This window comes from Marmota flaviventris, chromosome 15 (genome assembly GCF_047511675.1).
Source record: "Marmota flaviventris isolate mMarFla1 chromosome 15, mMarFla1.hap1, whole genome shotgun sequence".
Lineage (NCBI taxonomy): Eukaryota > Metazoa > Chordata > Mammalia > Rodentia > Sciuridae > Marmota > Marmota flaviventris.
The window spans coordinates 8547412-8619500 of NC_092512.1; the positions used below are offsets into that span (position 1 = coordinate 8547412).

At 50.0% G+C, this 72089-nt stretch overlaps 1 long non-coding RNA gene across 1 annotated transcript; it reads right to left on the minus strand.

Annotated features, from left to right (window-relative positions):
* Nucleotides 1–22278: 22278 nt before the first annotated feature.
* On the minus strand, nt 22279–43936 carry LOC139702064 (uncharacterized). The gene is made up of 2 exons (XR_011704643.1): nt 43877–43936; nt 22279–24349 (listed from the first exon to the last, which is right to left on the minus strand). It is a non-coding gene; the product is annotated as an uncharacterized lncRNA (long non-coding RNA).
* Between the last annotated feature and the right edge of the window lie 28153 nt (nt 43937–72089).

A 72089-nucleotide genomic window follows, 5' to 3' on the forward strand; every position in this document is an offset into this window, starting at 1 on the left:
TACCCTGAGTGAGTTTAAACAAGGGAAAAGAAAAAGGAAGTTCTCCCCTGGTCTTATTAAAGAGTGTGTGTGTGTGTGTGTGTGTGTGTGTGTGCGCGCGCGCGCGCGCGCATGTGCACGCTCCTAGCAGTTTCTCCCAAGCTGTCCCAGGTGAAGCAAGCACCCCTTCCTGAAAGCAGTCACTGTCCTTTGTGCATGTAAAGCCACAACATGGGCCTGTCCTGAGCCTCCTCAGAGGCACCTGCATCTGTGGACTATCTTGGCTCCAACTCAGTGAGGCCGGCTCTGGACAGCGCTCATCCCCTGCTCTCCCCAGGCCATGTGTGCGAGGAGATGAGTGACGGTGTGAATCGCATCCTGCTGTGAAAACCCTTGGGACACTTGACATTTCACGAGGCTCCAAATGGCCTCCGTCCCTTCCTCCCTGGCCATCACTCTTGGCCACCCCAGGTATGCCTTCCCTTCTCCTCCTTCTCTCTTGGTTTAATTGCACTGTAGATCGGGGATTTGTGTAAGCCTGACCCTCAGCTGAATGGAGCACAGGGATGGTCCATCCGTCCCTTCAGGAGGCTTGGTTTCTGTTAGGTACAGTGAAAAGTCTCAAGGGTGAGACACGTGAGCACGTAAGTGTCCACAAACTCAGGTCATCTAAAATGCATGGAGGGCAATGGTTAAGGATGAGATGATTCAAATCATGACATTTTTGGTGGAATTTAATAAGCTGATTATAAAACATTGGTGAAAAGGCAGAGAAGTGAGCCCAGATATCCTGGAGGAAGGACGGCCATCTAACCTGCCAGATCCTTACCGGGACCTGTCACCAGCAGCAGGCATGAAGACAGTGCCCTGTGGGCACAGGGACAGATGCCCGGTGGACAGGAAGCCCAGGGACGGAGCCCCATCAACACGACCTGCACAGACAGAGGGGAACGGATCACTCAGCACGTGACGCTGGGTCACTATCCCATCAGGGTGGTCTTAGCTGGGCCCGTCACCACGTTAGACACAAAAGCCAAGACCCAGAGGCGTGGAGACCTGGAGGTTAGAGGTAAGACTGTAGAACCTTTAGAAGATGACACAGAGAGAGCTTAATGGCCTCAGGCTAGGAATGGATTGATTAAAGACCCCAAAAGCACATACGATAAAGGAAAAAATAGACAAAATTGTCCACATGAAATTTTAAGAGCTTCAATTTATCAAAAGAAACTTCAGGGGGTGTACAGATAAGTCAAAGCTAGAGGGAACTATTTGTGACATAAAATGGACAGGTAATTTCCAAAATGTATGAAGAACTGCAAATCAGTAAGAATAAAACCAAAATTCAATAGAAGAATAAGAAAAACATATTTTACTTAATAGAAGAGAAAACTACCAATCAATATGCCAAGAAGCTCTTTCTTTTTTTTTTTCTTTATTTACACTTTATTTTTCAGTTTGTTCTAATTAGTTATACCTGACAGTAGAAGGCGTTTTGACACATTGTACACAAGCGAAGCACACCTTCTCCTCCCTCTGGCTGGACATGCTGTGGAGTCTCACGGGTAGCATAAACATCATACAGGCATATAGGGTGACAACGTCCCACTCATTGCCATCCCCACGCCCCTCCACTCCCCTCCCTCCCCTCTGTACAATCCAAGTTTCCTTTTTATCCATAAGGAAATGCAAAGTAAAGCTGCAAACCGGGCGTGGGGGTGTGCACCTGTCCTCCCAGCTCTGCAGCCAAGGCAGGGGGATCTCCTGAGCTCAGGAGAAGGACCAGCTGGACAGCGCAGCGAGAACCCATCTCAACCCAATAAGGGAAGACCGCAGTGAGGTGTGATTTACATCCAGCAGATTAAAAATTAAAGTCTGAGGTTCAGATGATTCACAGAAGTGGAGAACCCCTCCTGAGCCAGGATGCAGTAGGAGTGTGCTCGTATCCGGGCAGACCCCCATTGACTCTGCTAAATAGAATCAGAAATGCTCAAGTCTGTGACAGCACTTCTACTTGTGAGGATACCCCCTGAAGAATCTGTGTTTGCCCCAAGACCTGTAAAGAGATGGCCATGTCAGCATGAGTTTTAAAAGAAAATTTGGAATTAATCAAAATTCCCACCACCGGCAAACGTGCTATCCAACGGGACCGTAGACAGCAGCGAAGACGAGAGAATCACACCAACACAGACAGCGTGGATGGGTCTCCTGAATGTCACTTTGAGGGGACCTAAACAGGCCACAGAGAGCTTGCAGTGTGATTCTGCTCACACCAGGGCAGAAGCACGCGCAGGCACGTGGTTCATTGTTCAGGGCCGCACAGGAGCCGGGTTAAACCGTAAAGAAGAAAAAAAGACCGAGAAAGCAAAATTCACAGCAGGAGTCAGTTCTGAAGGGAGAGGGACACAAAGATGTCCAGGAGACAGGCAGAGAGCTCGGGGCCATGGTCAGCTTGTGCCTGGACCCTGTAGTGGACACACAGTGTTCCTTTATGTGGCTCTCTTGGGCGGTCATCTGGTGGACAACTTGTACGTGTCCATTGTCCTCTTCTAGAACTTACTACAATTAAACCACTTAGTTCTCTGGTGAGAAAGAAGCAAGGTCAGTGACAAATGGCTGGTGGAGGAGGTGGCAGGGCTCCTCCTGATCTGGGTCTTGAAGTTGGAGTAGATTTCAGGAAGCGAGACAAAGAGGGAATAGAATAGAATCAGGCAGACGGAGTGGATTGTGGGGAGACGAAGAGGTGCAAGCGGGAAGGTGAGCTCAGTGTGTTCACAGTAAAGGTTTTGCAAGGCCCTGGGAGGTCCATGTCATCTTTCAAAGATGTTTTGTGATCAGCAGGGACTATTACATAATTTTTTTATCATAATAAAATCAGAAAGACATGAAATTTCTTATTTGAGTCCATGATTCAGTGCCTCTATGTACGCTTGCATTTTGGGACAACCGTCATCACCATCCACCTGCACAATTTTATCATTATACCAAGCCACCAAAGAATTTCTACAAGGTGAGAGTAACATGATCAGATTCTCCTTTTGGGAAAGCATCATAAAAACAAACAAAAATAGGATGACCGGAAAATCGGGATATGAGTTTGGACAAGGAGACGGACAAAAATTTGAGGTCAAGTTTGGCCCAGGTGAGGCACCTTAATGTGCTGAGGAGCAAGTGGGGTACAAATGTAAGGAAGGCTGCAGGATTCCCGGTCCTTCTAGGAGGGATGCACAGATCGCCATGATCGATTTGTGTGTGGGAGACAGAGACACGTGGAGCCCGGCACACGGACTCCCAGCGGGGTACACGCTGGGATCATTTATGAGAATAAGGTTATAAGAGAAGAAATAGGTTGGTTGGTTCCTTTGTTTTCGTCTGGGAACTTGTGATGGTCACCCATGTGCTACATGTGATAACCCTACCCACGGCCCCCCTCCACCTCACACCCTTCACGGGGATGTGAAACGCTCATTTTGCTCTGGGGTAGTGTGTAAGGGAAAGGCTGGATTCCCATAGTGTTGCACACTTTTTCTGGGGAAGTTCAAGTGAAAATGTCCAGCTCTAAGGCTGAGTATGAGGCTCTTCAGAGAGGACAGTAAGCCCCCAGGTGACACCCACAGCAGAGGGGTTTGGGATCCACTTTTCAATAGCTGATGGCTCATAGCATGTAGGTTCACTGTATCCCCCCAGGGTCTTCCTCACACTTGGAGGAAACTCCCCAGGGACCCCACAGCCTGGGGGAGCATGGCAGAGACCACAAAAGGACTCCAGGCATCTGCATCAGGCAACCTTTCGGGTCACAGCTGGACCTAGGAACTCAGCAGTTACAACACCCAGAGCCTGGGAGATAAGCAACACTCCCCAGGTCACACAAGAAATGATCAGCAGATCAGAACCTAGACCCAGCTCTGCAGAAGCACCCCCTGCCAAGGCAGAGGCCGTACCCAGGGTGGACAGCAAAGGCATTGACCAGAGCTTGGCAAGTCATGGCCTGCGGGCCACGTCCAGCCGTCCATCTGGGCTGTTCAACCCGTGAGCTAAGAATGGTTTTTACAACCTAAATGACTGGGAATGAACCTAAAAAAGAAAACTATTGTGTGAAACATGAAGATGATGTGAAATTCAGACCTCAGTGTTCATAGAGTTTTGCTGGAACACAGCCGGCTCACTGGCCTACACACTGTGTGTGGTAGAGTTGAACAGTTGCCACACAGACCACAAGGCCAGCAAAGTCTAAAATGTTCACCATCTGGAGCTCACAGAGAGTGATCCCAACCCCCAGTCTGGAGTCCGGGGCCCAGAGCTTCCTGAGCAGGGGGAAACACTGGGTCAGTGGGAGGCCTGAGCCTGGTGCCCAGACCTGCCCAGGGTCCTCTGGGGAGGTCTAGCACCAGAGCTCTGCTCTCTCCCTTTCCCAGCTCAAATCCAGTCCGTGCAAGGCTGGGTGTGCTGCCTCCACCCTCAAGGCAGGTGACAGGCTGATTCCTACTCCCAGAGTCCCTCCCTTAGCCCAGGTATGGGTAAGGGACCAGCTCGGAGGAACCCTCCACAGAACCCACACACACCCGTGCCCTAACACACCCGCCTGCTCGTTCACTTCTTCAACGAGCGTTTACTGAGCCCGTGTCATGTTCAGTGGTAGGAATGCAGCAGTGGTAAACAATAACAGGACCAGAGAGGCACACCCTGTCCCCACCAGGAGCAGCCCAAGCATTGCCACATCAGATGCAAAACCAATGTCCCACCACGGCTTCCACCTGTGTGACAGAGGACCCCAGCCCAGGGGCTTCCCAGAGAGGGTGACACCACCACGTTGAGGGTGGGAAGGGTGAAGGGACATTCACACAGGTGAAGAGAAGAGAAAGGTGGTTGTGAAAGTCTGGAAGGGACAGAGCACCTAAACAAAGGAGGCCAGAGGAGGACCCTGTGCGGCTGGACCTCCATAGCAGCTGGGGCAGCAGATGTGTGGCCAGGGTCGCGAGCCAGCAGCTGGTCAGCTCCTCTGCTCTTCCTGCCACTCTCCACTGCTCTCAGAATGAGGAGCTCAACCTGAGCAGAGAACTGAAAAAGTTCCTCTCATTGACACCGCGGGCGTATTACCCAACCGTCAACGGTCAATCAAGGGGGTTAATTGCATGTAAATCGCCTGAGCTGTGACATCATCCTGTGACCTGAAAGGACCACAAATGGCTTGGCTGGCAGAATCACACCTGTGTCAAGGAGCATGTGTGCATGAGAAACCTTTGCAAGTGCCAGGGACGCCATGGGGTTCACTACGTGTCAGCTGACATGATCATCATCACCGTCATTGTCCCTGTCATTTTATTTCATGAGCAAGAAATTAAACCAGGGCTCTGAAGGAATCCAGCCACTAAAAGTGGAGTGGATGGTTCTCTTTGTTTCCAACATTTCCACTTTCACTTGCCGCTTAAAATCTTGAATTCGTGAGGTTATTGGAGAAAGATCAGACCACACAGCCACTGGTCACGTCTCTGAGCCATGAAGAGAAGCACCAAGAAAAGCACTCTCCCTAGTTGGAGGCAGGCACCTGATTGGTCTTGAGAGAGTGTGGGGCAGCCTCACATCTGCAGGGTGGCCCTGCTGGCTGGAAACCGCAGGACAGTGGGAAGACAGGACCTGTCATCCAGCCCTGCCTGAAAGTGCTGTGTCATCCGTGAGCCATGTAACGTGAGTGCTCACCTGCAGTTGATTAGCCCTGATCTGGAGTTTGCATCAAAGAATAAAGCCCTGTGCCTCTGTCTGAGGCCTCTCTCAGCTTGGACAATGGCAGTGGCCTCATTTGAACTCTTCCCCTGATCTCTGGGTCCCAGCACCATCCCCCATCACCACCACCTGCACAGGCCGCACACCTGGAAAGGCTTCTCCTGCCCCCTGTGCCAGAGCTGCTCTGGCTTTGAGAATAGAACTCCTGGAACTAGTCTCTGTGCCCGGTCTCAGGGGCCATGAGATATTCTACCCTTCAGACCAGAAAAACATCTAGTTCAAGTTCAGAAAAGGACAATGATGATGATAATGCCAACCACAGAAGCAGAGCTATCCTGGTGGCTGTTAATGTGGGCTTTGGGGTCAGGCTGCCTGGTTGAATCTGGCTCTGCCACTCTCCAGCTGTGATGTTGAACAGTGACTTAACCTCTTTGAACCTCATTTTCCTTACCTATAAAATGGAATTGTAGCTACATTACTTTATAAGGCTATAGTGAACAGAATATAAAAACTTGAGAATCACTTCAGGTGCTGCCCAGCATACAGTAAATTGTTCAATGAAGTTGGCTGTGCTTGCTAGTGACACCTGCCCAAGGTGTCCAGCTTGTGTAGTGACACAGGACCCTGTGCTTCGAAGGCCTCAAGGCTCTGTTTAGTATTGTCCCTGTACTGAAACTCATTTTGAACTCATATTCTCCTTTTGCCCTGGGACCCACAAATCATGCAACTGGTCCTGTGGCTACCCTTTATGGAAACCCCTTGTCCAGGTACTGCCCTAGGCTCGTGACAGACACAGTTTTCCTTCCGACTGTGGCACAAGCCCAATGCCATCCTGTGTTGCTTCGCCCAGGGGCTCACTTAAGAGGCAAGGTGCAGCCAGAGGGCTTTAGCCACAGCCAGACCCCTGTCCCCACTGAGCCCAGTGCTCATGCTTCTCAGCTGCCTCAGCCTTGGCTTCCCTGATGGAGACCCAGAGCCGTCATAGGAGTCCTGGGGGTAGCAGAGACAGGTTTGTAAACTTCACCTACAAAACAAACACACACAAATTACCTCTGTTAATTACCACAACAAAATGCTCTCATCAAATTTTAAAATAGTTAACAGCAGAGAAAGCAAAGTGGTAGCTTTCCAGCATGATTCTGCAAACATCTGCAATTTATGGAGTTAGTATAGTTTGCAGGCATGCGCGCGCGCGCGCACACACACACACACACACACACACACACACACACCCTCTCTTCACATTAGCTGCTGACTCTTGGGAATCTGATATCTAATCCCCAGTGTGTGACTCCTCATGTCTTCTGCCGATCTGGAGACCCCGTGTCTTCACCCCAGCTGTGGACAGGTCAGGGCTGAGAAGCCCTACCCCAAGGAGGGGAGTGCTGTCCAGGTGACCAGCTCCATCCTGTCCATTGGCTGGCATCAGTGCCCTCACTCTTGTGGCATCCTGGCCTCCAACACAAACCCCTTTGGCGGCTACTGGACGCTGCAGGCTCTGGTTTGGACTCAGAAGACAAGGCACCATACAGGGCATGCTGGCCTGGAACCACAGGAGCCATGTGGCCCCAGCCCTGCCAGCACATCAAGAGGCAACTCAGAGAAAAGACTGTAGACTCTGAGCCAGACAGACCATTGGAGGGGACCCCAGAGCCCTCTGCTCAGCTGGGGTGCAGCAGGAGAGCTCGTCCACCTCTCTCTTTCCTCAAGAGTGGATGGCAGCCCTTGTCCCCTGCCTCCGACTCACCAAGCACCTTCCATTCTTTGTTTCTGATTTTCCTTTTCATCTGCAAAAGGTTATTTCCATACTGGATGTTGGTGGAATCAGATATCAAATGCACAGCTGAACACAGAGCTCCTGTGTGGAGACCTGTGTCTTGCATGTATTTGGGGACATGAGGGCAGATGCAGCCTGCATTAGGACCCACTGTGGGCAGGGGCTATAGAAGGCTTGACCTAGGAGTGGCCGTGAGCCTGAGGTGGGACAGACAGGTGCATACAGACTAGGACTAGGCTGGCTCTCCCTCTATGAATTTCGCGAGAACGGGCCTGAATTTGTTCTGCTGGTGGCTCAGAGCCTCACCAGTTCTGGGCCTCCCCACTGGCAGGAGCAACTGTACAGGCACTTGTCCCACCAACAGTGTGGCTAGGTGAGTGGCAGCAGGCAAAGCAGGACATGCAGGCTCAATGGGCAGAGGCTGGAGGCCAGGAGGCCAGTGCTGGTGGGGATCTGCCTTGCAGGCTCTATAGTGAGGGCTGGGAACACGGTGAGGGGGTGGGGAGTTCATGCTGACTGCTGACCGTGTCTGGGCACACCTGTCACTCACAGCCACACAGGGCTCAGAGGGACAGATGGGAACAAGTATGTAGACAATACAGATATGCAGTGTAGGTGTGTACACGTGTATAGATATGTGCACACATAGGTTTAAGGAGGTGATACATAATGTACACTGAAGCGTTTTCCATGTGTATGATGAATAATGATGGGGATGTACAATGTGCATCTCTGTGTATGTGCACAGGCACCTGGGTGAATGCATGTGGATATGCATATATGTTTAGCTTTCATCCCTAGAGCCTGGGAATGTTCATCATATGATGAAAGAGATAAAGCAGCCCTGTGTGTGCTCCCACTTAGGAGGGGCCCGGGGAGAACTACAAGTCCTGGACGCTGCCAGGCGGCTGCCCTGTCTGCGCGAGGGGCAGGAGGTTTGGAGTATGAAGTGTTGGATCTGAACGCACAGTTTTGCTCTCTGACTCCCAAACTCTTCCTTCAGTCTCTTTCTCTGGAAACTTTTTGTAAACAAAGCTTCAAGGGGCAAAGAACTAAATCACAGGCATGACTTGGTGGTAATCGCTTCGATGTCCCCCAAACAACAAAATAGCCAAAAGAAGGCGTCTGGACCCTGGTTAGGAACTCTGGGATCTGTGCTTGCTCACCTCCCTCCCCAGTGCCCACTGGGCCACTCCCTCCCACCCTGGAAACTGTCCTCGGAGTGGGGAGAGGAAGGCCACTCACCCACTCAGCAAGGGACTCAGCACAACTGCCTGGTTTTGGTCAGGAGATCCAGACAGTTCTCCAGAATCAGGTTCCCTGGAACCCCGGGAAGCTTTCCTCCCCAGGCTCCAGGAACCAACCACTGGCATTTGGAATGAGGCCACCCCAGCGGGAGCTTCCAGCTGCCAGGGTGGCCTGCGCCAGCCAGCCTTGGATTATCAGCACCGGGATTACAGCTGCCCGAGCCAGTGGCCTGGAACTGGCCTTAAGCACTGCAATTCAAGCACAATAGTCGTTTTATGGGCCACGAGAGACAGAAGCTTTGTCAACATTTGCCATAGAGTGAGAGCCGACTATGCCAAGCACCTCCCTTCTGTCTCCTCCTCCTTTAAGAAACCCCCCCTTCATTCTTTTCTGTCCACACCACAAAGCTGCAAGCCAGCCAACTAGGGAACTGGAGCTTCCAGGGAGACCACACGTCTCACTGCAGCAAGACTTCCGCCAACCCCCGAGATCCAGCTGTGAAATGCAATGTCTTAAAAAGTGTGCAAGAGAACCTGCATTTATACATTACATGTGCCCCAAGATGCTGATGCACCCTGAGGGTGAAGACCTCCTGCCTACTCTGTGCAAAACCTGAGAGGAATTCAAGGAAAGATAGCGACAGTTTGTACATTTCCAAAGCACCGCCACGGCGGAGTGGAGGTGGGAAAAGACTTATTAATGCAGTGTCACCTTCTCTGAGGCTGGAGCTCTTGTAAGCACAGACTTTTACCACCTTGCAAACAATTATGAAGGAGTAAGTCCATCTTTCCCATTTTGCAGTTGAAAAAACCTGAGGCTAAGAGAAGTTCAGTGAGTTACTAAAGTCACACAGCCAGTAAGGGGTACAGCTGGGGAACTGAATCCACGAAGTCCTACAAACACCGTTTGGGATCCTCTAAGGTGACCCCCTGATCCACCTGAGAAGCTGACTGGTGCAGGAGGAGGGAGAAGGCCAGGTCCAACGGGTGGCTCAGGAGAGGGCTGTGGTCTGCAGAAAGAATTTGGACTCTAGGGTGCTGTGTAGGTGCGAGAGGAGGTTCTGCTGCCTCACCGCTTGTTAGAGGACCTCTGAGTCCTCGCGTCCTGCGACAGAGTCGTGTAATGGCAGGAGGTGGCCAGGACGTCCAGGGGATTCAGCAGCCGCAGGGGCAGTATCCCTGCACAGAAGGTGACCTGGACTCACGAGCCCAAGCCAACATCTGGGAGCCCCACAAGGTATCATCATGAATAAAATGTGCCAGGCAGGTCCAGCAATGAGCTGCCCACCCACAGCCTCCCCAGGTTTGACCCCTTGCCTTTAAACTCAGGCTGGTGGCACTCATGCCTGGAAAGGAAGCAAAACCTGAAGGCCCTACACCTACCCCTCTCTCTTTCCCTCCTCACCCCCTCCTTTCTTTCCTTCTTTTCCTTTATCCTTTCACAGAGAATGTACCAAATGCTAAGCCCTGGGCCAAGAGCTGAGAAGACAGAGGTGGACAGAGTAGGAGGAGAGGCCACCTGCTGGGGGTCTCCAGTGAGGGCTGGGCTCCACATGATTCACAAGCTCCAGTCACAGTGGGAGCAGTTGGGGTCTGTTCACAGCAAGAAAACCAGACTCTTTACAAGACTGTGACCAGGGGGCTGGGGCTGGGGCTCAGCGGTAGGGCGCTCATCTCGCATGTGTGAGGCCCTGGGTTCCATCCTCAGCACCACATAAATAAAATAAAGGTATATTTAAAAAAAAAAAAGAGTGTGACCAGTTGCAGGAAGCAAAAATATAGAGGGAGGGTTAGGTTTTGGGTGCTTGGGGACTCGTGTGTGTGTGTGTGTGTGTGTTCTTTTGTCTATAGAAGGGCTGGGGTTTCCTTGAGCTACACTCATTTCTTATTAATTGTCCTCTGCAAACTTTGCAGATTTTCATTTCATGATTCTCCCAGTTGCTTTTCAGAAGCATTTATGGAGTGTCTACTGTGTGCCTTGTGTTGACACAAGTTGTCTCACCAAATTCCCATTAAAAAAAAAAAAATGACTGAGATTGATGTCCTTATTCTCATTTTAATGAATAAGAAAGTTGAAGTCCCCTCAAATGCATTTCTTGCCTAATGTCTTTAAAGTAAGCTGGTAAGAAAAGCCAGCAACCAGGGACCAAGCACTTTCTAGACACCAACTATGTGACAGGAACCTGGACTCAAGCTGAGGACTCAGAGCCCTGTCCCTGCCCCTTGATGGCACCCGGGAAGCTAGGTGGGGCCTAAGTGACACTGTGTGTTAGGGGGTGTCCCTCTGCAGCTTCTGCTCGGGCGTCTGTCTATATGTGCAGGCATTTATTCACCCATTTAATTATTTACTCAATAAATGTTTACTGAATGGCTCTCATGTGTCAGACGTGATGCCTGTTACTGAGACACGGGTGGCCAGGGACACATCTTGGCCTCCTAGAGATGACACCTAGAGGGAGAGGCAACATTATCCACTAACTGCACTTGTGGCACCCATGGCCAGAGGGGAGGAGCCAGTCTGTTGGCACCTGACCCCGGGGAGCTGGACTTTCCTAGCCGGCTACAGGAAGGGCTTCCAGGGAAGTGAGGTAGAGCCAGGTCAAGGCTAAGGAAGCGGTAACTGCTAAAGGCGAGGAAGAGCTTCTGGTCTAGAGGGAACCGTGTGTGTGGAGGCCACAGCTGAGAGGACAGTGGCAGCTAGTGGACCAGAGCTAGGACCTCCCCGAGGGGCGGCATCTGAACCTCACCCTGGCCCATTTTCTCCCTGAGAGAAAGAGGCCCTAGTCCCCAGTCTGGGATTCTGGGGGCATCTCGTTCTTCTCTTTGCTCTCAAATCCTGCTTCTACCAATAACCAAGGCCTTGCCTTCCACCCCCTGTTTCTGGAATGTCCCCCTTTCTCAGTGTCCTCCCCCAAGGCTTTGGTTGGGACTTGGCTCCTTTGCTGGGTCACTAAAACTCCATCCTCCAACCACTTTATGAGTCTTTTGGCTGTGCCCACTCGGGGAGACGTCCTTAGCCCTGGGAGCAGAGTGCGTGGACAAGTCAGGCCTGTTTTGCGGAGAGCTGAAGGGAGAAGCAGACACATCTCCACCTGCCTTTCCCCGTCTGCCTGGCTGCCCACAGGCCGCTCCTTCTGTCCTCACACCACACCCTGCTAAAGTGGTCTACACACAAGGAAACTCTGATGATGTCATTCTCCTGTGGAAAACTGTGGGAAGGGTCCCCATAATGCAGAGGACAAAGGCCAGTCATGTCAGCACATCATGCATGTGATCCGTGATCCACCGTGATGCCATCGCCTGCCACAGACTGTATCTCAAGACACACACTCTCATGAGACATCCTAAAGAGGTACCTAATTTAAGAGCACAGAGTCAGGACTATGAGCCCTTGGGCACTGTTTGTCACCTTCCTCATCTCTACTTGCTTTTCATTGAGTCCTAGAATATGCCATAGAATAACTAGACATTGGAAAGAAATAAAAAAGTGAATTTACATGCGACCTCAAAATAGACCTGTGAATGATGAAATCTCTGCTTGGTGCAGTGCAGGGTCTCTGTGTTTACAATCAAGGCACAGAATTAGCCCCCCTCCACCCTAAGGTTCTGTGGCTGTCCGGCACCTTGGGCTTACAGCTACCGTAGCCCACAGGCAGTGACCCCTAGAACAGCTTCCCTGGCTAGCTCTAATTGCCTTAATGAAAACACTTTATCTTTATCTGCTTTCGGCTAATCTCAGGAAAGGCCTGAGGTCACCTTTTCAGGCATCAAAGCAGCTCTTGAGAGTTGTTCCAAGTCCAGGAACAAAGCATTCAAAGACTTATGAGTGTCCCTGGACTGCTCTAGGACTTTAGATTTTCAAATCAGGACTTCTGTTCTTTAGTTGAGAAATCCTTTTTAGAGATAATTTCAAATTAATTAATTGCTGATCTTGGGTTTTTTTTTTTTTTTAAATACATGCATAATTGTAAAATTGTACTCAGCTCCTGCTGAAGAGGAGACACAAGGCACAGAGTGTACTGATAGATGGAAAGAAAACAGATTGGGATCTGGCAAATCTGGGCTTAAATCTTGGACATATCAGATGCTGGCTCTGTGGCTTTGGGCAAGCGGCTCAGCCTCACTGAGCTCTGGTCATTTGAGTATAAAATGCGAATCACGAGAGCCATCCACGAAGAATTGCTACAGACAAAAGGAGACTTGGGCTCACTCCTGGAAGATCAGGGCCAAGGCCAGCGGGAGACAAAGCCGTTCGTCCCTCTGCAGCCGATGAGCTGATGCCACCACGGCTGGCTGCAGCCGAGGCCCCCTGGCCCGCTTGAGGCCACTTCCTAGTCCTGCACTCCTGGCAGCCACCGCTGCATGGTCACAGAGCTCTTTCCCCCAAGCCAAGGCCAGCCTCAGAATCCTTCCCACATGTCATCTATGCAGGCTCCAGCCTCCCCTCTGCCTTTCCCACGAGACAACACCCAACTAACTCCATGTTGGCCTGGTCCCCCAAGCATGACCTGAAGCCCAGGGAAGCAGGAACCGGCCCTCCACTGCTCAGACTGGGGACCCACAGGTGTCCAGAGCTAAAGCAGACTGTGGTCCAGCTCGGCAGTTCACAGGGGAGACTGAGCGTGCTCTAGCAAGCCTCCTGGCGTGGACACCACCTATGAGCAACTGAATTTACTCCACTGTCCCCTGGGAACAGCCACCTCAGGTCCTTGGGGTTGTGCTCTAGAGCTCTCCAGCAACATGAGAGGGCCCAGAGCCAGTGGACGAGGGCAAGCCTAAGACAAGATTTGGCTCGGTCTGTGGGACCCTGTTCAGCAAGACACACTGCCAGGGCTTTCAGGGGACGTGGGGCAAGGCCAAGGGGGGGAAGATCGAATCACCTCCCCACCCTGGAGGAGCACCAGCCTGGAGTCACACTGTCAAGGTCTCCCTGCTGTGACTTTGAGCAGCCCTGTACGCAGTGTGGACTCTCTCAGCCTCTCCCATCCACTAACGGGGCTGTGACTCCCCGCTCTCTGGGCGCTCAGAGGTCAGACGTCTTGATGGTATGAAAGCAACCAGAATGAACTGCGGCTAGAGCAGGGGTTGTGTTTGTGGGGCATCCTGGGACAGTGGGGTGGAGGTCTACAGCGTTCGTCTGCCTTTGACATTTGGACCTGAGGAAAGGGCTGATCACCATGGTAGGTAGATTTAAAGAGAAAAGGCACCAAGAGTGGATGGGAGAGGGGAGGAGGTGGGGAGACCACAAGCAAGGCAGCGACCTGACACCAGCCCTCCAAGTGGAGTCGTTCTATCTGGGATGCCGTTGGGTAGCAGGAATGGAGTGGCTGGTGACTTAAAGCTACACAGGTGCTGTAGGATCTGTGTCTCCTCGCTTCTCTACCTTGTGGCCACCCCTTCTACAACACACCAAGTCCCAGCCTCGTGGACCACTTGGGGTTCTCCAAACATGATGGCATTCTGCACTCCTGTGCCTTTCCCATGAGTTCAGGGTGCACACCATGCCAACCACAGAGCTGGGGTGGAGTCAGAGATTAAAATATCTCACCCAAACTGGAGTGGGAAGCCCCTGTGGGGTACTAGTAGAGGTGGTCCAATCCAGCTCTCAGGTCAGACTCAGATCATCAGCAATTGCTCTCCCTACGAGCACTTCACTCCTGAGATGGGGGAGGGTGGGCAGGGGTGGCGCAGTTTTCTCTAATGCTTGGAAGATGCTCTTTGTTCTGTGGAGGCGGCATTCCCTCTGCTCGTGCACAAACCTGTGTCTGCTTCGATAGAGCAGGCTTCACCTACTCCCAGAGAATCAACCCTCGTGAAACTGCCTTCATTCAGCTCCCCAGGAACTTCTCTAGATGCACAAGTGGTGCCATTTCTATTTTAGATTTCCTTCCTCTTTCCTCATCACCTGAATACTGATGACTCAGGCTTAGGAAGGGCTGATGTGAGAAACCGTGTCATAAGAGGCAGCCAAGGGTCTAGATTAAAAGCCCGGGCTGTGGTGTAAGGTCTACACCAAGGTCCAGCCTTGCCCTACAGTATTGGTTTGGCTCTCTGAGCCTCATGTCCCTCCTGTAAAGGATGGTGAGGTCTGTCCCTCTGGACTCCTGAAGGCAGGACCTGAGATGACAAATTGGTGCTGACACATAGCCTGGCCAGTGGGAGCAACCTTCCATACATAGCAGACATCAAGCTGTGAGCTTCTGGGGAGTTATTGTCCCCAAACTGGCTCTCAGTTTCCCTGTCTGTAAAATAAAGTGTCCAGATTAATGAGCTGTAGAGATCCCACCGTTGCTGGCTGTCTACACTCAGGCCCATCCTGTGCCTCTCCAAGCAGCATTTCAGGTCTCAGTTGTAAGCAGAGGAGCTGTTATAGCCGAATGTACTGCTCGAGGTTCTAGGCTGCAGATTGGAAAACAAAAGGAAGTCCAGCCAATTGAGGCAGCAAAGAGTGTGTTGAAGACTTGGCTCAGACATAGAGAGGGCTGGAGGTCTGATCTAGATTCTCCACGTTGGGAAAACCATGTAAGAGCACAGAAGCTCGGCCCTGACTCAGACCCAGGAGAGAACCTCCCTCCTGCATGCACCCTCCCCCTGGGGCTGCGCTTCTCTCCTGAGATGGGAACCAGATGCTAGAAACCGCACCAGGACTGCACCAGGAGGCCAGACACCACGCCAAGAGAGGTCCCTTCGCTGGCACAGGACTGCCACCTCCACTTTCCCCCAACTTCCCCAAATCTCTGGCCAAGGCTGAGTCCCTTCGGAATCCTAAATGAAAGAGTTTAGGGACTGTAGGCTCTTTAGTTTTGTTCTCTGTTGAGCTTTCTTGCCTTTCTAGGAAGAAAGTGTGGAATAGTCTGGAATGAGCTACCTTTAATGTCTGTCAGTGTATGATTGTTTACTTATAACTGTAATGACAGCTTCAGGAGCCCCTGCCCCGTGCTCAGCATCCCAGGGACACCTCCACATAGTGTGGTCAGTGTTGTGCGTCTCACCAGGGGCAAGACCAAAACACAGAGGAATTAAATAATCGGCTGATGTTAAGCAACGAAGACTCAACCCAGGACCACGCTGCCGTGTACAGGGCAAGCAGGAGTTTCCTGGGATTCTTGAGCAGAAGAAACCATCTGGGGCTAGCGCAGGGGGACCATCCTTGAGAGCACTCCATCAGAGACAAGTCGAGCTATTTCTGGGATTTACACACTTGGTTGGGGAAGAGTTCCTGAGAAACCTCGAGCGCCAGAAATCCTGTAAGCCTTTCATCTGTGCCGCTGGGTTGCCAGCGCAGAGAGGGTCAAGGGTGGACCGTGAGGAAAGTTAACCTGGTGAAGAGCCAAGAACAGAGCAGGCTGTTGCCAGAGGACAGGCAGCTAGAAGAGAAGATCGCCTCCTGGAAAGCACCCCAGCAGGTCCACCCGTATTCAAACAGAATCAAACTTGTAATGTGCACATTGTTGCCATTCATCAAAGATCTCAAAGGACGATTGCACAGCAAGTTCACTGTCCCTCTCAAACATGGGGACCATTAAGCTGCCTCTAGAACGGGGTAATGTTAAGGAGGACATGCTGAGGGTAGAGGAAGCACACCGAAAATGACTCAGGGATCTACCCTTCTGACCTAACCCACAAGCCCAGAGCTTAGGGAAACGGGAAATGCTGAGAGAGGAAGAAACGAACCCCCACTGCCCTCAGCTTGCTCAGCATCAAACTCGAAGTTTATCCCAAGAACAGTCGCCCAGGTCCAGTTCCTGAGCAGCCTCCACAGAGGGCCAACCGGGCCCTGGCATCTCCACATCCCCCACCTCTTGCCCACAGGGAAGAAGCCAGCCAGAAACACAACAGCAAGTCCTCCTCCCCAGGTCCAGTGGAGATTTCCCTGTTGATGTGACCAGGATTATACCGAAATTCCTAACTGGAACCTACATTGCCTATTATGGGCCTGGTTCTCTGGCCAGACCTGAGCCCAATTTCACCCCTGCCCAGCCCCCTCCTGCTGCCCACGAGCTCTAACTCAGGCACAGTGGTCCTTGTCCGGCCTAGTGGACCCCCATGAAGGAGCCCACATCCTCCCTCCCATGCAGCAGCCCTTGGGAATCTGAAGACGGTGGGAGAGGGCCCTGAGCTTGGTGGTCTCCCGGCTGGGGTGAGCGCCAGGCTCAGCACCCCCCAAAAGCTGCCTCGGTGCTCCAGTTGGCCTGCTCCCCGCTGAGGTTGGAGCTGGACCTGGGCCTGGATGTCACACATGCTTCTCACCCGGGGACAGGGTTTGGGCGGGTGTTTCGCAGAGCTGACCTCCCTCTTCATTCAACCCAGAAGGTTCTTCACAGAGCGGAGCGCTGAGGGGCCTCTGTCCTCAAGTCGGGAATGGGAGGAAGGCAGCCCTAGCTTTCCAGTGCAGACGGGCCAAGCCTGAGAGAAACCCACCTCTGCAGGGGAGCAGACCCCAGTGTCCTGCAGCCGGGACAACCAGACTCCCTCTTGTTTAAAGAGGCGAGGGGCTCAGGACTTGATCAGGAGAAAAAGAATAGACTGCTAGGGCCAGCTTTGCCTCTGGAACAGGAAGGACACTCATTTCCTGTCCCTGCCCTCCCCAGTTAACCCAGAGTCTCTGCATGTGGGTCACCTCGGCCTTGACAATGGGTAGACACACACACACACACACACACACACACACACACACGGGGGAAGCAGCTGGCCTGGGGTACACCCCGGCACTAGAAGGGCAGAAAGTGCCCTAACACCCCACAGCAAGGGGGTGAGCCTCTCAAACATGCAAACATCCTGCTGAGTGGGAGAGGGCCACACCCAGGGCCACGCTGTGGGTTGTGTGACAACATGCACTGAGGTGTTCAGAAAAGGAAGACCCACAGAGACAGGAAGTGAGCTGCTATTTACCGAGGGAAGAGGTGGGCATGGGGAGTGCCTGTTCATGGAACTTAAATTTCGTTTTAGGGTGACGGGAATGTTCTAAAATTAGAATCTGGTGATGGCAGATGCCTCTGTCAACACACTGAAACACCATGCGGTCATACTTTGTAAGTGGCTGCATTTAACTGCACAAATTACACCTCAGAAACCCTACATTTAGCACATGATTGGCCCTGAACCTGGACAGTGATGTGATGAACTTACCTGGAATTTCCCTCTCTGAGAAGGAGGAATGTGGGGACAGGAACCAAGCCCCTGACTTTGTGTCCAAGCCTCACCCCAGGCGTGTGTGACATGGGCAGGACCCTGCCATCCTGGAGCCTCCATTTACAATGGACTTGAGAGGTCTCCCCCAGGTTCTTACCTCCCCGCAGCTCCCGGGGCTGGGGAGATCAGGGATCCCTGAGCTGGACTGACTGGGTGTGTGCAAGGTCCTTCCCCGAGCACAAGCTGCTGCTCCCACCGGATTCCCCCAGTGGGCCTGGGGCCCACCCACATCACGAAAACCGGTTTCCAACAAATGCTCCCAAGGGCCCTGCAGACTGCAGAGTCTGGGGCCGCAGCGCTGTTCAAATTGGCTTCGTCTCTGAAATCCGCACTTATTTCCTCTCATTTGCTTGACAGGTGATTTTTATTTTTTCTCCGAAAGGAAGCGTTTATAGAGGAGGGCAGGAGAGACTGGGAATTGCAGCCCATTTACTCACGGGAGAAGAGACAGCCTGTTCAACAGACGGTGCAGGCAAAACTGGAAATCCATAGGTAGCAAATGAAATTAAACCTCTATCTCTCACCCTGCACAAAAATGAACTCAAAGTAGATCAAAGACTTAGGCACTAGAACAGAGATCCTGTGCCTAATAGAAGAAAAAATAGGCTCAAATCTTCACCACGTGAGCCTAGGATCTGACTTCCTTAACAAGACTCCTAAAGCATAAGAAGTAAATTGAGAATCAATAAATGGGATAAATTCAAATTAAAAACCTTCTTCTCAGCAAATGAAGCTATCAATAATATGAGGAGAGAGCCTACAGACTGGGAGAAAATCTTTACCACATGCACCTCTGATAAAGCAATAATTGCTAGAATATATAAAGAACTCAAAAAACTTAACACCAAAAAACTAAATAACCCAATCAATAAATGAGCTAAGGAACTGAACAGACACTTCTCAGAAGAAGAAATATAACTGATCAACAAATATATGAAAAGGTGTTCAGCATCTCTAGCAATTAGAGAAATACAAATCAAAATACTCTAAGATTTCACCTCACTCGGGTCAGAATGGCAATCATCAAGAATACAGGTAACAATAAATGTTGGTGAGGATGTGGGGGAAAAGGTACACTCATACATTGCTGGTGGGACTGCAAATTGGTGCAACCACTATGGAAAGCAGTATGGAGATTTCTCAGAAAACTTGGAATGGAACCACCATTTGACCCAGCTACCCCACTCTTTGGTTTATATTCAAAGGACTTAAAATCAGCACACTACAGTAATGCAGCCACGTCAATGTTTATAGCAGCTCAATTCACAATAGCTAGACTATGGAACCAACCTAGGTGTCCTTCAATAGATGAATGGATAAAGAAAATGTGGTATATATACTCAGTGGGATATTACTCAGCTTTAAAGAAGAGTGAAATTATGGCATTTGCCAGTAAATGGTTGGAGCTGGAGAATATCATGCTAAGTGAAATAAGTCAATCCCACAAAACCAAAGGCCAAATGTTTTCTCTAATATGCAGATGCTAATTGACAATAGGGTAGGGGGTACCAGGGAAGAATAGCATTACCTTAGATTAGGTAGAGGGAAGTGATGGGAGGGAAGTGGAGGGGATGTGGGGGTAGGAATGATAGTAGAACGAAACAGACATGATTACTGTATGTGTATATGTGACTGCATGACCAGTATGATTCTGCAACATGTACACTCAGAAAAATGAGAAATTATATCCCATCTATGTATGATATATCAAAGTGCATAAATGCATTCTATTGTCATGTATAATTAATTAAAGCAAATAAAAAATTAAAACAAAAAACCCAAACCTGAGATACATCAGAGCTTCATAAAATGTCGGAAGTTGACACAGGCCTGCTGGTTAGAAGCAGGGGTGCTCTTCCTACGCCATGACTGTAACGAGGATTCTATCAGAACCTCCTGCAGCAGGATCCCTAGGTGGTGCCTGGCCACCTCTGGGCCTCAAGAAGACTCACAGGAAGACTCAGGCCAACACAGGCAGGTATATCAAGGGAGACACTGAGCCAGTCATTAAATTGAAGCTGGAGAGGAAAGAGGGCAACCTTCTACCTGCTTGGTAGAAAAGGTCTAAAGAAAAACACAGCTCCTGCCCTCCAGGAAAGCGTGGCCTGCTGAGGAGACCCAGTCGTGAGCTCACTGTCGTAACTCCTTGCTCTGTGCTGGGACAGCAAAGATCACAGAGGCCATGGGCCCTCTCAGGAGAACCACACCAGTTTGCACCTCTGATGGGGTCACCAGGTGGGCAGAGCCTGGTGTATATTCCAGCACCCCCCTCCCCACACCTGAGCAGGTCTGTGCCCAGGGCCCAGGGGGCTGACTGGGGCTTGACCCAGGAAGTAGCAGTAACTGGGGAAGGTGGGTCAGAGAGGATCCAAGCCCACAGGGGAGCATCAGGAGGCATGGAACCTGGAGGCCACAGGCAGTGATTGTGCAGAAGGCATCTTGGCACTGTCCCAGAGGGACGAGACTGCCAGAGCACTGCTTGCACATCTGCCTCCCTCCCTGGCTGAGGACTGCTCTAGGGGCTGCCACATCTCTGCCATTTCCTACCTGCCCTGGACAGTGGTGAGCAGCTTCCGCTAGAGGAAGCCACAGGCAGAGCAGCTACAGATCAGCTGCGGCGGGCGGGAAGCTTAGCCCCCGCTCACTGCCGCTGCAGGGAACTTGGCAGTGGCCGAGATGAGGGCAAGTTGCACCTCAACAGCAAATGCTGCAGGTGAGGAGGTGCCAGATAGACAGAGGAGGGCATGTAGGATGCTGTCCAGGGAGGAAAGAGCAGGGTGGGGTCCAAGAGGAAGAGAGATTTAGGTGTGTGGGAGGACCACAGGCCTTTGAGCAAACTCCAGACTATGACCAGGGTGGCCGGCTGCTGGGAGCTGGCCCTGGAGGTAGGTTGGGCCAGTGTCCACCATGATGGAACCAGCCTGCTCCTATTCAGTGTGGGGTTTCTTCTATCTCTTTCTTGGGAAATGTATATAGTGTGTACTGTTCTCAATCAATACCTCAGGACCTCAGCAATCCCAAACATGGTCTTCCTCTCTGCAGAAATGGTTCCCTACTCCTGACTCTTCAGAATCCTCCTAGAAGAAGTGAGGACCAGGCCTTAGCTCACCTGTTTTGGAAGAGGGTCCCTTTCTTAATGGGCTTCATGAAGACCAGGAATGGAGTGGCAGATGGTTTGGCAACAGTTTCCCAAGTCATACCTGTGAATTCCAAAGTGTCAGAGGCCAACTAGCCCAACTCTGTTGTTTTATAAACCTGGAAACAGGCCCAGAGAGGAAGGAAGGGGATAGAATACATGCATTGATTACATGCTGTAGGACCAGCCCGAAGCCCAGCGCATTCACACGAGAGGGACAGGGTAGAAGTGGGAACCAAGAGGACACTGGCCCAATGTCTCACTATGCCTCTCCCTGATTATGAGGCTTCAGGGGCATGACTTCACATCTCAGCGCCTCCTCTGTAAAATGACAACCCCCACCTGCTGGTGCTTTGCAAAAGTGAAGTGTGATGGTAAGAAAGTGCTGCTTTTGTGGGCTTCTGCAACACTCAGATCTCCATTCACAGCCTGAACTTCAGGTGACCACAAGCGTGGGTGACAACTCACTGACTGAGCTGGGTCTTGGAGATGATATGGTGTCTTACTGATTTAAATATCCCACCTCTTAATGCTTATACTCTATAGGTGTTCCACCAAAGAGCACTATCCTGTGTCAAACTCGTGGAGAAAGAATGACTATTCCTGAATTAGAAGAAACACAGAAACTCAGGAAAGTGACAACTTAGTCAGGGTCCCCCTGCTTTCATCCCAACCCACACCATTTCCTAAGGTTTTACCCAAATTCACCAGCTCAAGGTCTTTTGGGGATCCCTCTCCCTGTACTCACAGACTGGCTCCCAGCTCTCATCTCCTGTTATAATTTGGGTTCCACCAAAAGTCATGGTCCATCCATGGCATCCCCCTTGGGGCAGCTCTGCTAAGCATCCTGTAAGTCATACTAACAATCATTACTATGATCTACTCAGCAGTGAATTTGTGCCAGAAGGACCCATGCATTCTTGGTTGCAACTAGAACAAAGTCTAGCCAGATGAGAAGCTCTTGAACGTGCCCAGAGTGGAGCTGGGCCCAAGACTTGTTGAGTGTGAACATGTTGGCAGGTCCGTCACTGCAAGTGGGTGCCGTTGGTATCCTTGCTGCTATTTTCCCTGCCCTTTTCTCTCAACCTGTGCTTCCTTGGCATGGCTGTTAAGGCTAAAACTGAGTGCTGTTCTGGTGGCACAAGGCCACACATGCAGCACTGCCTGGATCTAGTCTGTCAATCTCCCTGAATTCCAATGGACATGGAGACACAAAGCCTAATAGCAGATAGGAGGAAAAATCCCATTTAATGAATAAGTTGAACCCTTGTCACTCATCGCCAATGCAGAATATGACAGTGACTGCACAGATGGGCTATCTGAGGCCAAGTGGGCCTCCTGCACCTCCTGGAACCTAAAGCTTCAGTCCACCACCTGGGTAAGTTGAAGGGAGATGGAGCCTGGGATGGCTGCAAATTGGTTGGATGGATGCAGTAGACCCTGAATTCACTTCCCCACCAGCTCCATCAAAGAGGGAGGAGGTCAAAGGGAAGTGGGAATGAGGATGCATTTGACCCCTGACTACAAAGATATGTGGAGGAAGAATTGCAGCTGCATGGGTGACCATCACTCCCTCCTTCCTGGGTGAGGAAGGGAGATGGGCAGAGCTGATGGGAGGAGAGGCTGGATAAGTTTCCTTTCCTCCAGAGAATGGGTTTGATGTAGGGAGATAACAAAGTCAGGTTCCCTGGGCAGGATTTCAGAGGTGGACACACTCAGAAAGACTTGGTAAGGAGAGCCGATGTGGCTGTCCCGAGCTTCAGCGTCTCCACCTGTGTGTGGGGAGGCATCAGGACCTCTGCTCAGGGCTTAAGGAGGAAAGCCCCAGAACAGCATTCAGAGAATGCTCCCCACTTCCCTTTGCTTACACCCCACTGCCCAGTGATGTTTGAAGGCCCCGGGAAATAGCATGTCCTCTTCAGTGGGTAATAAGATTGTCACATTTGCCTGGAGCTTCTGGGTTGAAAACCTTTCCAGAGCCCTGGGTTTATTTATTCCAGAGCCCTTAGTTGATTGCAATACTGGTTCACACCCAGTTCTATTTCTAAAGGCCAAGATGGGGACTTTGAGTAGATGAGTGCCAGCAACTGAATTCAATTGCATTTCAATGTGGGCAAAGAAGCAAACAAAATGGCGGCCCATTGACCATGAACTAGGAATGTCATTGCTCACTAGGCCTCAGGAGGAGTGGGCATGAGGAAGAAGTGCCTGACCTGGAGAAGCTTCTGAGCAGCTGGGAGTCAGCTCTGCCAAGTGAAAATCACAGAAGGACAACAGTCAATTTAAAATATCTTGAGGATCTGCACCTGCTGAGGCAAATTTGGGAAGCCCCTCGGGACCAGGAAGCATTCTTAGGGGGATCCACTGCTTCCTTGTATTTTTATGATGAAATCAACGGAGCAAAATATAATTCATTAAATGCCCCAAACAGAAGGAACTCAAGAGGGATTGATTCCTAATACAAGCTACCTACCTGGTCAGTAGAGCTACCTGCCTGGAGGATTATATACTCAGGGAGTCCTAGTCCTGCATTTGAGGTGGGGCCAATCTTCTAAAAAAAACTCCCCCAGTCCCTTTGGTAAACATCTCTGGTGAGAACCACTGATCTCACCCACTAATCTCATCTGCCATTCTCCTGAAACCCTGCTACAGATGAGCCATGATTTCCTGGAGCAGAAACATCGTGAGAGTACCGCCCATTCATTCCTTCTAGCCGTCATGACTTCCACGTGGCCAGAGGCGAGTCTGGCCAACACCAGGCTCTGTGCTGGGAGTTCCTGCTCAGCCCTGGGTGAGGCTCCACCTTCGTCCACACACAGCTTCTTCCAAAGAGTAAACAACTCCCAGAGGCAGAGAGGCTTGCTGCCAGGTAAGTCGGAGGAAGCCAAATAGAAGAGGGCCTTTAAGCAGGACATGGGGAATGTCTCAGCTTAGTGAGTCCAGGTGGCCCTTTGGGCAGCAGGTGACCATTCAGGTACAGAATGCAGCAGGAACATTCTGTGAAATACGTGGGCTGTGGGAGGCATGACCAGTGCAGGGACGCGGTGACTTGTTCTTGAGTAGATCCCAACACCTCTGGGCAACTCAGGGCCGAGGGTTCTGAATGAAAGACGGTGCCTTCCCTACTCATCTGTCAGTGGATTCTTAGATGTCTCTCTCCATCTTCCTTCTCTACCTATAATCCTCTTCTCCCTCATCTTGCAGAACCTGAAATCCAGGGTGTTGGCCCTTGATGCAGGTACTTCCCACCACTAGAGGCTCTGGCATGTGCCTGCTGAGTAGATGGGCAGGTGTCAATGTCTGAAAAGGAAACAGAAATGTTGACGACATCCCCATGTGTCACATCCCCCATGTTTCCTAGCACCCAGTACAACCGTATAGCTCAAGTCTCAGTCCCAGAGTCCTGCGTCTCACCCTCGTGGGCACTGGACATCCTTGCAAATGAGGAAGTTAGAATGAAAACGTCAACATGGGCTGCTTGGACTAGGGGTTGTCAGGTGGCCATATCTGCCCCTGACTCCACAAGCAAAACACGGGGTGCCACATCAGTCTCAGGGTCCTTGGGCCTGCACACATATTTTAGCTCACCCCAAGAAGAGGACAGCATTATCCACGGTACTGCCTATTCTCTGCCATTTCTGCTAGCATGTGCCTGACCCTGGAGCACAGTAGCGCTAACGTGCTTTGTCTTTAGAAATGATGCTCAGGTACTCTCATGGGTTTGAAGTGGAAGCTGTAACTGTTGCTCGTCACCCTAAAATAATTTATTTCACTTACTTGTTTTCATGTCATTTTGTCCCCCAGGACTAAGTGGTATTCCTTGCTCTGTTCCCAGCACCTCACCTGGCCCAGGACTGACAGAGCAAGAGCTCGATACAAGTTTGTTAAATGAACAAGTCAAAGAATGGATGGATGGATGGATGGATGGATGGATGGATGGATGGATGACACCTAGCATCATCTTCTGTACACAGTATTCCAACTGTTTCCAGCTGTGTGCTGAAATTGCCGTCTATAAGCCTGATTTTTCTCTGCCTGCTAATTTAGACACTTTGCCAACAGATCAATTATAAAAATCTGTGTTAAATAGGAAACACAGCAGGATGCAAATAGCTTTGAAGGCAGACATCCCTGGATCTGAAACTTGGCAGCACTACCGAATTGCTTTGGGCAGATCGCTTGCTCTTCTGACCCTGTTTAGACAGAAGCCTCCAGGGAGCAGGGGTCCTGAGGGGTGCTCATGTTCCCTTGCAGGGTCAAGGCCCTGCTGTTTTATGTTCAAGCAGAGGAATGCCAACTCTTAATAGGCAGAGTGGCTCAGGGGCCAGGGGAGTCTGGAGACTCAAGATTCAGTGGCATTTAACCCAGCTGTTTCCCAGCCAAGCCTTGGCCCTGGCATAGCTGACCCCCTGAGTGGGAGTGTGGCCTCCTCTGGAGGTCAAGAATTCTGACAATTAAGTCCTCAGCCTTCTCTACTCTCCTGCTGCAGGAGATGGAAGCCTCTCTATGTGCTACCCGGGGGTGCCTGAATTCCATGCTAAATTCATACTTGCCAATTAATCACTCTGGCCTTCTCATTTCCATTCTCCTGAGTCTCAGTTGAGCTTCATAATAGCCACTTCAACCCACTGTCCTTATATTTAGTCCTTACCCCATGTTTACAAATGCCTGCTATACTGCACCAGCTAATGAATACCTTCTGCTTGTAACCATCCAGCTCACCACCAAACTGTCCCGGTACACAGAACTGGGGCATCTGGGCTCCACCTCCCACCAGGAATGGAGTCCTCATGGCCAGACAAGCAGTGTTTATCCATTCCCAGAATCTCAACTCAGTATCTTTGACCTCAGACAATTCTTGGAACCAATTGCCACGGGTCAGTCAGTTTCTCCATGAAACTGATGGTAGAAATTTCCAGACAGGACAGTATCCAAGAGTGTTTCTGTAGGACAGAGGGGCAGGATATACAGTGGAGGAGAGGGAGAAATTGAGCTGCTATTCCAAAGCCCAAAGCAGGCCTAGACCAGACCCAAGGAATTAGAGAGGATCTTGGAGATGCCCCATCTGGGGTAAGAAAGTTCCCCTTCATAGAAGGCATGGCCATAGCAAGGTGGTGCCATAGGGAGCTGTCACCAGCTGAGGTGACATGTTTCCCAAACCTGATGGGGCTCTAGGTAGCACATCAGGAGCCCTGCCCCACAAGCATTTGTTTCCATAGCCTGGTGTGGCTCCCTGCCCACCCCTTCCCAGTAAGGACCCAGGACTGAGTACAGCTGACCCACCACGCCAACCCCTTACCTTCTCCAGAGAAGTCTGGAGTTGGCAAAACCCGGGAATTGGTAGGGAAGTCGGCCCCTGGAGGTATGGGTGTCCACGTAACTTGCCCATCAGGAAGGACAGTCACGTCTACCCCAGAAACTGCAGACAGGAAGCCCGTCCACAGAGGAAGGAAAGGGGTAAGACAGCCAAGCAGAGACAGGAGGGAACAAGAGGCAGAAACCTGGAGACTCTCTGGCCTCTGCTTTCAAGCCCCCTCTCAGAAGCTCAGCCAAACCCACAGCCTCAGGTCGCCAGGACTCGCCACGTCCTTGTAGCATTTTATTTCCACGGCTGCACCCCAAAGTCCCAACAACAAGTTAGGCACAAAACCAGCCTTCCTGCTGGCTCCTCCTGTCCAGGCGGCTGCTCTTTGCTCCTCTGTTAGCTGTTTCCTTCCTGTAACAATAGCCCCTTCCCCAGATGTTTGTGTCCTTGATGGAGAATCCTTCGAGATTTGGAAAGCTACACAGACGGTGGTCTCAGGTTTTCCTTTGTCCTCATGTGTATCCAGGCTTTTCTTTCAGGAGAGATCATGTGATGGAGTGAAAGCCCATAGCTTTTGGTGTAGGCAGAACTGGGCTTGAATCCCTGCTTCCACTACTGCCGCAGTCTGGCTGGGCACAATCAGGAGCCACTTGTCAAAAGAAACTAACTTTATTTTTAGAACCACATACGCCAAACAAAACAGCCTCTCAGGAAAAACCCTCAGAGCCCCAACTGCCACCACTGGCTTTCCACAAGCCTCTCTCTCCAACCCAAGCCTCTCTCTCCACCTCCCACAATCCTCCTGCTCTTGAGGCCGATTGGCTGGGTCACATGGGCAGAGCCAAAAAAGTCCCCCAATGAGCAGCTCCTTGGCCTGAAAGGGCAGGGAAACAGCCCAATGAGCATCACAGCAGAGGAGCCAATCAGCTAGATGTTGCTGGGGCGCTGTGAGCCAATCATCAGCCGGCAGCTGGAAGTTTGCTGGCAGCTGGAAGTTTGCTGGGGCCCCTTCGGCTGTGGCCCCTTCGGCTGTGGCTCTCAACACACTACTAATAAGCAATTTGAACTTGGTCCAGGCACTCAATGTAACAGAACCTCAGCAACTGCAACTGCATGATGCTGATGATGACATCTCTCGTGCGTTGTTAGGAGAGAAGGGAACACTGTTTGTGGAGTGCCTCAGAGTGGGTCAGAGAAGTGTTACTCCCAACCTGATTGTCATTACTCACATAGTTTAGGCATCTCAGATCCTCTGTCTTTGCAGTTGCAAAAGACAGACCCTTTCCCTGCCTGCTTGCTCCATCTTCAACCAGGAGGGGAGTGAAGGATCTATTGTTCACACACGGCTCAGGAATGGCAGGAACCAGGGTCATAAATAAGTCCCTGGGACACAGTTTCTTGACTTTCTTACCTGATGCCCTCCTCTACAAGATTCTTTTCTGAATAACCTCAGAAGAGACGTTTTCTTCTGTCAGTCTTAAATATCTTTGATCATCTTCAAACCAATCCTCCTGATTAGGGTGATTGGCTTTTGACTGAGGCTAATGAATAGGTCAACCTTAAGGGAACTATAGGGGCACACAGAGAAAGGGGAACATTTTCCCAGAAAATCAGTGTGCTCTACTGGAAGAGGGAAGGGATGGGCAGTGTCCACTCTACCCTCTGGCTAAAACAGGGTGACTTCTTTCCACCCTCAATAGTGTGTCTCCTGCTGCGTGTTTGGTAGAGAGAGCGACTCACATTCCCTCAGTTTCCTTAGTTCCTTCCACAGCTCTGATTCTAGATGAATCCTAGTGAGGCTCCAGGATGCTGTCACATGAGGAGTGAAGGAGTCCACTTTAACTGGGCGACCACCATTTCTCCCCCGTGGTCTTGCCAGGACAGATGAGGGCCACAGTAGTAAGGTGGCAGTGACCCAGCCATATGAGATGAGTCACTTTGGGCCAGACTCTGCACTCCTAGACCATGGTTTGCTCAACAACATATTGGATCCCAGGTCTTTCTGGAAACGACAAAGTCTCTGAAGTGCTCCTCGGTAAAAACACGGGCAAGAACTCTCTGCCATTTTCCTCAGTCTTTTTCTTTTCAGTATTCACCTACAGGGGCATGAACATTGGAGTCCAAAGCATCTTGGAATTCCTCAGATTCGACTCAGAAATGAGAAAACAGAAGCTTAAAACGGTAAAGGGTCTTCAAACAGCAAATCCTTTAGAGAATGGGTTTAGATAAGGAGCCCGGCCCTGCAGGGAGCTCACCATGTGGGTGAGGGGGAAAGAGAGGGAAGGGCTCAACTTCAGAGTCACCTGTCCTGCTGGCCAGCAGGGGGCTTTGTCTTCTGTGCACCTCCCTAAGTGCGCATCTGTCGCCCTTCTCTTGTACTGTGGGTCCTCATTTTCAGAAAAGGCTGGGGCTTTGGAGCCCCATTCACATACTAGGAATCGATGAACAATTTTTTGCCTGGACCAGCTTAGTGAGTGGCAGGACAAGGAATAAGAGTCCTAGTATCTCATGAGAACCTGGATTCAGCTGACACTGAAGACCCCCGGCTTCACCCTGCTGCCATTCCCTGTACCACCTACCGGGTCGCTCACAGAGCCAGGGGAGGAGGCAGCCTTCCATACACATGCAACTTTCTGTCCACATTCCTTTGGCGATGCAGGTATTGATGATGGAGAGAGAGACCTAGAACATTCTGGGTTGAGGAAAAGACTATCGGTGGTGTGAATCTCCCCTTTGGTTTATCTAACTTCTATCCCGGCACGACAGACTCTGGCTGGAGATTCACCACATCCAGCTTCTTCCTGTGCACACGATCAAACTGTAGCTTCTGGAATCTTCAAACACAAGCCACACAACTAGTTCTGAAGAGTGAAACATAGCATCTGTGATCCACACCAGGTCCAGACGTGACCCCCCTAAATGTCCAACACAGTTTTCCGTGTCCTTTCCCTTTGGTCATCCCATGGCCGCATGGAGAAGACAGCAGAGAATCTCCCAGGCCCAGGGGCCAGTTACTGAGTCACCTGAGCTCGGATCAAAGTCGCCCGCCCAACCACATGGGGCTTTGTGTCAAAGGAAAAAAATTCTAATTATGTTAAACCACTGAAATCTGGAGGTTATTTGTCGTAGCAACTTAGCAGGGTCCCACTCAGGGAACTGGTCATTCTGCAGGTATTTGGACCAGTGACCGTGGATCAGAAGTCATGGTCTGAACTCAGTCACACCCTCTGAGTCCTTTCAACTCTGCCCAGCTCTCCATCTTCACTGCCCGGCCACTGAACCACGCCACCATCACTGTTTGCCTAGCAGTAACGTCCTCCAGCTCTCCCGGCCTCCAGTCCTCCTCTTCTGACCTCACCCAGCAGCTGCTCTGACCCACCTAAAATTCCTGTATGATCAAGTAAAATCCCTTCAATGTTTTACAAATAAACACGATATCTTAACTCAGCCCTATGTGACTGACCGTCCCCCACTCCTGCAGTCATCGACGACCCCAACACACACACACGTGTGTGCGCACAAGCACAGGTGCACATGCACAAGTATGTGCTCACACACACACACACACACACACACACATACGCATGTAGGTGTGCACACTGGCACACACGCGCTCCAGCCATGATAGATTTCTGTTATCTGCAGGCACCATGTTACCTTGTCTCTAGTTACTGGCGAGTTTTTGGCCTTAGACACTATTTTATCTTTTTACCCTCTTGGTCCTCTTTCCCCTGACCTCACTGGTTTTCTCAGATGTCCCCCCAGCAGACATCTCTGGGAGTCTTCCCTGCTCCCCACTAGGCTGTGTGCTCCTGGAGAGCATTCTCCAGGGCAGCGTGAGGGCCCATTCATTCTTCAAGGGGCTGAGACTCAGCACTGGCACAAGAACACTGGAGTGAAGAGCCAGACACTTTTCCCCCTTGGGCTTCAGTGTGCATGACAGTAAAGACCCCTGGGAACCTGATTGAGGGCTGAAGTAAGAAGGAGACTCACTGGCATCACACAGGTGGAGTACCAGGTATGTTCCGGGTGCTCCACTAAGTTTCACCTGGATCATCTCATTTAACCTTCAAAACAGTCTTGAAGTAGGTATTATTACCCTCACTTCACAGATGCAGAGGTTGAGGCCCAAAGGAGTTAAGTGACTTGCCCAAGGACCCACAAATGTGTGAGAACATCAGTATTTGAATTCAGAGCCCTTCTCTTCAAACCCTGAGCTCTGGCCAGGCATGGCGTGAATGGAATGAGTAGAGACATGTAAACGGACAGAGATGGTATTCCTGGTGTGTATAGACTTAACTGAATTTGTGTGTTTACATATCTGATTCCATCTCCTGGAGAAGGGAGGGCGCCCGTCCCGTTAGTCTCAGGAGCTCCAGCACCTACCCCAGTGTCCAGCATGGATTGGGTGCTTTAGACAAGTTGGTTAAATGAATAGAAGGAAGGGAAGAGAGAAAGGAGAGGGGGAGGGTAGATCAACTCCGTGCGCGGTGGGGCTGGGGTTCGCCTGGTGCCTGTACAATCCCACACTACGATAAAGTCAATCGCAAACCAACCAACAAGCCTCACCTGGGGTTCGAGTAGCTAACAGGGGAACTCTATGGATTTGAGGACTAAAAATCGTTCTTGGTGTAGTTCCATGTTGTACCTGCTGAGGCTATTATTATGGGTTAGAAGGTTAAAAAGCAAAGCTGCTTTTATGTCATTTCGGGAAGCAAAGTATAAAACCAGGCACCCTGGAGGCACCCTGGAGGCACCCTGGACTGCTATGATTGTGGGGGAGAGGGAGAGGTCCAGTCCTGCCAAAGGCCCCGCCCCCACTCCCTGCAGCCTAGCAGCCAGCCGAGGCGCTGGGAGCCCCCCCCCCCAGAGGGCACGGACCTGGGTGGGAGTTGGCAGCCCCAATGAGATCCTGCCTCCTGCTGCCTGGCAGATCTTAGGGGTCTGCAGCCCTGGCTTTCACCAATATCGCTGACATTCCTGAGTCCGGGCCCACCGGGTCAGAGCAGCTACCATGTCAGGTGTGACTAGTAAGCAATGCAAGCAATTGTAAAGCTGACACACCAGGACTCGCTTACCCAGATGGGCTTCATGGCTACAAAAAGATGCCCAGGCAGGCACCACCCTTCTCAGAGAAACTGGTTCTCATTCCTAACGTAAGCACTCTATTGAATATCTCCCCCAAAATGGCAACATTCCGGGCGAGTGCCTGCATTCGTCCAAAAATGTAAAACCAACTTCAAACAATGAAGATGTCATTGCTGAGGACCTCTGAAGGGTGGCCCCAGGCCCCAAGGCTGGGCTGACGTAGGGAGCTATGGGCCACCTGTGGCCGTGGAGACCTGTAGCTAGATACAGGAGAGAAACGAGTGTCTCATTTTCTTTCATTTTAAATAATTTAACCTTAAATCTAAAAACTGAAATGGAGAAAAATATTCCCCCATTAATTCAATGTCACCGAAACACTTTTAAGTATGTTTGGAGCCATGTATCAGGTTTATGAATCTATTTTTCAACTGCAACTTTTATGAGATCTTAGTGTAGATCAAATGCCATGGAAATTTAGCCTCCAGTTGAGAAGCATCACGAGTGTAAAACACACACTGCACGTCACGGGCTTAATGCAAAGGGAAGGATGTAAACTACTGCACTGAGAGTTTTATACTGATTGTATATTGAAATGATAATAATTTTACTATTTGGAATGGGAAAAATATGAGTAAAATTATTTTCATCTGCTTCTTTTCACTTTTTAAAAACGAGGCTACCAGGAAATTTCAAAGAACATATATGACTCACAATATATTTCTACCAGACAGCCTTTCTGCAAAGGGTGTTTCCAAATGAGGCTGATCATGTTTCCATCAATAGTCGTTTTTGTTAGAATAAATCTTTAACTTCCTGGAAGTTAAAAAAGTGAAATTGTTCAGTTGGATGCAAAGCCTTAAGGTGTCTTGGAAAGGCTTCTGGAAGATAGAGGTTGACTGAACCCAGAAAGCACCTTGGAGCAGCTTTCAACTGGGTGGTGACCACCCACCCCCACCACCCCACCACCATTCCACCACGGGTAACTCCAGCTGTGACAACATGACAGCCTCACCCTGCATTCAAACCATCTAAACAATTTCAGAGGGAAGATGAGTCCCTTTCATGGCTAAGAAAATTGAGTCTCCAGGAGAACAGGCTTCATGATGGAACTCAGAAGAGAAGGAGCTGGATCTGAGGCCAAGGACCATGTTCTTCCCACAACTCTCCTGGCAAAGTCTTCCAAGAAGATTAAATAAACTAATGTAAGATTTTTTAAAAAGGCAAACTACACCCATAATGGTGGCTGTTTAGGCCAATCTCCTGCCTTCCCCACACCCAGTAGACCCAGAGAGAAGTAGGGATTGTCTATGAGCAAACAGGGAGCTCCCACCCAGGGCACAGACTGTGCCAGGACACTCCCTGCCACACCAGGAGGCTTCTCCTGGGCCAAGGAAAGGCAGATGAAGGGCACATCAAAGCCAGTCATGGTGCGATGGCATGGAGGTGAGATGCCACCTGTAGTTGGCAGTGGGCGAGTAGTAGGGACCCTTCTGATGGAGTGTGTCCTCTGTGGGCACACTGAGCCGTGGGGTAACTCTTGACGAGATGTGCCCTGTGTGTTCCATCCGTGCATTTCACACTACAGCTGTGCACTCGCAATGTGCTGCCAGGGACAGACTGAGAGAGCAGAGCTGGCCTGGGCGTCACAACATTACCATTGTCACCATCAACGTCAACGAGAGCAATGACAACCATGATGATTCTTCGAGACCATAAAGTACAGCCAACACTGTGATTGGTTCTTCATCCTCCGCCTCCCTTGATCTCCATCTCCAGGCTGGGACAGCGGCTCTCCTTCCTGCCTTCCAATGGTACTCGCTGCCTTTTAAATTGCGTGTTTATGTGGTGAGACTATAAGTAGGACAGAGAGGGGCCTGTCTGGGACACAGGCAGTAGACCTTGCAAGGATGTTTGTTACTGAAGTGACTTTAAGGTCAATGGTGCCAGGGGTGGGGTTGCCTGGATTCCACAGCTGGACTTGGTCCTGAGTCTCCTGACACCCTGGCCTGGGTTCCTTCCAACCCACCACCAAGAGCTGACCATCTGCTTCTGGGTGTGACCCTGGGCACTCCATGGCCTGTGTAAACTGCTTTCTTCCTCTAGCCCAAGACTCTCACAGGTTTCACCAGCCACACCTGCATTTGGGAGGTGTCAAGTAAGTGGCTGCAAAAGAACAGGAAGGTTTCTGAGTCACAGGAGGCTGGGAAAAGGCACCTGACCCTGGTGTAATCCAGACTGTGGTTCCAGTAATGTGGGGAGTCCAAGAATCTCCAAGAAGAAGAGACCTGAGAGTCAGAAGGACAGACTCCTAACCATCCCAGTGCAGATTTCGTACTGAATACAGAATGCAAATTAATCCATTATTCTCTCCCCTTCTCCCTTCTATGGCCTGGGCCCTGTATCTGAGGAGCAATTCTGGGTTCATTCTGCACCCCCACCTTTGGTCCTGGCGGAGGCCCCTCGATGGTGGACCTGGGTGAGGGAGCCTTCAGTCGACCTGCTCATGCCCCTCCACCCCGACCCCACAGGCTTTCTCTCCACGTTTAGAAACCCAGGCTAGTACCTTACACCCATCGGGATGGCCACTACCTAAGTAAACTTAAAAATAAACAAATGAATGAACATAACAAGTGTGGGTGAGGACGTGGAGAGATCTGGAGCCCTGTGCCTGCTGGCGAGCGTGTACCCAGTGCAGTTACCATGGAAAACAACATGAGGCTGATCATGTTTCCATCAATAGTCGTTTTTGTTAGAATAAATCTTTAACTTCCTGGAAGTTAAAAACATGGCAGCTTCTCAAAAACTTAAATGTAGAATTGTGCACTTACAGACGGTCCATCGGTTCTACTTCTGGGTACATACATGAAAGAATTGCAGCAGGATCCCCAGGAGATGCTTGAACAGCCGTGTTCACAGCAGCATTTCCACAATTGCCAAAAGGTGGAGGAAGCTCACCATCTATTAACTGAATGGATAAAAATGGTAGTATATGCACACAAAGGAATACGACTGATTTCTTAAAAGGAAGGAAATCCTGAGATATGCTACTACACGGCTGAAACTTGAGGACATTGTGCTGAGAGAAACAAGACGGTCACAAAAAGATAAATGCGGTCTGCGTCCACGGAGGTGTGGTACCTGGAGGAGGAGAACTCACAGACAGAAAGAGGAACAGTGGCTGCCTAGGGCGGGAGGAGGGGGAACAGGAGATGCTTAATGGGCGCCAGGTTTCATCTCTACAAGGTGAGAAGAGGTCTGGGATGATGGTGTGAGGGTGGCAGGACAGCCCCTTCCTCCACTGGTGACGCCTGCTGGGGCCACGCACGCTCCAGTCCTGCCCATGGGACGAGGCCTCTGAAGCCCACACGTGGCAGTGCATCTTTACCCTCGGGCCGAGCCTGCCTCTGCCCCTCCCTCCCTGGTAGGTGCCATTTGAGAGAGAGAGCAGTTGCCAGCAAAGTCCTGAGTCACAGAGCCACACACTCTGGACACGGGGCTGGGTGTGGAGGATTTGCTTTCCATTGTCTGACTGTGTCGACTTGTCTCGACATGATCTGCATTGAACCAAGTGACAGGGAACAGGACAGACCAAGAGCAGCTGGGACATGGAAACCAGGCAGACAGAACCCAAGTGAATTGGAGCAGGTGCTGGGACAATCCTAGCTCTGGTCACACAATTAGTGAAGCTGGCAGGAGCTCTGTGTCCTCTGCAAGTGTTCATCCTCCAGAGGGAGAGGAAGGCTCAGCTGGCCCTGCTCACTCACATGACAGTCAGGACCCAGCAAAACCAACTAGTTGAACATTTGCTTTAGACATGGGCTTCGATTCCTCCTCATTCCCTTAGGACAAAGCTAGTAATGAAGTTAAGAATAATGAAGTTCATCGGGGCACGGTGGTACATACCTATAATCCCAGTGACTAGGGAGGCTGAGGCCGGAGGATCTCTACTTAAAACCCAGCTTTAGCAATTTAGGGAGGCCCTAAGCAACTCAGTGAGACTCTGTTCTAATAAAATATATAAAAGGGCTGGTGTGTTTGAGTGTTTCAATATGAATTATAAAAAACAATTGTTTTTCTTTTTGTACCTTTACCCTATGTTCAAAGTTGTTATTATTTTATGACTTCAGCTAACCAATTCTTTATCACTAATTCCATGATAACTTCAAACACATTGTGAGAAGAAAATCCTGGCTTGGTGGTTAAGAGACCTTGGGTTCAATCCCTGGTACCCTGCCCCCCCAAAAAAATAGTGAAGTTCACTCTCTCAGGCAGAGCCAAGGGACCTAGAATTGAAAGACACTCCCTCTGTTTTGCATCCAGTAGCATGAAGAGTTCCTGAATAAGGAGTGCAAAGTTCCATCCAGGGTAGCAGGAGGGAGAGAAGCGGCAGAGCAGGCTGTACATAGCTAACCAGCACACACGACTGCTTTACGCCCATGCAGAAACCCGAGAGAATGCTCTTCCAGTGCATGCTCAGGCACACATGCATGTGCAAATCACCACACGTGCAAATCAGATACGTCTGTGCAAAAACCTGCACCCGTACACTCACAGCAGAGTTGCTCTGTGCACGAGTTCCTTTAGGTACAAGCCTACATCCTCATACCAACACATGGAACACACTCATTTGAAGGTGAACTTGCATTTGCTTCTAAGTGTGCACCTGCACCTGCCCCCACATAGTGAGGCTCCGTCCTGACTCCTGGGCTCAGGCCTCATCCATCTCCTGGGTTTCCTCTTCTCGCTTCCAGAAAGGGAAAGCGTCAGAAAGAAATGCAACATGTTTCCTCCACATGGGGATCCTGGAAAATGTATTTCTGGGGATGGGGGAGATTTTTGTGTTATGATTAGAATTTCTGGTGTTAGAGCCTGTCCTGGATCAGTCCAGGTGCCTCCCTGGCCTCGCTCAGCTGTGCCTTCCTGTTGTTACCAAAAAATATTCAAGGAAATCTCTGCAATCCATAAAACCCTATACCTTTAGAAAGCAGGTTCTGGTTTTATTAAAAACAGAGCCAAGTGTTCTCTTGCCGTCTTGGGGACTGGTCCATTCCCAGACTGGTGCTCCTTCTCTCCACCTGGCCATGCTGGCTGGTTGGCTGACCTGGACCCCTGGATGCTTGTGCCAAGAGTATCTTGCCCGACGTGTCCTGTGCCTCTCCCATCCTGGCCTGTGCCTTTCTCCCTGGGGAGGTCAGATGCCCCTGGTTTTGCTACCCATAGCCAGGACATCCTGCATGTCCAGGAAGGCAGGTGGGGGGTTGCTGCTATGCTCCCATTGGCTTCCTGAGAGAATGACCCCATAGGCATTTTGGAACTAGCTTCTCCAAAGACTGACAGAGGATGCCTGCAGATGTCCACAGCCTTTGAAAGTTGACTAACAAACAAGGAGCTAAGGAAGAAACTCTTCTCCCTTCCCTGCCATGGTCCCTAAACTTCATATGGCTTCTCTGAAGCTGTGTCACTATGTAAGGAGTAATGGCGAAGTCACCATCCACTGATGTGAATTTTATTTCTCTCCTCTCCTGCCTCACTTCCCTTTCTCCATCCGTCTTGCTTCCCTGGAACTGCACAAATAAAAAAAGAAGTGCTGTGCTAGGCTTTTCCTCAGACTCTCTTTTCTGGAAAATGCAGGCCAGGAGAATCTTCCATCACGTTGAGTTCCTGACTCTGAAGCGGTGGAAAGTGATTTGCATCCTCTGAGTGTACGTTGGCTGGCCTATAGGACAGGGCTCATTGATTGACCTTCTCCACTTCTGAGTTAAGATTAGTTGAGATGATGTATGTGGAAATATTTTATCTTTCCCAATAACAAAAGCAGGTAGAATATTTAAGTGATCTTCTCCCAACTTTGCAAATCTCACATTGGGAATTCTCTCTCTAGTGGGCAGCGATCAGAGTCTTTTGCTGTGTAATTGACCATGGACCTTCTCTGAGTAGTCCACAAGGGCTGAGCCCTGCCCATGACACTGTCCTGTCCTAGACTCCGGACATGTATTAACTTGTGGAATTCCCACAAGGTGTGTGATAGGTAACATGTATCATAGAGAGGGCATGTGTCTTGACCTAGACACACAGCCAGCAGGGAAAAATGGGGGACCAGAATTCAAACAGGCCCCTCCAGAATCCATGCTTTTCCAACATAATGAGCTGCCGGAGACAGGATGTAGTGCGTATCTTGGTTGTTGGATCACAGCAGCCTCTGCACTGGTGAAAAAGACTTTTGGCTTTTTTATTGGGTGCATACCATGTTGGCCCTTTGTGTGTGTCATCTTAAGTCATCCTGGTCAGTAACGTGCATGGACCTCAGCCGGTGTGTCCTGCAGCCTTTCACTTCTTCAGTAATAGCGTTCTGAGCTGCTGGTAGGAAAATCACTATTCCATCCTCAGGGTCTATGTCATTCAGCAAGGTGACCTCACTGCTGCTCCCAGTGGAGAAGCAATCAAAGCAAAAGCCAATCCAATACAGCACGTCTCACTGGCCTCAGGGACTGGATCACCAGTGAGCCCAGGACCAGATTCAGAGCAAGGAAAATGAGGCCCCAGACCTGTGTTCCCACTGCAAGAAAGGGAGTAGCTTTCTTTCCTACAAGGTTTGAATCTGGGAAGGGGAAGAAATCCTGAAACTATTGGTAGTTTTTTGTGCTATGGAAAATAGGACTCATCCAACATTCAAAAATAATGTTTTGCTATTACAAGAATTGTATTTTAGGAAGGAAGGGGAGTAGAGCATTGTTTCATAATATACCATCATCCTCAGCTTCATAAAATAACTAACAAAAGTAACACATCCCCAAGACATGCCTCCAACAATTACCTTTTTTAGCTGTTGTTTGTATAATTTTATTATCTACCAAATATAAATGGCCATGGGAGATGGGAAAAACAAAGGGTTTCCAGATGTAAGTTTCTTAATTTTTTAATGAATAAGTTAGAATGGGGTATAATCACATTATCAATGTAACAGCTTCACTAATCTGGGCTAATTTTTCTCACATTTTTATGTATCCAACAGTTATCTTGAGTTATCAAGGGCAAAAGGGTCTCACAGAACTCAGAAGAGGGAGAAGAGACCTAGAGGAGCCACAAGAGGAGAGGAAAATTGCCACCCACAAGGACATAAGCAAAGAATCTTCAAGGATGGGGACTTCAGAGCTGTACTAATGACATGCCCTTGAAAGGGTAATAAGTAGATTGGGGTCTCCAGAGGAGGAGAACCAAAGGCTTTATAGAGATACACAGGATGGGTCACCATAGGCCATCTGCAAGCTGATTGGATGGCCTGAGAACCCGGAGGCCTGACGTCCAAGGGCAGAGAAGATGGGTGTTCCAGCTCCAGGGGAGAGTTTATCCTTCCTCCACTTTCTTATTCTACCTGGGCCTTCAATGGAGGGGAGGAAGCCCACCCACTTTAGAGACCATGCTTTTCTTTACTAAGTGATTCAAATGCAAATTATTTCCTGAGATTCCATCGCCCATATACCAAGGAAAGACTTCACCAGCTATCTGGGCAGCCCTTTGCCCAGGCAAGTTGACATAAAATTAACCATCACAAAAGGGATCACAGCATCTGCCCAGGAGAGTGAAGCCCTGAAGACCTGGAAGAAGATCCCCCTTTGCTCCAGGGAGTGAAACACAGTGACCCCTGGGTAGCTGGCTTGACTTACTGCAAAGCATCCATCCATCAGCCCACCTTGCTGCTTGGTATGTGACATGAGGTCCCATATGGGATGGAGGCTGAGTCCCTCACTTGCCCACATGCTGCTTCTGAGAGCAAAGCCATCCCCCAGAAAGGAGGGGTAAGAGATGGAGAAAAACTGGATTGTAGCAAACTCCCTGGTGCTCCTGGACCAATCCACACCCAGGCATTTTGGTTATGTGAGCCAATATGTCCCCATTTTGCCCAAGTCCTTTGGAGTGGGGTTTTCTGACTCTTGTAATCAAAGGAGTCTGTCTGATGCAGTTGGCATGGCTACCCTTGTATTACAGAGAGAGGAACAGAGTTCTGAGGGCTTCCACCCCCTGCCCAGGACCACATACAGGATGCCTGGCAGGGTGGGACCTGCCCTGGATTGCCTGACTGTGAAGCATTCATTCCTCAGCAAGGCCTGCTGCCCAGAAGGTGCCTTCTCCCCTGCTGCCGGGGAGGCTCCATTCAGAGCTCCCTTCTGTCTCTGATCCCTTCCCTTCTGCCAGGCACCCTACTCATGTACTGGGGCATCATTCATTCATCATCCATTTATCACAGGTTTAATATGGACTGGACATTAACGTGGGGTTTGTAAAAGAAGCAAATAAGACATAGTCAGTCCCTCAGAACAGTCCATCGGCCCCTGTCTTGCCTCTGATTTGAGGTCAACCCTGCAACCAGGCACACTCCTACCTTCTCACACTCTCGAGTGCTATAGCCTTTTAAGGTCTCTGTGGGTCACCCTTCCTTTCTTCCCAGTGCTGCTCCTTCTTGTTCCCATGTGATCAAGTCCTACTCATCCTCCAAGTCCTGGCTCTCTGACTGTCCTCACTCCATCTGCCAGAATGGCCCTGTATCTCTTAGACAGCTCTGTTAGCTTCTCTGTTCACATCTGTTTTTCCCATGAGACTGGGCCACTGGAGAGCAGGGGCTGCCCAGTGACCTCCTGTCCTTAGAGGAACACGACACTCCCAGGAAGTGCAATAGAAGTTTGTTGGACCCCAGCTGCAGTCGGCTGGCTAGATGACCCTGCAGATGCTTTCACTTCACCCTTTCTCCTTATGATTAAATTGGGCCGGGTGGAGTTTTAATGCTCAATTTAGAAGCAATAACGCAACATGACTCTAAGAAAACCTTCTTAAATCTCACTTGGTGCTAGTTCAGTCTGACTCTTCCGGGGCAGGTGGTCCCTAGGGTGAGGGGCCTCTGGTGGCAGTTTCCTGGGACCCAGAGCTGGGTTTTTTTTTCACCAGCTCCCATTTCTGACAATGCTCTCTAAGTGCACTCGGGGTCCTTTAGAAGTTTGGCTTCCTCACCCTTGTCTATGAGGTCCCTCTTTCCTACTGCCCCTGGTGTGACAGGATCCTGGGCTGCTGGAGAAACCAAATCAGTGCCTCTGGGTGGCACGTTGGTCCCTACAGTCCACAGTGCCTCTGATGTTTTACTTAATTTTCCATCACTGTGTTAAACTTGGAAAATCAACTGTACTTCAAAACTAGAAGAATGACGGTTTGATTTGTGAAATGGAAGAGATCCTTTTTCCCCTGATGAGAATCTACTCTGTAATTCCATACCCTGGAAGATTCAAATGCAAATTGTCATTTACGAAAACCAGGAACTGGGAGGTGCCCAACCCTGTTCATTTTTGCAACCTCAGGCAGGCTTCTGGCCACAGAGTCTTGGGGTCCTCTCACAGTGAGGCCAGGCTTGGGCAAGTCACCCTCTCTTCTGCCACTCACCAGGCATTCCCACAGAATCCCCAAGAAGGGGACATAATTATGCAAATGAAGAAACTGAGGCTTGAGGAGTTAAGTAGCTCTTTCTTGAATTTTTGAATATTTTATTTAAATTAATTTTAACTGATTCATAAAACCATAGAATTTGTTCATATTTATGGGGTTCCATGAGATATTTTAATACATTTGTACACTGTGTGATGTTCAAATCAGGTTAACCTTATCTATTTCCTCAAACATTTATCATTTATGATGAACACATTCAAACTCCTTTCTTCTAGCTTTTTAAAAGGCACAGTGTGCACTAGCACCCCAGAACTTCTTATTGCCACCTAACTGTAACTTAGTACCCACTGATCCAGTCTCTCATTTGTGACTCCCACCCCTGGTGCCAATATCCCGGTGGCCAACATCCTAATCTCAGATGCTGTGAGATCAACCTGTGTTAGATTCCACCCAGGAGAGAGATGATGCTGTGCTCGTCTTTCTAGGTCTGGCTTATTTCACTTAACATGATGATCTCCTGTTCTATCCGTGCTGTCAAAATCACAGGATTTCACTCTTTTTCTGTGAATGAATTGTATTCTGTGGTGTATCTGTACCACATTTTCCTTATTCACTCATCAGCTGATGGACACATAGGTTGTTTATATTTCTTGGCTACTATAAACAATGCTGCAAAAAGCCCAGGAATGCAGGTGTCTCTTTTCCATACCGATTTCATTTCCTTTGATTATATACATGACAGTGGTATAGCTGGGCCATGTGGTGACTCCATTTTCAATGTTTTGAGGAACATCTGTATTGTTTTCCATAATGGCTTTACTAATTTACATTTTCAACCCAACAGTGTGCAAGGGTTCCCTTTTCTCACGTTGAAATAATTTTCTTTGGGTGACTTCTATTATAAATCGCAGAACTACAATTTAAACCCAGGCACACTCAATATCACATCTAAGTTAACCACACCCAACAAAAAGAGCTAAAATTGTGCTACCTCAGAGCTGTATAGCTTCATTGCAGAGGGAAGTAATGTCCCTCCCAGTTCCTTTACCATTTGAACTCATTATTATAGCATTCTTTAAAATGACTCTTTAAAAAATAATCAGCCTCATTCAAACATTAATGTTTTAATGTTTAATGTCTCACTTATCTCTGAGTACCCAGGAGTTTTTCAAAGACCCCAAGTATGTTGATAACTTCATAAATACAATATCATTAGAAAGAAAAGCACCTATTATGATTTAGATATGAGATACCCCCTCAAAAGCTCATATGTGAGACAATGCAAGAAAGTTAGGAGGTTAAATATTTGGGTTACAAGAGCCTAAATGTAATCATCATATTAATCCACTGACAGGGATTTAACTGGGTGGTAACTATAGGCCAGTAAGGTGTCTGGAGGAGATGGGTCATTGGGTCATGACTTTGGGGTATATAGTTTGTCCATGGGGAGGGAAGTCTCCTTCTGCTTCCTGGAAGCCATGCGCTGAGCCTGTTTCCTCCACCACAATACCACCATGATGTTCTGCCACACCTCAGACCCAGAGCAATGGAGCTGGCTGTCTATGGTGGAGGATTCTGAAACCATGAGCTTCCAGATAAATTAATCGTCTTCTAAAATGGTTTTTGTTAGACCGCCCACACCAGCCCACGTGGGACCCAGGCCCAGGTGCACCCCTCCACTGGCAGGCACCGGCCAGAGCCCAGCCTCCAGCACAGGACTCATCTTCTGACCAGCAGATACCACAGGAGTCCAGGCCGGTCCAGATCTGTCCACACCAACTTGCGCAGGACCCAGGTCCAGGGTAGGTCCGAGTTTGTCCCCCCCACTCCCCATCTGGGAGCCTGAGCTAACCCATTTCCATCTTGGGACACTGCAGTCATAGCCATAGCCTTCCCAAGGAGTAGCCCCTAACTTTTTGACGACAGACAGGGCCTAGAAGCAGCTGCATCTCAGAGCAGGCATCCCAAAGGGAGTGTGAGGCCCACTCTTTCAGCCCCATCTCTGTAAGACATTGCTTCCATCTTGGGGCACCAACACTGTTATCTCAAGTTACCTCTGCTATTGCCGCCACCAACCTTAGATGCAATAGCATACAGTGAGGGACACCAGCAAGTTCTGGGAGCACAACATCAAGATGAGGTACAGACAATCTGCACAGGTACCACAAGAATATAGGGAAGACACTGTAATATCTCAGATTCACACTGCAAGAAAGGAAGGCACACAGACAACATGAAAATCATTGCTAACTGTACCCGTTGCAACACCTTTGAGCTACTTGTTCACCTTTCCAACCTCTCATCCTGGCACCCCACACAGACCCTCACTCTCCTCCTGACCTAGCTCAGCGACCATAGTCCACGTCTGGAACCACTTCCTTGAAAATGCTCTGAGCTCTTTGCACTCCTCCACCTGCCACCACCCATCACTCATCTCTGATCCAGGCCCGATCCTCACTAACTCACTTCTTTGTCCATGCAGTGGTCTGTACCTCAGGAGTATGGGAGGAAAACACACCATTTTGCAGGCTGCCCTGACTTTCAGCCCACGGTGACAGATCTCAAACTGCATGAAAAACGTTTCTACAATCCTATCGTCCTTTGTCCTTTACAGAATGACGGCTTCACATCTTCTCTCGTAGGGAGGGCCTACATTCTCTTCTCCACACCTGCACGTTGTTCTCAGCTTATGATTTTGGTTGCTACTTCACACCAGCCACCCACAACAACCACTTCCACCCATACCAACTACCACCCCATGTCCTCTCTATATTTCTTCATTTTATGAAAAAGTGACTCTAATCCATATCAGCAAGGTCCCCACTTGTTTGCATAGATCTCATTCAACCTCATCTCTAAGGACATTACTTCTGCATTCTCTCCTGCCCCCCTGCCTCCTCAGTTGTCCCCTCTCTCCTGATTATCTCTGTTAACACACCAAATGCTCTAGTATCTCTATGATCTAGAACAAAGTCCCTCACACCGTGTCCCCCTCCCTTGCTCACCTGGGATTCTCTCCTCAGTCATGTGGTTGGGTTCCTGCCTCAAACTAACCAAGAGTCTCCTTGCAGGGTGCCGGCAACCGGCCAGCAGGATTTCCTGCAGCGGAACACCTCCTCCTTCTTGAGTCACTTCCTTCTCTTGGCTGCCGCAACTCCACAACTCTCAAGTTTTCCTCCTAATTCACGGACTGCTTCTCCCCAGCCCTCTCCCTCTCTTGACTTGGGAAAGTTGAAAACTCCAAGGGTCCTTCCTTTCCATTTAACCCTCTCTTTTCTGGTTGTAAATATCTGATTACTCACCACACCCAGGTCCCTGCTTCCAGCACTTTCCTCTCCCTCACCCTTTGACATATATATATATATATATATATATATATATATATATATATATATATATATATATCTGCTTGGCATCCCAATTGAATTTCAGTGAATGTCAAGGTTAATGTCATTGAAATGGTATTATTGATTCCTGTCACCCTAGCATCCCTGGTATTTTTCACTATGGTACGGGGATCCATTTGCTCAAGTCAAAACACTAGAAATTATCTGAGATTCTCTTTTGCACAAACCCCACACACAGTCTTTCAACAGCTTTCTGGTCCTTGCTCCAAAACCTATTCTAAGCCATGTGTCTGCTCACGCACACCTCTACAGGCCAGGCAAGCCACCTCCTCTCCTCTCCTCTCCTGCAGGCGAAGACCATCTTCTGTGTCCACTCTAGTGCCTTGCAGCTCTTTCTTCTCCTCTGCAGAGAAGTCAGTTTAAGGCATAAGTAGAGAAGGCTACTGCCTGCTTAAAACCCACCACTGTCTGTCTTCTCTTCATCTTTGGAATAAAGTCCAAACTCCTGGATTGTGAAGATTAACCCAAAAGATCCTAAACTGGGCACCAGGCGTAGGGAAATCTGCCTTCGAGTTGGCAGGAGTGAGTCGGCAGAAACTGCTGGAGAGACACCAGCCTCTGCTTCCCATCTGAGGCATTGGGGGACTAGCATCTTGGGCTCGTGGCTGGGTCCAGGAATAAGAGGTGGCCCAGCAGAAGACACAGCGCTTCATCCCACTGGCTTGGAAGCTGTGGGAGCAATCATTCTTCTCTGAAGCACGTTTATCAGTGAAGCCTTTGTCAACTGGAAATATCCAAACTCTTTTTGCTATTGATCAAAAAATATCTCTTCAGTCTGGTCCCCACCCTGTCTCGAGACTCATGCACCTGCTCTCCCTGTCCCCCAGGACCCTCACCCTGGTCTTGTTTCGTTTCTCCTGATGAGCCACTCCCATCTTCCACTAACTGCTCCCTCTGCCAGGAAGGCATGGCCCGGCTCCTCCCCTGACTGCCCCCTTTCTTTATTCCAGTCTCAGTGCCACGTCACTGATACACAGAGAAGTTAACTAACTGGTCAACCATCAGTCATTCACATCGCTCTGGTTTCTATCTTTTTAAGATCTAGCATATGTTCTGGAATATATATTATATGCAAATTCAAAAAGTTTTATGGGGAAAATAAAGAAACAACACTTTTTCTGCTCCTTTTCCCAGCCATTCCAGATACCCCGGAAGTAACAGTCTTGCTTGCTCCTGCAGGGTTTCCCGCCTAGTTTATGCCATAAGGACACATATATTCTCTTCTCTGATTTTTCCCATAATCAAGGGAAACAGACTCTCTCACAATTTGCTATTTTACTAGATGCCAGAGCATCCTAGACGACATCTCATCGTTCTGTCTGTTCCACTGAACTCTTTTAAATAGCTTCAAACTGCTCTCCTTCACGGACACTCTATTCTCTGTTCATAGGCATTTGGTACTTCCACTTTTTGACCAGTCTAATGATGCAGCGAGCCTTCTTGTACACATCTCAGTTGATTTGCTTACATGCTAACACATTTCTGGGATAAATTACCTAGGAGTCGAACTGCTGTATCAAAGTGAATGCAATTTTAAGTTTCGATCCCTGCTGCCCATTTGCCCTCCACAGAGCTCGCCCCATGCAAACTGACTCCAGCTCACTTTAATCCTCTGCAGAGCAATTACCACTTTTCAGGACTATTTGCTGGCTGCTTATCTACCCCCAGGGTGGAAACCGTTCACTGCTGCTGGACTCCCATGGCATAGATTATTGTCTGGTGAGCTTTCAATGAATGGATTTGGAGTAAATGAATAAATAACTCAAAATGGGTACAGGGAAAGAGGCTTGGCATCCAAATCACTTTGGGTTCTCATCCTGGGTCTGTCCCAACTGTGTGGTCTGGGGCAAGTTACTCAATCACTCTGAGTCCTATTTCCTTACCCAGTAAACAGAGATAATAGTAATCCCCAGTTTGAAGACTGACTGTCTCAACCAAATAAGACCATCCCTGTCTCAAAGGCTTTATATCCAGAGACAGACCCAGACCCCGGAGAGTTACCAAGAGCTGCCTAGTGGGAAACTGTCACCAGCTAAAAGTAAACCCTAAACCAACATGGCCCTTAACGTCTGTGATGGCACTTGTTGAACCCCACAGACTTCCCATTAAAACTGTGCAGACCCCAGGGTGGTTTGGTCCTCAGGGCTTCTGCTTGCTGGTGCTGATTGACGAGGAGACCCACTTGCCAGGAAGTACTCCCTTCAGAGAAGCAGGTGTCTGGGCCCCAGGATGAAGGAGCAGCCACTCCGCCTAGCAGTCTGTCAATGACCAGCACTAATTTTCGAGTCCATTTGAAGAGACGTCTGACAGTTGGGTTGAAGTGGGGCAGGAGTGGAAGGGTGTGCAAGGGTCAGGGGAGACAGCTTGTCTCTCGGTCACAGGGTTCTTTCCCAAAGTAGAGAGCAGCCCCAGAGGGTTCACAAATGAAGATTTAACAGCTCCTGTGGGAACCAGCCAGAACCAGCTGTAATTAGGACTCGCAGGCCTTCGCATGAACTGCATGCTGAGAATGTGAGTGTCTTATTGGGGAGAAGAGCTGGCTGGTTTCCAGAAACCGGGAGGCATGAGACGGCCCTGTGGTCTCTGTTTTAGATGGTGATTGACCACTGAAGAGCTGCCCAAATTGAGATGTGCTGGCCTGACAGAACCATTGCAGGCACTGCCCGCAGCCTGCTCCCCGGGAGCTGGTGATTGACAGAGAACTCCTTACGGAGGACAGCGCCTAGGAGCAAGCCGGGAGTCTGCACCCACCGACACAGCCCAGAGGGTCCTGGGAGCAGACGCCGCGTGGGGAGCGTTACAGAAGAACAGAGGAAAGCGAGGGTTTAGAAAGTGTTTGTGCCCAAAGCCCAAACAAGGGTGATCTAATTGGGATATTGATGATCACCTTCCTAATCAAATTAGCTTCTGCTTCACATTTTCCAGGTGTCAGGGAGCATTCTAAGAGTGTTAAAAGTGTATTAACCAGTTCAATTCTCGTGACAATCCCCTGCTGCGTTACAGATGAGGAGGCCAAGGAGGAGGCTTTAGGAGACTAACAAGGTCACTTAGCCAGGGGCTGCCAGGTCTTCCCTGGGCCTGGGCACTCTGACTCTGGAGCACACGCTGTGGCACTGCAGGGTTCCACTTGGGAAAGCCTGTAAAGTGGCAAATATTTACTATCTGGCACCTGACAGAGAGTTTGCCCACATCTGTTCCTGCACAGGAGTTGGGGGAAGTGGAGGAAAGAGCAGGAGGAGGAGGAGGAGTGGGAGAGGTCCCCTTTCTCCTCCTTTATCCCTTTCACTAAGTAAAAGTTCCTGCTTTACTCTGATTGGACCAACCTGAGCCAATCATTGTGGTCAGTGGTGAGACCACCCCTTGGCCAGTACTGAACCAATCACTGCCCACCTTTCACTAATCAGAAGCACTACTTAGAAGGAGGTGGAGTCCTGGGGAGGGGGACCCCAAGTCCTCTCCCCACTTCACTCCAGGGCAGGGGCCATCACCCACCACCTGCAGACCAGGTTCTACTCCTGCCTGGTTTTTAAATAAAGTTTTGTTGGAACACAGCCATGCCCCTTTGTTTAACATGGTGGTCTGTTGCTCTTTTGGCACTACAGGGTTCCACTTGAGAAAGTCTGTAAAGTGGCAAATATTTACTATCTGGCGCCTGGCAGAGAGTTTGCCCACATCCGCACTCCAGAGAACCCCGAATGCTGCTGCTCAGGTCTTGCAAATCTCTCCAGCCCCTTTGCCATAGGCATCTCTGTTGTTCAACTTCCTGACTCTGAGCTGGCCAGGGACCTTCTGGTAAGTCAACATTTTAGGCTTAGCTAAGAAAACTGAGTCTGTTTATATTGCAAACCATCCAAAAACCTTCAGATGCAGAGCTCCAGCCCTCACACCTTTGAACACACACACACACACTCTTAGGTGTGTCTCACACTGTCCTCCTGGGGAGGCCCCCACAGTTACCCAGCATGAGACTGGGCCAGAAAACAAGCCCCTTTCAGACCCAACCTTGAAGTCCTAGTTCCCAAGGGAAGAATGTGTGCAAACGGCTTCCTGCCAACGCCTGTGGGGCCAAATATCTCTAAACACCACTAACCCAGGACACATTGGCATTCCCAGCACACGCTCCCCACCCCTGCCCCGTGCTTTCACACCCCCTGGCACCAGCCTGTGCCCAACCATGATAGACGACTCCTGACTGCCCCACATCACCTCTCCCTGGGGTGTCTTGTTGCCTTACAGCCTCAGTTTAACATCATGGTTTCCCAGGAGGCCCCAGCAGCTCTCAGGGAAGTGTGAGCTACCAGGCCGCAGAGCCACACAGGTGTGCCTGGCCATCCAGGGGAGATGGGAGTTTGTAGACACCCCAACGCCAGAGTATTAGTGCAGTGTGGGGGGCATTCAGGCTCCTCCGGCAGTGCACATGGGGTACCCAGAAGTCCCCGAGCTGGGTGCAGAGCGGGACAGCTGGACACCAGCTACAGGGGCCTCTTCAGTCAGTGATTTTCATAGATGACTCAGGCTTTGGGTGCGACCCAGGCTGAGTGGGGAGGCACTGCTGAGGGTGGGGGGCAGGGCAGGAAGATGGGCTACAGGACGTCCAGGCTGGGAACACACAGGGCACTGGAAGGGCACACTCAGATTGTGATCATCACTGACGGACAATGCTGTGTGGTTCACACGTGTGCGATGGGGTTTTGAGAGCTTTGCATATATCTGTTGGTGGGATCCCAAAGGTGAGTTCTATTATCTTCCTCAAGGTCATGCACAAAAATGGCAGAAATGGGAGTCAACAAGTGACCTTCTGTATGGAAGGCAATGCTGGGTGTCTTCACATCCACTGTCTCATGTAATTCCCACAGAAAACTATAGAGGAGATATGTGGTGCCTCACTGCAGAAAGAGAAAAATAACTCAGAGAGGTTATGTAACTACCCTATAGTCACACAGCTAATGTGATGCCAGGTTAACATATTTAGGTTTCTGGCCCTGGCTTTGAGACATGGCTTCTCCATCTAAAATGCTAACAGTTGGAAAAAACATGAAAGATGACTGAAAGAACAAGACTGAAGGAGATTTAGTCTTAGAATTCCAGAAACTTAGAGTTAAAATAGAATGCAGAGTACACCTCTCCCCAACCTTGATATGCTTGTAGACAGCTGGTGCACAGCCGGCCTTGGGGAGATCTTCATGCACAGGAGCTGAGGACCCCAAACTCAGAGTAGCCTCCCCTAGCTGGGCACGGGTCCTCAGGCAGCTCACGTTGCTGACCCTGACTCACCTATAGCTGTTCCTTCTTAAGGGCAGCTTTAGAAGGGCAGAGAAAGATCATGTGTCTCCAAATATTCTTTCAAATGAACTCCAGGTAAAGACCACAGCCTAGGAGCCCTGGGTGCCAGGGGACCAGGGTGCCAGACCCCTCCTTACATCCTCACAGTTGGTTGGCGAAGGCTGATGTCAAGAACCAGCGCTCTGGCACGGGGCTTTGTGGCCAGAGAACTTGGAAAGCCATTGTTAAAAGGCCGAGTGGATGAGCCGAGTCCCCAGGCCGAACAGAGGGTTCTCAATACAGAATGGTGTGACCTGCGGTCCTATGGTTCTAGGGGACTTTTTTAGGAGTCCAGATGTGTTCGGAAACAGGTTTTTTGTTTTCCTCTTGTTGTGTTGTGGTACCGGGTGTCGAACCCCAGGCTTCATGAACAGCAGGCGAGTGCTCTACTACTGAGCGACAGCCCCTGGCCACTCATACCCGACCTCTGCAGCCGGGGTGGCAGGTGACCAGGAACAGGGTGGTGAGCAAGGAGGGTGTGGCTCCTTCTCTCAGGAGGCTTCTGATCTGGGGAATTGGAGGGCTGTTTCCACCTGTCCAGTCATTTAACACACACTGACTTAAACTCCTCTCTAAGTGGTCATGGGAGGCACACGAGGAAGGCTTTGGTCCCTCCTTCACTGAAGTGCATAGAGACACAGAGGCGAGCAGACGAGCTTAATAGAGGGCCTAGGAACACACAAGAGCAGGATACCATGGGAACCCAACAGAGGGACCTGGGAGGAGCCGGGGGCTGCTGGGAATCAGAACACCACAGGTGAGAAGTGCCTTCAAAGGCATGGAGGCTCTCCGCCATCCACCACCCCAGCGCCCGCCCACCAGGCATCCAGCAAATACTGACCCACTCCCCCATCTGCTCCCTTGCTCGGGCCTGCTTGACGCCTAAGAGCTCTCCCCTCGGCCAGCTCAGCTCCTGCCCCCTGGCCGCTGCCTGGTGGTCTCACTATTGCATCCTGTCCCTGCTCCTCACCCAGCCTCCAAGCTGCCACAGCGAGCTGTCAGGAAGGCGGATTTGAAGGTGTTCCTCCCCTTCCCAAGCCCTTCAGTGGCTCCCAAGGGCCCCTGAGGGAGCTGACCACAGGGCCCGACAGTGCCAGCCTCAGAGGGGCCCCACCTCACATCCCCCGCCACAGGCCTGCCTGGCCCCTACCTGTGCCCTGACCCTCTGCTCCCCCTGCCAGACCGGCTCTGCCCTCTGCTTGCAGCATATGCCCATCCCCTTGCCCTGCTGGTGCCCAGGAAGCGTCTGCAAACAACCCCTCCCCAAAATCTCTCGGGGGCCCCTCTTTGTGCATCCGAAGCTCCCTGGGATCTCTAATTCAAGCATTTCCTGTGTTGTAAGAGCCTTCCTGCCCCCCACTAGAGGGTGAGTACAACCCCAGAGGGGGGTCTCTGCTCCCATCCACCCCTTACCACCTGGAACATGGGAGAATTCTATCCTAGATAATTTCCCCTACATTTTTTACTTTTTAGAACTTCATTCCTATATTTCGAATCGTAGGAGAGCAGACATAACCTACAACTTACTTAACACTTTAACTAGGTCCAAGTGCCCAGTTCAGATGTACCAAGTACATTCCCATTGTCACAAAATTGCCACCGCCAGACTTCCTGGGAACTTTTCATCCTGCCTGAAACCTGTGCCCCTGTTAACAATAACTCCTACGCGCCCAGCCCGGGCCACCGTCCTTCCACACTACACATTTAAATTGAATAACACACCTGGGGCTTAGAAGAACTCAGACTTGCTCTCCAACCCTGTTTCTTATCTGGGCAGCTGGGTAAACTCTGTGTCTGACATTTTGTTTATTTATTTACCTTAGTACTTTGGAATTCGTAAAGAAGATTGGCACATGCTTTATCACTTGACACTCAAAAAACTTCAGAGAGACACGTGGGGTTACAATGTCCCTTATGCAAAATCCTTGGGACTGGAACTATTTTCAGAGTTGGGGATATCTGCATATACATAATGAGATATCATAGAGATGGAATCTGAGTCTAAACAAAAATCCATTTGTTTATATGCACTTTATATGCATGGCCTGAAGGTAGTGTTACGCAATGTCTTTAGTGCACCTGAGTCTTCACCGTGACTGTCACTGGAGGTCAGGTGTGGAATTTTCCACTTGTCTTATGTCAGCACTCCAAAAGTTTCGAGTTTTAGAGCATTTTGGATTTTGGATTTTAGGATTGGGGTGCTCAACCTATATTACCCCCCTCACAAAATAAAGAGCCTGACTCCAAATCTTATAAACATGAGTTCTGTCTGTGCTCAGCCAAGTCCATCTGAATGGTGGCAGGAGATGGCCTGTGTCCAGTGCACTGGGGGAAGCCTTTCTCTGAAGCCCGAGGATACGTGCCCCACAGTGGATGGACATTTGTGACATAACAAACATGAGTTCCCAGCTTATGACTCATGGGGCCCTGGGGGAATGAAGATAAACAGACAAAGGTAAGCATGGCTCATGACCCAGAGGAGAAGTACCTATTCCATACCAGTGTCCCAGGCTTGCTCCTCGGCACGTCAGGAGCATTCGCTCCAATGCCGACTCCGTACATGGTGAAGGCGAGGGGCTGAGAGGTGAAGAAGGGAGGGAGGGAAGGTCTTCCTGAGATCCAACAGCCCCAGGTGGGAAGGAGAGATCTAAAGCCAGGTCACCTGCTCTGAGCCCACCTCAGCTGCTGACCTACCCACAGCAGGTCCTGGGCTGAGAAAGGAAGGGCTTGGGCAGGGGGCAGGGGCAACATGTCTCTGCTTGGCCAAGTGACATGAGCACAGCAATAGGAGATTCCCCCTGGACCCTGGACAATGTAGGGACTCCTCACAGAGGCGACCTTCGTGGCCTGAGCTCTGGGTCCCTTCATATTTTCCTATTGATCCCCAGGGACTAAGGGACTCTCCTTGATCACAATTATGACCTAAGCAATCCTTTTACACTGAGAGGAAGAAAAAGCCCAGATCCCATCACTGAGGTGTGTGGCTGTAGGAGTTGGAAAGTCACATTTATTCATTCAACAAACAGTTAGCATCTACCATGTTCTAAGGATTGTGCAGATTGCTAAGGTAAAACCATGAGAAAAGGAAGACCACACAGAATAAGCAATCTAGCTTTTAACACTATCCCACAAAAATAATGCAAGTCACTCACATAATTTTTAATTTTCTAGGAGCCACATTGGAAAAGTAAAAAGGAAACAAGTGAAAGTCATTTTAATATAAATTTATACTCAACATGTTGGACATACTCTAGGGTCAACGGGTCTTGGCTGCCAAATCCATCCGTGAGGCGTTCCGTGTCCTCTTCTTTCCCTCACTGGGTCTTTCAATCCCCGTATGCCCAACTCCCCTGGCACAGCTCAATTTGGACTAGAAATATTTCAGACTCTCGGTGCACCTGTGGCTGCTGCTTACTGCGTTGGATCCTGTAAATCTAATTAGACAGACAGGACAGAACCAAGCAATGTTGCTGGCTGTGGTGTCTCAGGAGAGGAAGGACCCAGCCCTGTGAGGTGAGTGGGTGGCACTAGCTGGGGTTGCTCTGAGTTTGCCGTCCTCCCAGACGTTCCTCTAACAAACTGGGTGACTGTGAAAATTAATCTGCTCTCTAAGTCTCAGTGTTCTTATCTGTGAAATAAATGGGACTTGCAAGATGAGCTGCCAGTAGAAATAAATAGGTATCCAGGAATGCATCATTTAAGATCCAAAGATGTCGTAGAGTAACGCATGTGCGCTTGTGTACTGGTACGTGTGCGCCGTGAGCCCGGGTGTAGATGGCAGAGGTAAAGCAGTTAGTGGAAATTGGAAGGCTGCTTTGGGGAAGGAAGACTCAACTTGGAGTCTCACTTCATAATCAGCATCAAATACCCTCCAGGTAGATTTTGAAAAGTCAATATGAGAAATTAAAAATAAAAATCTATTTTTGACACTAGATGTTCCTCCTGCAAATTCTGTATAAATCGGAGAACATTCTAAATCATAAAGTCTTGAAGGAATCTCATTTGAAAAGATCAATAGATACAAATGTGCAAAAGGTGTTCATATCTTTTGTGAAAATAAATGCTTAGCTATTAAAAAAAAAAAAAACAATGAGAAAGTGTGGGGTGGGGGTGGGTGGTTACAACTATAGTCTTCATTTGTGTAGTTCTCGGTGCTGTCCCTCTGTAAGTTGGTAAGAAGAATATACCTGAGACCACAAGGTACAAATGAGCCACTAGCAGAAATGAATTATTTCTAAAAATGTTCACTTGCCCCAAATTAACTAAAGAAGTACCAATTTACTCCCATTAAATCAATATTTAAAACTAAGAATTTGCTCTGCTGTTGCGGGCCCCCCCCCCAGGGGTGGTAAGATCCAGGAGGAAAGTGGACCCGGGGGGAATCGTCTTCATCATGAAGCCGCCTCCTTAGAGCTCAGACTCGGCCGACCTCTGAAGGTCAGTGAACGGCTGAGACGCCTGTTCCTCTGTCCCTTGGTTCTGCTGACATCGCCTTCTGAGTTGGGATGAAAGAAAGCAAAACTCCTCCCCGGTGGCCTCTGAGGAAGAGCCCTGTAGTGATAAAGCAGAGGCACACAGGAGGGCGGGGACATCCCCGGGGACTCCTCCAAACACTCAGCTTTCTCTAATGAAGACCAGGGCCCCAGGGCAGCAGAGATGGGAGCTGAGGCCCGAGGAGAGGGGCTGGGCCACAAGGGTGCAGTGGGGGACTGGGGGAGTCTGCTCACTCGGGGGACGTGGTTGTTTATAAAAGGTGGTTCTCTCGCCCCTTTTCACCCATTAGCTTTATCTCTTCCTTCCATCGCTCAACAGCGCAGCAAGAGGGGCCTGGACGGACGCTGGCCCCTTGAATTGGACTCTAGCCTCCAGAACCGTCAGTCAGTAAGTCTCTGCCCACCATGAGAGACCCAGGCTGTGGTGTTCTGTTGTAGCTGCCCAAAATGAACCGAGACACCCTGAGGCCCTCAAAAGCATGGTGAGAATTTATTAATTTCCTCCCCGAGCCGTGGTGGACAGGGGGAGGGAGCCTGGTGAAGGAGTGTGAGCAGAGGCCCTTCAGCCTCCGTTCCGGGGGAGCAGGGAGCCCCTCTGAGGTGGCATCCCCATCCCTTTCCTGGGAACTTTCTTGGCCTCTCAGAATCCTCAGTTCTCTGATCTCCACAAGACAGCCCTGGATGCACACAGCGGGGACCCCCAGGGAAGAGCCCTGGATGGCTATCTTCAATGGCCGACGATGCATCCCCTGACATCCCCTCCTCCTGTGGGGTCACGGCACTAGATGCACGAGAGGCCCCAAGTCATATGCAGACTCATGTCACCAGGTGGAAACAGGTGTTCTCTAAATGAACCGAGCTGATTTGGCAGCCAGCTGGCCTCTGAATAAGGGTGAAGGCTGGGGATATAGCTCAGTTGGCAGAGTGCTCGCTGCGCAAGCACAAGGCCCTAGGTTCGATCCCCAGCACCATAAATAAATAAATAAATGTGAGCTCGCTGCCCCATGACACATCCACTGGACACCATGTCACAGAACTGTGATGAATTCTGTTCACTCACAGAGACACACACGTACACATGTAAATACATATCTATATAAAATGTTTACAGGGTATAGCTAAAAAAAAGACAGCTCACAAATATCCCATTAAAAGGTTTCATATATATATATCTCCGTCTATGTGCTATACTAAAGGGCGATTGGTAGACAGTGACATCACAGGTGATCAGTATTTGCTCTTTCCTAGTCTATTCTGTTCTATAATGAACATGCATGCCTTCTGCAGTAAGAGAAAATGAATTTTTAAAAACAAACAACCAGATACATCAAGTAAACAAATGGATGGTGGCACTAGACCCAAATTTAGAGTATTCGCAGCCGTCACTCAGCGCCACTTTGCTTCCCATTGGCAAAGACCCTCGAATGGACTTGCTCGGGCCTCACAGTAGCTCTGAGAGATGGGGAGGTCCCCCCATGTCAGGGCTGAAGTCAGGACCTCAGCGGGTTTAGTGACCCCCCCAGGCCTACACTGCTGGTGAGTGCATCTGGGAGTCACAGTCGGCCCTGACTGCCATAACTTCTCTCTCTTTCTGATTGCTTTTTGATCCTGTCTCCTAAAAAGGTGACAACTCCCAGGATTTCTCCAGCAGGTCTAACTTCTGCCAGCTACATCACCATGGGTTGAGGGGCTCTGGACTGCCCTCCTTGTCCAGCCATCGTTAGGCTGATGGGGCTGGTTCTGTAACTGCCATGCTGTCAGGGCAAGCTGGGCCCTGGAGGTGGCTGCAGAAGGCCAGCCGGAGTTCTGTGCTCTACATGACACATGCACACTCACTCTGTTAGCCCGTAGGATGGCACTGGTCCTTACCACGGAAAAATGAGGAAAGCGAGGCTCAGAAACACCCCATGCAGGGCTGGAGAGTGACCCCCAGAACTCATGTTCAGCCACAACCTTAGGAGGTACCTTATTTGGAAAAAGAACATTTGCAGATGTGAGTGGTTAGGATGGTCCCAAATTTCAGTGACTGATGTTCTTGAAGAGGGGATATGAAGAGGAGAGGCAGATGTTGGATTGGTGCATACATAAGCCAGGGGAGGTCAAGGATTTGCAGCAGCCTCAAGATGCTAGCAAGAATCCTCCCCTCGAGTCTCCAGAGAGATCATGGCCTTGCTGAATCCTTAACTTCTCCCTCTGGCCCCCACGACTGTGAGAGAATCATCCTCTGCTGTTTTAAGCGACCCAGTTCATGGTAATTTGTCACAGAAGCTACAGGAAGCAAACACACCCACATTTCTCTGGAGGGGCTGAGCCTGAGGGGCATCTGGCCACCTGGCCCCAGGGCCACCCCTTCAAACTGCAGGCAGCTGTTGTGAAAATTAAAAGAGTAAATTGAACAGAGCCCTTGGCCCCGCGCCGGGGCATTGTGAGCACTGGGCAAATGGTAACTATTAGTAGTCTTTAATGATGTGGAAAATGCTCAGTGCCTAATTTTAAGGGAAAAAGAGCATGATTTAAAATTGAATATGGGGTATGATCTCAACCAGGATTCATACATACCACAGAGAAAACTGAGACTGAGCCAAAGGTGGCTGACAGTGAGCTGTGGAATTACAAATGCTTGTTTTCTTCTTGAGATTTGGCTGATAGGGTTTCATCTTTTTCTTTTCAGTGAATAGGCATTACCTTTCCTTTTTTTTTTAATCAGCTTTTTAAAACTCTAAAAAAGTAAGGCAAAGGCAACTAACCAACCTCCAATGCAGCCAAGAAGCCATTAGAAACCGCTCTCGTGGCACCAGTCGGGCCACGCCAGGGTTTACCCCTGCAGCCAGGGAAACTTAGTCGCAGGAGGTAATCCATTTGAAAACTGCTCTGCAGTAGGAGCTGCCGGGGCTGCTGCCTGCTGCCGGGGCTGGTGCTGGAGCTGCCCCAGGAATTCTCACCAGCGGCTTCTCCAGGGACAGGGCCCCCTGGGGCAAAGACTGAGGGAGCCTCAGCCCAGTGCAGGGCCGCTGATATAGCACCCCTGGGCAGATGCTGAGGGCATGCACACGGTGAAGTCCCTGTCATGCCCTCTGCACAGCCACAGCAGTGACAAACGGACTCAAAGCCCTGCACAGCTGGGGCTCACATGCTCCTAGGGGAGTCAGCAGACAAATAGCTAGAACTCCCATGGCGTCCAGGGCAGGCGGTGCTGACAGAGGGAGGCTGGGGAAGGCCCCTTGGGCAAGATGCTGAGTTAGAGCTGAGTTACAAGAGGAGAGCCATGCCAGGAAAAGCACATCCCTTTAGAGGGAACAGACACTGCAGAGGCCTGGAGGACTGGTGAGAACCGTGGCATCCTGGGTACATGCGGAAGAGAGAGCTGACAAGTCATTAACAGACTGTGGAGGGAGTGTGAGAGAAAGAGGGGTCTCCATCCTCCTGTCCAGTCACCGCCCCCCCCCCCCCCGCAAGGCCCACCCGACACCAGCACTTGGAGGTTAGGATTGCAACGTAGGAATGTTAGGGGGACACACTGAGGCCATGGCATCTCACCGTGACCCTCGAGGGCTCCTCAGCAAGTCAGTAGCTGGAAAGGGATCGACCCCACCCTCCTGCCTCTCAGCCAGCACCCTTTCTGGGACCCACACTTTCTTTCCGACCTTGAGTGATCAAGAGAAAGGGATGTGGCCAAGTGACATCTCCTCTGCACTGGGCACACGCTGGAGGCTCCAGAACCACCGTTTTAAAACCATATACCACTGTGACATTTTAAATAGACATCTAAAAGCTTTGTCTTGTGTATATTTTGTTCCAAGGGACATATTTTCTGAAGCAGCAGTGTCCAATGGAAATGCAATGAAAGCATCAAACGCCATTTCAAATGTTCTAGGGCCACAACTGAAAGAGTAAAAGAGGAACAGTGAGATTAATTTTAATAATATATCTTATTTCACTCAAGATATTCATAACATGATCATTTCAACAGGCAGCCGATGTAAAAACATCACTGAGAGACCTCATTCTCTTTTTTTCATACTAAGTTTTTGGGATCTGTGTGGTTGACAACTTCAGCACAGCCCAGTTTGGACTAGCCACGGGTCAAGGACTCTGTGGGCCCATGTACTTGTACCTGTCATATGGCACACTGCAGTTCTGGGTCATTGAACGAGCACCTCCATTTTTCCTGGCCAAAACCTTGGAGCTCAGACTTAACTCATTTAATTTATGAAAAAAAAAATAATGTCAGCTCTGTAAGTTAATTGGCAAAGCAATTCCTTAATGTAAAACCCATCAGCCAAATCTAATTTACTTCCTGACAGGAAAATCTGACTTTATTTTTTAAAGTTTAAGTAGAAGTGTTCATTTGCAGGCTCCTTTAACCTTCTCATTCTTGAAATCAAATTTGAAGGGAGATGAATGATTGGCTATGGGGGTGGATGGATGGATGGACAGATGGAGAGAAGGTAGGAGAGGAAGACGATAGATGGGTACATGGATAGGCAGATAGAAGGATAGATAGATAGATAGATAGATGGATGGATGGATAGATAGATGAAGAGAGAGAGAAGCAGAACTGACTACACCTCGCCTCACATGTGTTTGATATCAGGAAAACATAGGATACTGCCACCTTCAATGTCCCTCAGGGCAGCTCCTTCTCTTGGGACCACAGAATTCCTCCCTTTGTTCAAAGCCCAGGAATGAGGTTCAGAGTGAAGGAGAAACTGGCTTTCTTTTATGAAGTGCCACAAAAGTACCGCCAAGGCGAGGCGGGAGAGGAAAGCCGCCCCAGCGCAGAGGCAGGCAGACAGGCTGCTCTGCAGGGAGCCCGTACAGACCCCGAGACACGCAGAGCTTCCTTCCAGCTCAGGTGTCTCTGAGCCTCCAGGGGCCACAGGAGCCCGCCCAGTGTGCAGACTGCTCTGCAGCCACAGCCCTCGGGGCCCTGGGGCTGCCCAAACCCCCGACAGAGGACGGAAGGACACGCTTCTGCCAAGGTCTGCTGAGAAGCCAGAGCCCTGCACGAGGTCCCAGGAGCTGAGGACAAGGGCTCAGCTCTGCCACCAACTGGAGGTGCCAGTGTGGGCAAGAGGCCTCACCTCTGCCCCCCACTCTCCCACCCACAGACGCGGCACCTGTGTGAGGAACGAGTAAGAACACCGAGCGCTCCAGGCCTGCGCTCCAGAGCGCACTGGGAACGCCAGGCCCCTTCCCACGGTCCCACTTCAAATCAGAACACAGGAACGTGGAGGGACTTGGAGCTGCTCTGGACTTCGCCAACTGGAAGGAGCAGGTGTGAGGAGAGGTGACTCTGTTCTTCTAACTCTATCATTCACCCTCACGGTGTGATAAATGAAGGAAGCAGAGTCTCAGGACTGTGCATCTTTCAGGAACCAGAGAGTATTCAGGGAGAATTAGCTCACTGTCACATTCAGCACCCCCACCTGTGGAAGTAGATCCTATCGTCCCCATTTTTCAGATGGATAAGTGGAGGCATTGGGAATTATGCTGTTGTATTTTCTCCCCCTAGGTGGATTCAGGTGGCTGTGACGGGACAGAGGAGGCTTATTTCTGTCTTGTCTTGTTCTGTGGTGCGGCTGTAACAGGACACCACAGTCAGTAACTTAGAAGGAGCAGAATGTGATTTCTCACAGTTCTGAATGCTGAGAAGTCCTGGCTGTGGTAAGGCTTGGTGTCTGGTGAGGGCTGCCCTCTACTTCCAAGATGACATCCTGAGGGACACGTCCTCCAGAGGGGAGGAAGCCTGTGTCCGCACATGGCCAAAGCGGAAGGGTTGAACTTCCTCCCTTGAGCCTTTAATGAGGCACCTCATCCCATGGACAAAGGCGTGGCCCTCATGATTCAATCACCCCCTGAAAGCCATACTTCCTGGCGCTGCGGCTTTGAGGATTAAGATTCAACATGAATTTTGAAAGAGACACAAATACCAAACCACAGCAATTCCTCACCATCTATTTTGCTTTTGAGTTTGAAGTTACAGAACCTCACTTCTACGCACCGTGTACATCACATTAACCTGGGAGGAAGTTTTTTTTTTGGTAGATGAAAATAAAGCTACTCAAAGAAGAAAGGAGAAAGGAAATGTGCCCAGGTTCATATCCAGTTGGCAATACTTTTGTTTCCAAAAGTATGTGTGTGGGAAGAGACCACAGGTCCCGGCATTCTTTGGCTGGGTCCCAAGGCAGTTGTCTGTCTATAGCAGCTCCTGAGTTGGCAATACCCTTCAGACTACCCACTCCCAGCCCTCTTCCTCCAGCCCCAGACCTCAGGTTCCCAAGCCCAGCAGAAGCTTCTAGATACATGGGGGTGACCAAGAAAGTAGAAAATGCAATTTTCTGTGTAAATAAACCAGCTGCCATGCTGGGCCTGGGCCTGGCTTAAGCTCCCTGCTCAGGGAGGAGATGCCCTGCTCCACTGATAACCACCAGCCTCTGGAGACTCACAGAGCTGCAGCCTCAGAGTTGCCTGGGGACGGATCATCCAGTCCTGCTGGGAGCTGGCACTGCCCGGGCCTGAGACTGGCGAGGATGGCATCACTGATAGCTTTGCCAGGGGCTCCAAAAGAAAGGGTCTCCTCGCCTTGTTTTTTTCTATGCAAACTAAAAAACAAAAATCTGCGAATCATGAGAGCTGGGGACAGCTCATCTCAGCTAAGGAGTCTGCTACTACCTGCCTAAGAATGAACAAGGCAAGCGTAAGGTCACAATTAAAACAAAATAATAACAGCAGCAATAATAGCGATGCCAGTGGATTAGTTCAGTTCTCGTGAGACATGTGCAAACACTCGTATGTTTTCATTTTAGCAAATTAGAACTCCAAAGTCCAGACAGATGCAGCAAGTGCGGACACCACATCAGAGCTGGTGCAACTCAGGTTTGAGTGGGTCTGTCCAACTCAGGTCGGTGCTTTTGACCTCCTGGGACTCTCACTCTAAGCACCAACATCATGCTGCGAGTGCAGGGCAGGCTTTCCAGGGGACCAGTGCAGAGCAGAAGCAGCCTTGACTGTCCCAGCAGGACAGGGTAGGTGATCACAGCAATTAACACTGAGCCGGTTGGTCCCAGGCCAGGGGCAAACCCTAGTGTAGGTCATTTCTCCTGTGAGAAGAGGATTTCAACACACCCAAAAACTCAGGTGGCCCTTCTTCTAAGAGTTTCTCCAACCTTCTGCTCCCATGGCTCAGGCACCCCACCAATGTCATAACCCCCTCCCTGAGGTTCCCTTTGCCCAACTGACCCTGCCCCAGTGTGTTTGCACTTGGTCCATCTCCGTCACCAGCTCCTGGCTCCAGCCCACCAGCATCACCCAGCATGCTGAATCACGAATGGGCTTCTCACAAGGCAGCAAGGGCTTCAAAGGAAGGCCTCCTCTGCTTGAGCTGGCCATTCCACACGAGGACCTCGCTTCAGCCCTATGGCACCCCACACCAGGCCACACGAGATCCGGGCAAGCGTCTACATCCTTCTCTCATCTCCATTCCGCCCTTCCTGGCTTCCTGAATCTCCTCTTCTGCAAATCTTACCTTCCCTGCAGGCACACAGTGTGCCCCAAATGCTTCCCTTACATGTGTGCATGTGCATCAAGTCCTACTGTGTGTCAGGCTCCACGCCTAGTACTGGGATTTGGCAGGTACCAACCGTGTGTTCCCTGGCCCCAGATATCTTCTGCTCAGATGGGAGAGAGACAATGAATTGAGAAGGTGGGTCCTCTGGGGGGCTGTGGGAAAGGACTGCAGAGGCAGTTGGGATGTTAAGTCGGAACAGCAGGGACTGTGGGTCACACAGGAGCTCACTAAGCTGGGTGATGGCTTACAGTGAACTTGAGAATCCTACGCCACCTGAGGGGTGTCCCACTCCACCTGATAGCATTGGGTGGGACCTGAGATTCAGTTCTTTCATTTGCTGCCAGACTAGGTTCTACTGCAAGACCAGGGTTGCTAGCCTGGCAAGAGTGCTTCACTAGGAGCAGAGCTACGGTGAGCCTGGCTCCTTGCAGGCCGTGTGAACTAAGGCCCAGAACTAAGCTGCTCTGTGAGGTGAGCCCTGGTTTCACCTCATTGCACAAATGAAGGTCAAGAGGATAAGAAAGTTCAAACAGGTTGCTCAGCTGTACAGGGTCAGAGCTAGGACTGTACAAAAGCCCAGACCACCTTCACGGAGTCCCCTCACCCCTCTCTGGCCACACTCTTCTGCAGTGTACCCTCAGCTTCCCCGGAGGGGCACGCCATGTGGGGCACACACTGCAGGATCTAGAGCCAGCAGGACCTTGGTCAAATCCAACTCCGACATTCCCTGCCCTCAGAACTTTAGGCAAGACCTTGGTTCCTCCTGTCCTCTGTTAGCCCACGTGTAAGAACAAGTGATGGCACTCAGTTCTGGGAAACGTCTTGTTCCACCCACTGTATGGTTAGCTGTGTTCTAAATGCTCACAGTGCCTGACAGGTGGCACTCATTACGATCTGGATGTGTGACTGTCAAGAACTGTGAAGGGTCTGTGGTGCACCTTATTTGTAGTCTAGGTTACCCTGCTACCCTGGCTTAGTTTTCTGGATGCTGCAGAAGACGGGCACCCTATTCATTACTCAGGAAATAGGCATGTGACATCTTGGCACCAAACTCCCAAACCTGGATTCCTACAGGGTGAAGTGAAGACAGACAGGTGACGCCTTTTCCCACGGCATGCTTGTTCCTATAGAGGAAGCACAGATGTAAGGAGCCTGAACTTTTATAATAGTCACTAAGTCCTCCTGTGTGTTACTCTAGAGAGAGACACTCTGTCTCTCCAAGGCTGTTTGTTACACAGATGTCCTCAAAATGGCACTCCAGAGCAAAGGGCAGCCCATGGTGAGCTATGCAGAAGTGCCAGAGAGCCCGGCAGAGCCGTTTCCCAACAATGGCCCTTTCCTGACACTCCTGTCTCTTCTTTCCCATCTGGTTCCCGTGTGGGTACAACCATCTGCAGTAAGCGTCGGCCACAGCGAGGTCTCATCCTGCGGCTACTCTGGGCTTGCCCATTTTGAGAGTTTCCTCTATAACCAATGCGGCGGGTGCTGGTATTCTTCCTTCTTGTGGTTTTACTCTCCTTTCTCTCTTCACCCCACTTCTACCCGGTGCAGAAAGTTCAGTAAATCCTGGATTCCTCAGTCATGCTGAGCTAAAGCTCGGTTGCTTTCAGGAACTCCCTCCTGCCCCGAGTTGTTTGAGTCTGCTCGTGTGGCCCATAAAAGCTAATCATTAAATTTTCAGGAAATTCACAAGCTGGAACTGACCTTGACATCCTGGAAGGTGGCAAACTCTAGAATTTGGTTTTCATCATGGACAGCTGGCTTACCGGGGCACCAGCACTCCCCACCGCTTTCCTTAGAGCAGATGCTAAGCTCGGGGTGTTTACACAGTGACATTGAGGTGACGGTGCACAGGTTATGTCTATGTCCCATCTTTGAGCTCTCAGGCCCTTTTATGGTCCCCTTTGGCACAGGAGCATCCTTCCACCCAGTGTTTAATTAAGTCTGGCCTCTTCCCTTCTCCTGGGATCTGCTGAGAGCCATGATCTCAACTGACGCCCAACAGGATGAGGATTTGAGATCTGCTGAAGTCACCTGCTCACCCTCCCTGCTCACTTCCTGTTGAATACACTCCTGCTTAGAGAGAGCTTTATACCCTCAACTTCCTGAGTGGCTCTGCCTGGGGAGCTGCACCCTCATATCTCACTCTTGGTTACCCTCCACACTCCCCATTCGGTTACAGGTTTCCATGGACTTTTCCACAGAAGGCTCATGGGAAGCCCCAGGGTCCACCATCCCACCTCCTCTCCACCCAAAGTCCGCTTTCTCATGTCAGCCTGGAACTATGCTCCCGAGCACGCCCGGCCACGGCTGTAATGACACGGTAGGCGATCACATCTGTGCCTGCCATGGAAAGAGAGGTAATTTGTCACTCTATTTTGGTTCTCTTTGTGGCCCAGAGCCAATTCCAAAATGGCAGCACTCTGAGAGGAAAGTCACTTAGCCAAAGTCACACGGCTTCTGATTGATGGAGCCAGGAATAGAACTCCAGGGTGCTGCATTCAAGGTCAGTGCCATGGTCAACCCTGCCCCTACACCCAGGTTCTCAGGCACTTTCCTGTCCCAACAGCCCACAGGCCCTTCCTCTCCTCTTTCCCTCCCTCCCTCCTTTCTCCATCTCCCCTGCTCCCTCTTTCCCATAGCATCCACTGAGTATTTGCTATATGCTAGACCCTGCTGAGAGGGCAGATATGGTGCCTGTGCTGCTGATGACCACAGCCACGGCTCTCTTATCAGCAGCAGCCTCCTAAATCAGAACTGGGATGAGAGCAGTCTCTTCGAAGATGACTCCCCTTCAGCCCATTCACTACTGATAAAATAACATCGCCCTGTCCTTCCAAGATGCTTTGAGAATCAGAATTCTCCATGTGTCCCTGGAGAGAAGGACCTTCATGGACCATACCAGAGTGATTGGCAGGCAGCATCTCAAAAACAGTGGGGGTTGCTGTCTACAGGGGCAAAGGAGGGCATATTTGACAAGGTCTGATTTGATGGACAGGTCAGGGCCCTTTCCCAAGGCAAACACTGTCCACGGAGGAGCTCCCCACTTGTGCTCCAGGTGCAAAGCTTCCCGGTGGCAAGTGGTTGTTGTTGGAAGCACTTGTTCTTTCTTCTTGTTTGAGAGTCTCCAAAAGAGTCTTGGCAGAGAATGTTTGTTTCTATAACAAGAATGTTCTAGCAGAATCCTTGGTGGTTTTTTTTTTTTTTTCTCATTTCAAATAGTTCACAAAATTATAACCCTGCAAAGTTAAATTAACATCACTGTCACCGTTATTACTAGTATTAGTGTATAAAGACCTGGGAAAGATCACTCAGATAGTCCAGGAAGAGCTGTCTCAGGGCCTGGGATTCCTCCCACCCAGCCAGGTTGTCTCTGTAGCCACTCATTTCCCACAACCAATTATTCAGTGCGCTAGCCTGGATTCCTTTATAATGTGAATAATCAGCCTCATTGATCTGTTTCCTCAAATGGCATTGTCTCGGAGGGTGACACATGCCACCTACATTTGTACTGTGCCAGGAATCAATAACCCTGGTAACATCCAGGAACTCTTGAGAGCTGGACAGGGGAACGGGGTGGGTGCTGCATTGGTATAAAGTAAACCTTGGGATGTGTTAGATTACACTGTGGTCTCCTGAAGCAAAAGAAAGGTGATTTCCACATTAAGCTACACATTTCATTTCTGCTGTTATTGTTTAACTAGGGGATGGGTGACCACCTGCCATATGCCTAGCACATTGCTAAATGTTTACAAAAGGGACCTTGTGGGACACTGTAAAGGAGGCATATGGATCTTGCCAGCATTCAACTGTGTGTTCTTGGGCAAGTCATCTCCATCCCTGTGCCTCTGTAGGTCCAGGATGGTGTGCATTTATTGGCCTTTGACCTGGGGCACTGAGCCACGTGCAGGCGTCATGTCCTCCTGACTCCCTTCCCGTGCTCCCTCCAGCTCACTGAGGGTCCCTCATCCATTGACTCAGGACCAGGTAGACAGGGGACCTGCTGCCTGCAGCAGAAATCTCACCACACCAGAGAGAACAAATGCGAGTTATGCGTCTGCCAGCACAGGGAGCCCAGTGGTGGGGAGATGAGGACTGTGCAGGTTCTAGTTGATACCTGCGGGGACACAGGCTCCATCCCTCCTAGGCCCTGCCCGCCCAGTGACTGGACTGGGTTCCTCTCTCAGGCGAGGTGGCTCCTGTGTGTGCACATGAGGCAGGATTTCAGTGTTAACAAGCAAGAAGAGAGGAACAGGGAGGAGAGGCAACCCTTTTCTCAAGAGTTTACTCTTCCACTCATGAACGGTCACATTTCCTGGGCCTTCTTCCAACAGCAGGTATTTTACCACTCCTGGCTATTATGGACGCTGGGGAAATATTTGACTTTCTAGACTCTACAAGAGAAAGCCAGGAGGGTGGGGATGTAGCTCAGTGACAGAGTGCTTTCCTGGCAGGCCTGAGGCCCAGGGTTGAATTCCCAGCGAGAGAAAGGGGCGGGGGGGCACAGAGAGAGAAGGCCAGGGAGAACGTTAGAATGGGTGGTTTGAGCCAGTCTCCAAGGGTCCAAAGGCCTCCGTGGCTCAGGCCTGGGCTAGGAGGCAGTGACAAACTAGGGACATGTCTCCCCTGGAGCTCCAGGTAAATGAGAGGTACAGGCACCCGATGACTCAGATACAAGATGCCAAGCAGTGGTTAGAAGTAGGAAGTGTGGTGCAAACATGGGTATGTGAGGAGGGTCGGGGGGCTAGGAATGGAAGTGTCGGAGCTCAGATCTCTAAATTGGGTCAGGAAGGAAATGGTATCTGGCTTAGTCAGGGATTCTCTAAAAAAATGCTTTAGACTGAGCAGTTTATAAAAAATAGACATTGATTTCTCTATAGGTCTGCAGGCTGGGAAGCTCTGGTATCTGATAGGCATTCCTAATGGGGAACTGGACTGGTGGCCACTGTCTTGCCATGTCCTCTCGTGGTAGAAGGGTGGTAGAAGGATGAGAATCCTCTGGGACCCCTTTCATAAGGGCATGAATCTCATCTCTGAGGGCCCTTCCCTCATGACCAACGTGCCCCCAATACTCTCATGTTAGGGGTTAGGTTTCAGCACGCATCTGGGAAGACCCTTTCAGTTGATAGCAGGGCCATATTGAAATTTTGTAGCCTGGACATGGAGAAGTCTTAAATTCTTATTCTATAGCCCCAGCTGTCTTAAGGAATGGTATGTGGCCAAGACAGGTTCCATAATACGACCTTTAAAAATTTGCAATTCTTTTCTTATCATAAAATTCTTAAAAATTAATAAAATACTTCTAAAAATACAGAAAAAAAAGAACATGAAAATAAGTGTAAACTTGTCTTAGTCACGCCTTGGTATTGGGGGTTTCCGCTCCCCTCCCATAGCAAAATCCACAGGTGCTCAAGTCTCTTGTGTGAATGGCACCGTATCTACACCCAACCTACACACCTAAATTAGTGTGTGTGAAATCATCTCTAGATTATTCATAATTGTATATAATATAAATATCATATACACAGTCATTACAATTCATTGTTTAGGAAATCATGACATTTATGTACATGTTCAGTGTAGATGAATTTTTTAAAACATTTTGGGCTTGCAGTTGGTTGAATCTATAAACCCACGGACACAGAGAGCTGAATTTTGATCTCTTTCTCCCAGTTTTCATTTCATATGATAAAATCAACTTTTTTGATTAAAATATTCACAAATCAAAAAAAAACCAAAATGTGTTAGGTGATGGGTCTGAGGGGTCCAGGGTGAGGGGTGGTCTCAGCCCTGGCTGGTCCCCATCATAAGGACCTGTGTGTCCTTTCCCTCTCTCAGTTCTACTGCCCTCCTCTGCCTTCTTCTCAGACGAGGGCTTTACAAGATGCATGACATACGCATGTGTGTGATCCCAAATGAAGGCATGTCCTGCCTAAAGATCGTCCAAAACGGTCTTTGATTGCCCCTGGAGGAAATTCTCGCCATAACTGTGAGGTGGAGGGTGGGGGGATCTGCAGGTCTGCAAGGACAGGGTGCCTCCTGGAGAACATGTCTCTCCTCTTTGAAATCAGAATTCAGAGCACATATGGTAACAGTGGCTCAACGAATGAGTTCAGTTCACCTTCCCGAGCCCCCGCCCCCATCACCTCTGATGAATGCAGAAGCCCAGGTCAGCGGCAGCCTCCTTGTGGAGCAGTGGCCAGAGAGAGCTCGGTACGCGGAGGGACCACTGGGTAAAATGAGCCTTGGCCGTTGTGGTTTTCAGCAGTGTTCTCAGCAGTGCCAGTGTTAACACACTCCTGGCTCACTGTTTGGCTAAAGTCCTGTTAAGCTGCCTGTGAAGTCTCACAGCTGCTGGTGGACTTCCAGGCCCTGGGGCACTATTCCCGTGTGGAAAGCTGGCATTTGGGCACCCTCTGCTCACAGTGCACAGGTGAAGGCATCTCCACCTGCTTAAGAATCCAACTCATAAATTCTTTCAAACTTGTTCAGCCTTAATCTTAAAAACAAAAGCCCTTCACACTAGGCAAAATCCCAGATGTCCAAGGAGGTTCAGGGTAGGTGGGAACCTACCACCACCAACAGAATTCATTCTTCAAGACGCCAACAAATTTTGTAAGTAATGTTTGTTTTCTAAAAATGTGAGCAATACATGCTTATTGTAAAATTTTGGAAAGAAACATAAAACTATGGAAAAGTAAACATCACATATAACTCTCACTCCTAGAAAACAACCATTATTAACATTTCATTTGATTTCCTTAATGTTTATTTTATTTCTTTCTTATGCATACGTCAATATGTTTTAATTTTCTCTTCCTCAAACTCTTCTGAGTGAATCAAATTTTCACTACCTCATATAAATATTTATTGCCTCTCTCAAAATTATTTATTATTCAATCTTTTAAGACAGTGAGCATATCCGAGAAGCATCCTTTGATACATTGACATGGAGAACTCCATAATTTCAGATGAAATTCTTTTTGTGCAGAGTCTATTACTATTTCATAGGATATTAAGCCTTAAAACATAAACTTTTCACAGTTTCCCCCTTTATTTAATAAGGAATCGGGAGGCAGAAGCAAGTCTGCTTCTTGTTTCCACTTTTCATTTTGAAAGCGTGGTGCACAGAGAACTCAGCACTGGAAATAAATGGAGAGCTTGATCATCTGTTTTGCAGGGTGGGAAGGGAGTCCCAGGAGGCTGCGTGCACAGCCTGTTTCTCGCTCTTCTCTGAGTGGACTGAATTTCAGGTGGGTACATCTGTTTCTTGTATTAGCCAGAGATCTTTGGGGCAAGAGTCACATCTTAACCATCGCAGGATTCCTGGACTTCTAAGATGCCCGTCCCGTGGAAGCTGCTTGGGAAATGGTGGCCGAAGCATCTCAGGTGGCACGGAGGGTTCCACCAGGCTGCTGGGGACCCCAGGGCACGAAGGTGGGCCCAGCTGGTGTTTTTCAATGAATGTGTAATAGATAATGAATGGAGAAAACATGAAGGAAAAGAAAGAGGGAAAGAGGGAGGGAAAGAAGGGAAAGAGGGAGGAAGAGCTTCCCAGGTAGTGCATGGAGAGCGTGGGAAGCCGGAGTCAGCAGACCTAGTCCTTCTCAGCAGCTCTTCATTTTCTGTGGTGACCTCTGAGCCTGGGTTTCCTCTTCTGCACAGGAGGTCACGATGCCAGGTCTCAGTGTCCTGGGAAACACCAGGGACTCAATCTTCATGCTCCTGGCACAGAGCCAGCCTCCCATCCCAAGTGTGATCACAGCATGATCCCCTGAATGAAATACAGCCCAGCAGGGAGGCTGGCTGCCTCCTCTGAGAGACCAGGTCAGGGGTACCTGTCAGTCCCCTGCTGGATTAACAGCCCGGGGAACCAGAGCCCCGAGCCGGCGCTGTCCAGCTCTTTGACCTGCAGGCAGTGGGCGCTGCTTCCTCTCTCCACGCTCTGTGGGTCAGTGCTGGTGCGAGTGAATGCAAACCTCGCCATGTTGGTCTGATAGCCAGCAGCCTCATGAGGTGGCCTAGACCTCTCCTGAGCTTCATCAGCCACCCCTGCTCCTCAGTCAGTCCTGAGCTCCAAGGAAACTCAGCTCTGCAAAGATGCAGCTTCCTCACGGGGAGCAGGGGTGGGGCCTTCCTGCACCTAGAATGGCCCTAAGGACCCGTCACCCTGGAAAACTACTAAAAGGAGGGTGTCCCTCTCCTTCAAAAGTTCCCGTGTGGCCCTGATGGGCCCTTGTCCTATGGCCAGGGTTCCTTCTAGACTTTGTTCAAATGGCCCCAAATCTACAGAGATTTCCAAACAACCCTCATCCCCAAATCTACATCCAGAAAAGATGCCTCCAGGCCACCTCTGAGGGTTCCACTTGCCTTTGCACAAAGCTTCCCATGACATCCCCGCCCCCAGGGTTAATGCATCTTCCCCTCCCACCGACCACAACTCCATGGAGGGCACCAGCTGAGCCTTGTCCGCTTTCCCTCTTCCATGTTCTGTGTGTGTCCCAGCGTGTGGCGGGAGCTCAAAACCACTGGGCAGCATTGGCACGGGGCAGGCACCCTGTCTGAGAAAACCCTGCATCGGCCCCTTTCTGGGGCAGGATTTCATTATCTGGTTCTCCCAAGACAAGCACTAGAACTTCCAAGGCATTATTTGGTGTGAAGCTAATCAATCATACCCCGACCCCCTAGGGACTTCATTTCCTTAGGACTTCAGACAACATCCGGGCCATCACAAACCAGCCCCTTGAGATCCTATGCACCATTCACACAGAAGAACACTATCCCAACCTCCTTTGAGAAAGGCCATTTGCAGAGCTCCTTAAGAAGAGACCTACCGGGTGGGTAACAGAGACACATGTGGGGGTGGTAACCACAGAGTGAGCCACAGCCTGGGAGAAGGAGGGAGGACTATGACCAGACCCATGTCCACACCTGCAGGGGGGTGGCAGAGCATGTCACATGCTGGTGACCTTAATCCTCAGAGGGAGCAGAGAATGGACACTGCAGAGTCACAGATGCACAGCTACAGGCTTTGCAGGGACATGGTAGAACCAGAAAGGAGAAATCTTCAGCATGAACTTCAGGCCACATGGCCAGCCAGCTCTGCCCCTCAGGCAGGTCCCTGCCTCCCAGATGCCCCTCAACAGCCTCCTTCTCTGGCCAATCCACCCTTAAGGCAGGTGCTGGCACTGGCACTGCTGGCCAAGCTGGAAGTCAACCATCTGATCCTATTTCTCCCTCCAGCCTCACCCTGTTCGTCCCATGGCCAGGCCCAGTAAGGCCTGTGTGTCCACCTGCAGTCTCTTCTCTCCTTTCCCTCTGAACCAGGACAGCCAGCTCCTTACCTCTCACTGCCTCCAGCACCAACCTCTGTAATCGTCCCACAGAGTGGACAGGAGGAACATCCTAGAGCACCACCTGTAGAGGGTCAAATGCTGCCGAGGCCTCTTGCAACTGTCAAGAGTGTGGGTACCGAGTCAAGCCAGTGACTTGGGCCCATACCCACTCTTCCTATGATGTTGAACACCATGCCTCAGTTTCCCCTCCTGGGTGAGGAATGAGACGTGCCACCATTGCTATTAGAAATAGGCCACTGAAGTCATTTAGTGACCTCTCGTGTATAGAAAGTGCTCAAGAAACGCCAGCTGCTATGAAGACGTGACCCAGCAGCCTGGACTCTGTCCTCCACCCCCGGACACCCTGACTTTGGTGTCTGTTTTCTGTTTCACAATGCAGCACCTGGGCCACCTCTCCAGTCCTCTCATTCCATTCCTCCTCTTGAACACGGGAGCAGCACTTGCCTTTCTGGAACTTCTTGCTCCCCTTCATGCCTGGCTCCTGCCCCCTCTCAGCTCAGTCCCTACCGCATCATCACACAGTGCTTCACTTTACCTTTACCTCCAACCTGGTGCCAACGACATCAGATTAAACAAGATTTACTTATCTGCTTCCTCACTTGACTTTGAACTCCTTGAAGAAAGAAAGTTTGCTCTTATTTATTTGACTATCCAACCTCCAGAAAGGTAGCTGGCAGGGAGCTTGGCATGGATGATGAGACTTTCCTGAATCAGTGTAGACCGGCAAGTGTATTAGCATGTCTTTGTATCCTGATGATTAACATCTGAGCCCTTGCTGGGACAGTAGTGCCCCCTTATTTCTGATGGATATGTTCTAGGACCCCCAGTGGATGCCCGAAAGTCCAAGACATAGGACAGCAGCAAATCTATGCACAAGCGCTGTGATACCATGACAGTGACTATGATAACTAAGATGGCTACTAAGTGATTGACAGTCGGGTAGCATATTCAACACGACACACTGGACAACAGGATAACTCCTGTCCTGGGTGGGAGGGAGCAGAACGGTATGAGTTACTGCATTACTTAGAATGGTACATAACTTAAAACGTATGCATCTTTATTTCTGG